A 72,089-nucleotide genomic window follows, 5' to 3' on the forward strand; every position below is an offset into this window, starting at 1 on the left:
TTTTCCTAACCTCGGTCCTAAAAGGCTTCCCCTCTATCCTCAAACTGTGACCCCTCGTTCTAGACCTCCCCAACATCGGGAACAATCTTCCTGCATCTAGCCCGTCCAATCCCTTTAGGATCTTATACGTTTCAATCAGATCCCCCCTCAATCTTCTAAATTCCAACGAGTACAAGCCCAGTTCATCCAGTCTTTCTTCATATGAAAGACCTGCCATCCCAGGAATCAATCTGGTGAACCTTCTTTGTACTCCCTCTATGGCAAAGATGTCTTTCCTCAGATTAGGGGACCAAAACTGCACACAATACTCCAGGTGTGGTCTCACCAAGGCCTTGTACAACTGCAGTAGTACCTCCCTGCTCCTGTACTCGAATCCTCTCGCTATAAATGCCAGCATACCGTTCGCCTTTTTCACCGCCTGCTGTACCTGCATGCCCACTTTCAATGACTGGTGTATAATGACACCCAGGTCTCGTTGCACCTCCCCTTTTCCTAATCGGCCACCATTCAGATAATAATCTGTTTTCCTATTTTTGCCACCAAAGTGGATAACTTCACATTTATCCACATTAAATTGCATCTGCCATGAGTTTGCCCACTCACCCAACCTATCCAAGTCACCCTGCATCCTCTTAGCATCCTCCTCACTGCTAACACTGCCACCCAGCTTCGTGTCATCCGCAAACTTGGAGATGCTGCATTTAATTCCCTCATCCAAGTCATTAATATATATTGTAAACAACTGGGGTCCCAGCACTGAGCCTTGCGGTACCCCACTAGTCACCGCCTGCCATTCTGAAAAGGTCCCGTTTATTCCCACTCTTTGCTTCCTGTCTGCTAACCAATTCTCCACCCACACCAATACCTTACCCCCAATACCGTGTGCTTTAAGTTTGCACACTAATCTCCTATGTGGGACCTTGTCAAAAGCCTTTTGAAAATCCAAATATACCACATCCACTGGTTCTCCCCTATCCACTCTACTAGTTACATCCTCAAAAAATTCTATGAGATTCGTCAGACATGATTTTCCTTTCACAAATCCATGCTGACTTTGTCCGATCATTTCACCGCTTTCCAAATGTGCTGTTATCACATCCTTGATAACTGACTCCAGCAGTTTCCCCACCACCGACGTTAGGCTAACCGGCCTATAATTCCCCGGTTTCTCTCTCCCTCCTTTTTTAAAAAGTGGGGTTACATTAGCCACCCTCCAATCCTCAGGAACTAGTCCAGAATCTAACGAGTTTTGAAAAATTATCACTAATGCATCCACTATTTCTTGGGCCACTTCCTTAAGCACTCTGGGATGCAGACCATCTGGCCCTGGGGATTTATCTGCCTTCAATCCCTTCAATTTACCTAACACCACTTCCCTACTAACATGTATTTCGCTCAGTTCCTCCATCTCACTGGACCCTCTGTCCCTTACTATTTCTGGAAGATTATTTATGTCCTCCTTAGTGAAGACAGAACCAAAGTAATTATTCAATTGGTCTGCCATGTCCTTGCTCCCCATAATCAATTCACCTGTTTCTGTTTGCAGGGGACCTACATTTGTCTTTATCAGTCTTTTCCTTTTTACATATCTATAAAAGCTTTTACAGTCCGTTTTTATGTTCTCTGCCAGTTTTCTCTCATAATCTTTTTTCCCCTTCCTAATTAAGCCCTTTGTCCTCCTCTGCTGAACTCTGAATTTCTCCCAGTCCTCAGGTGAGCCACTTTCTCTGGCTAATTTGTATGCTACTTCTTTGGAATTGATACTATCCCTAATTTCTCTTGTCAGCCACGGGTGCACTACCTTCCTTGATTTATTCTTTTGCCAAACTGGGATGAACAATTGTTGTAGTTCATCCATGCAACCTTTAAATGCCTGCCATTGCATATCCACCGTCAATCCTTGAAGTGTCATTTGCCAGTCTATCTTAGCTAATTCATGTCTCATACCTTCAAAGTTACCCCTCTTTAAGTTCAGAACCTTTGTTTCTGAATTAACTACGTCACTCTCCATGTTAATGAAGAATTCCACCATATTATGGTCACTCTTACCCAAGGGGCCTCTCACGACAAGATCGCTAATTAACCCTTCCTCATTGCTCAAAACCCAGTCCAGAATAGCCTGCTCTCTAGTCGGTTCCTCGACATGTTGGTTCAAAAAACCATCCCGCATACATTCCAAGAAATCCTCTTCCTCAGCACCTTTACCAATTTGGTTCACCCAGTCTACATGTAGATTGAAGTCACCCATTATAACTGCTGTTCCTTTATTGCACACATTTCTAATTTCCTGTTTAATACCATCTCCGACCTCACTACTACTGTTAGGTGGTATCTTGAGCAACACACACAAAATGCTGGAGGATCTCAGCAGGTCAAGCAGCATTTACGGAGGGAAATAAAAAAGTCAATGTTTCAGACAAAGACCCTACTTCAAGACTGGAAAGGAAGGAGGAAGATGACAAAATCAGAAATCTGGGGAGTACAAGTCGGCAGGTGATTATTATGACCAGTTTAAACCAATTGTTTTAATAGCCCTATAGTGCTTTCCAGGTGGGAGCTTTTACTGGCGTCTTTCTATTTGTTGTTGTCAGATTATTTATTTCTTCCTTTTTCCCTTTTTCCCCTGGTGTATTCTCTTCTCCTATCAGATTCCCTCTTCTCCAGCCCTTTATCATTCCCACACACCCGGCTTCACCTATCACCTTCTATCTATCCTCTTTCATCTCCCCCACCTTTTTTCTGACATCTTTACCTTTCCTTTCCAGTTCTGAAGAAGGATCTTGTCCTGAAATGTTATTGTTTATTCATTTTCATAGATGCTACCTGATCTGCTGAGTTCCTCCAGCATTTTGTGTGTGTTGCTCTGGATTTCTAGCACCTGCAGAGTCTCCTGTGTTTATGATTAACTATTTATTTTGTTTATTTCGAGGTGAGTGAGCCCATGACATCCAATTACACTATGTGAGCAGTTAACCGACTGACCCATACATCTTTGGAGTGTGGGAGGAAACCAGAGCACTCAGTGGAAACCTACGTTGTTATGGGGAAAACATGACAGACAGGTGTTTTTGTGTGTTTTTTTGTGCAGCATCAGTTCCGGAGTAACAATTATTTCATTCTCCTATATATTTGTGTATAGGAAATTGCATTAAACAATCTTAAATCTTCAATGATAATTTTACATAACTTCATCAGATCTCCTGTCTTTCTTGTTAATCCTTTTCTCCTATTGCACTAACAATTAACTAATCTCTGAATTTCTAGCTCCTACTTTTCCCACTTGTGTCTTATCAGAGACCTTTCATTATCTTAAAGTCTTCTGTCAGGTCATCACTTACTCCATTATTTTCTAGAAGATTAAAAACCCGGTATCTATCCAATCTATCTTCAAAAGTATCACGTATTTAGTTTGGAATCATCCCGTTATACGTCACTTTTGCAAATTTAGATATGCCACTTTGCCAAACACCTAGTCTTCCAAGGAATTCGAGGCATTATTAGCCATTAACACTTACACATACGAGGAATTTGCTGAGGTGTGCTGGTCAGGGTACAAAGTGCAACAGAGCACAACAACTTTCAACAATTATACAGAATAAATGATTATATAAAAATGAAGACCATAAGATATAGAAATAGAATTAGGCCATTTGGTCCTTTCGAGTCTGTTCCACCATTTCATCATGACTGAGTTATTTTCTTTTTGACCACAGTCTCCTGTCTCCCCCTCTGTATCCCCTCATTCCCTGACCAGTCAAGAATCTAACAACCTCTGCCTTAAATATTCAAACCGACTTGGCCTCCACAGCTGCCCATGGCAAGAGAATTCCACAGATTTACCACTCTCTGGCTAAAGAAATTACTCCTCATCATCCAAATGGATGCCTCTCTATTCTGAGGCTGTGTCCTCTGGTCTCAGACTTTCGCATCATAGGAAACATACTCCCCGTATCCAATCTATCACAGTCTTTCAACATTCGATAGGTTTCAATTATGTCACACCCCATTCTTCTGAATTCCAGTGAATACAGTCCCACAGCCATCAAACACACTTCATATGACAAACCATTCAAACCTGGAATCATTTTTGTGAACCTCATTTGAACCTTCTCTACTTTTAGTGTATCTATTCTAAGAGGCCCAAAACTGCTCACAATACTACACGTGCTTTATAAAGTCTCAACATTACATACCTGCTTTTAAATGCTAGTCCTCTAATCCTAAAGGTTAATCCACAAGGACTCCCAACTCCCTTTGTACCCCATTTTTTATTGTATTTTCTCTCCATTTGGAAAACAGTCAACCCTTGCATTTCTTCCACCAAAGTGCACACTCCATACCTTACTGCCACTGTATTCCATCTGCTGCTTCTTTAACCATTCTCCTAATTTTCTCTAAGTCTTTCTGTAGCCACTCTAATTCCTCAAAACTACCTGCTCATCCACCTATCTTTATATCATCTGCAGACTTTGCAACAAAGCCAGCCATTCCATCACCCAAATCATTAACATATAATGTAAAAAGAATCGATCCCAAAACAGACCCCTGTAGAACATCACTAGCCAACCAGAAAAGCCTCCCTTTATGACCACTCTGCCCCCTGCCAATCAGCCACTGCTTTCTCCATGCAAGGATCTTCCCAGTAATCCCATGGTGTTGTAGTTTGTTAAGCAGACCATTTGCATATGTGCAAATGCAGGTACAAATACAGACAGAGCAAAGAGTTAAATTGTACCACAGAGACAAAATTAAAAAGGGTGAAGAATGCAGCACTGAAGGTGCTGTATTTAAATGTATGTAGCACTTGGAATAAGCTGGACGAACTCATGGTGCAATTAGAAATGTATGACGTTGTGGGCATCACTGAGTCATGCCTCAAAGAAGGCCACAGTTGGGAGCTCAGCATGAAAGGATATGCTTGTATTGAAGGGACAGGCAGGAAGGCATAGACGGCAGTGTGGTTCTGTTGGTAAGAGATTGAATTACATCTTCAGAAAGAGGTTACAAAGGGTCAGAGAATGTTGAATCTTTGAGGGTGGAGTTAAGAAACTGCAAAGATAAAATACAAACATCATGGGAATCATAGGCCTCCAAATAATACCCAAGATGTGGGGTTGAAGTTGCAAAGTGAGCTGGAAAAGGCATGCAAAAAGGCAATGACACAATTGTAATGTGGGACTTCAATATGCAAAGGGATTAGGAAATTCAGATTGGTGTCAGATCGCAAGAGAGGGAATTGCTAAATGCCCATGAGATGGCTTTTTAGAGCAACCTGTGCTTGATCCTAATCATGGAAAGGTTATCTTAAACTGGGTGTTGTGTAATAACCCAAATCTTATTAGGGCGCTTAATGTAAAGGAACCTTTAGGATGCAGTGATCATAATATGACTGAATTCATACTACAACTTAAGAGGGAGAAGCATAAGTCATATGTAGCAATATTGCAATGGAATAAAGGGAATTACAGAGGCATGACAGAGGAGCTTGTTCGGGTGAATTGGAGGAGGATACGAGTGGGGATGATGACAGAGCAGAGATGGCTGAAGTTTCTGGGAATAGTTCACAAGGCGCAGGATAGATATGTCCCACAGAAGAAGTTGTTCTCAAATGGTAGGGGTAGGCAACCGTAGCTAACAAGCGAAGTTAAGAACTGCATAAAAGCTAAGGAAAGGGCATATAAAATAGCAAACGGGAGCGGGAAGTTGGATGACTAGGAAGCTTTTAAAATAAGACAAAAGGCAACGAAACAAGTTATAAGAAGGGAAAAATTAAATATGAGGGTAAGCTAGCCAATAATATAAAGCAGGATATCAAATCTTTTTCAGTTATATAAAGAGTAAAAGGGAGGCGAAAGTTGATATTGGACCACTGGAAAAAAAATGCTGGTAAAGAGCAATGGGGGACAAAGAAATATTAGATGAACTTAAAGAATACTTTGCATCTGTCTTCACTGTGGAAGATATTTGCAGTGTGCCAGAGGTCTGAGAGTGTCAGGGAGCAGGAGTGAGCACCATTGCTATTACAAAGGAAAACAGCTAGCAAACTCAACGGTCTTAAGGTGGATAAGTCACCTGGGCCAGATGGACTACATCCCAGAGTACTGAGAGAGGTTGCTGAGGAGATAATGGATTATCTCTTCATTGGTATTGGTCATGACCTTTCAAGAATGACTTTATTCTGGCACAGTCCTAGAGGACAGGAAAATTGCAAATATCACTCCACCCTTTAAAAAGGGAGGAAAGCAAAAGAAAGGAAATGATAGGTCAGTTAGCCTCACCTCAGTGGTTGGGAAAGTGTTGGAGTCTATTATTAAGGATGGGGTTTCAGGGTACTTGAAGAATAATGATAAAATAACTCAAAGCCAGCATGGTTTCTGTAAATGAAAATCTTGCCTGACAAATTTATTAGAGTTCTTTGAGGAAGTAATGCACAGGGTGGAGAAAGAAAAGGCAATGGAAGTTCTTTACTTGGGTTTCCAGAAGGCATTTGATAAGATGCCACATATTAACAACATAAAATTCTATGGCATTATAGGAAAGATACTGGCATGGATAGAGGAATGGCTGACAAGCAAGAGACAGTGAGTGGGAATAAAGGGGGCCTTTTCTCGTTGGCTGCCAGTGACTACTGATGTTCCTTAGGGATCAGTATTGGAACCGTTACTTTTCACAATGTTTGTCAATGATCTAGATAACGGAACTGACGGCTTTGTGGCAAAGTTTGTGGATGGTACGAAGATAGGTGGAGGGGTAGGTAGTGCTGAGGAAGCAATGCGATTTCAGCAGGACAAATTGGAAGAATGGACAAAAAAGTGGCATATGGAATACAGTTTTGGCATATGTATGATAATACATTTTGGGAAAAGGAACAATAGTGTGGACTATTATCTAAATGTGGAGAAGGTTCAAACATCAGACGTGCAGAGGAATTTAAGAGTCTTCAAGCAAGATTCTCAGAAGGTTAATTTAGAGGTTGAAAGTGTGGTAGAGAAGGCAAATGCAATGTTAGCATGTATTTCAAAGGGAATAGAAAATAAAAGCAAGCAGATGCTGTCCCTTTATAAGACACTAGTTAGGCTGCACTTGGAGTATTGCCAACAGTTTTGGGCCCCATATCTCGGAAAAGATCTGTTTTCATTGGAGAGAATCCCATGGAGGTTCATGAGGAAGATTCCGGAAATGAAGAGGTTAACATATGAGGAGTGTTTGGCAGCTTTGGGCTTGTACTCACTGAAATTTAGAAGAATGTGGGGGGGATCTCATTGAAACTTAGTGAATGTTGAAAGGATAGTGTGGATGTGGAGAGAATGTTTCCTATGGTGGGGGTATCCAGAATTAGAGGGCACAGCCTCAAAACTGAGGGATGGCCCTTCAGAACAGAGGTATAGAGTAATTCTTTTAGCCAGAGAGTAGTGAATCTGTGGAATGCTCTGCCACAGACTGTGGTGGAGGCCAAGTCCATGAGTATATTTATGGCGGAACATGGAATATTTACGGTATGAACATGGAATAAAATAGGCATAAATACATAAATACCAGCAAGTGTTTCAAAGTAAACTATAAAAAGTGGTTTAAGATGTGAAGTACAATGAGGTACAATAGATAGGGGTGGGTTACTAACTAGAATGGTTGATCAGATTAACTCCCTAGGGAAAGAAACTTTTAAGATGGTGTGAAGATTTTTTTGTTTTAATAACCCTATTGCACTTTCCAGAAGGGATCTTTTGAAAAAGCCATTTTGCGGGGTGGGTAGTTCTTTCCCTTATTCTTGTAGCCACTGGGTTGCGGAGTGTACAATAAATAAGTGAGACATATACTCTTCATTCCCCAAAATATCAGTTTGATGTAAAAGGGTTCAAATTACAACCACCAGTTAAACTAAGTTAGAAGAAAGTTTTATATTCACTAGATATGTTATCTCAAAGACCACAGAATTAAACGATCATGCCTACATCAAAACAGACAGACAGACAGACAAGAAATAGAATAAACAAAGTTAAAACTGTATTTAAATCCATAAGCCTGGAAATTAGTGCGAGCAATTTATAGTGAATGAGTGAATGACTTGATTAAAATAACAGTGCCAAGGACTTAATACAAAAGCACTAAATGTTTGCAGAATAATATTGTTACAGTAATTTCCAGGCTATGTTCTCACTTAATTAGAAAGAAAAGTAAATTAAATTAATTGAACTCTGGTCAACATAATTTGAGCAGAGTTGGAATTACAAATGCAAACAGGGCCACTGAGACTTGTTCAGTTTGACAACACATTTTGCAAATTTAAAGCAACTTATTTTTCTCTGTCTTACTTAAGAAAGCAATGTCAATGTCATTAATTATCGTGAGAAAAGAAGATAACTTTTGTATTATAATCTAAACAAAAATACAATCGGTGGCCACTTCATTAGGTACACCAGATCACCTGCTCATTAATGCAAATATCTAATCATGTGGCAGCATCTCAATGCATAAAAACATGCAGACATGGTCAAGAAGGTCATTTGTTGTTCAGACTAAATATCCGAATGGGGAAGAAATGTGATCTAGGTGACTTTGACTATGGGATGATAATTGTTGATGCCCGACGAGGTGGTTTGAGTATCTCAGATATCCTAGGATTTTCATGCACAACAGTCTCTAAGGTTTACAGAGAATGGTGTGAAAAACAAAAAAAAATCCAGTGAGCAGCAGTTCTGTGGCAAAACCACTTTGTTAATGAGAGAGGTCAGAGGTGAATGGCCAGACTGGTTCAAGCTGACAGGACAGCAACAGTAACTCAAATAACCACACATTACAACTGTGGTGTGCAGAAGAGCATCTTTGAACACACAACATGTCAAACCTTGAAGTGGATGGCTAAAACAGCTGAAGACAATGAAGGTATTGACCACTTTATTAAATACAGGAAGTACAGGGGATATCTTAAAAGGTGGTCACCGAGTGTATGTCAATGTTATTTGCTTATTGTGCGAAAAAAGATAACTTTTTATATTGAAATCTCAGCAAGTATATTTGGAGCTACATTTAAATATAAGATTGTCCCCTCTGTCAACAGAGTGTGTCTATCATTAAGAACAATGTATATCTATGGGCTGATTATTGGATTAACCAGCCAGTTGTTGCCTGAGTTTGTTGCTCTCATATTCTGCCAAGCCACTTCATGTGGAATTGGATCAACATTCTGCTCAAACTCTCAGTTCATCTTCCACTGCTCTCTTAAATTTAAACCATCTCAATCAAAAGATAACTGGTAGGTCAGCCTTTTTTGAACTACACTCCTAAATTGTGGAACTCAATACCTACAACTATAAGAGATGCAGACTCAGTTGACACTTAAACATCAGCTCTAAATCTATTTATTTAACCTTGCTTTTAACTAACATCTTTTTCTCTTTTATTTCCATGTTTATTTTCATATTTTTACTTTAAAATTACGCCACTTAGTTTCAATCTTTCAGCTTCTACTGTGCTAAAGGGAAGAATGGAGAAGATTTGCACACGGTAGCCACACTTTTTTATATAACTGAATCAGAACCAGAGTCAAAATCAAGTTTATCATCACAGTGAAATCTGTCAGTTGTAAAGCTATTCCATTTTAAATAATTAAACATAACAATTAATACAAGTTTAAGCATTAATAAATAAAGTAAAATATTAGAATGAAGAAAGATATTCTGAATCAGATTTATTATCATTGATATAAGTTGTGATATATAAAAATTACTATAAGTTACAATAAGACATGTAAAAAAATAAATAAGTAGTGTTAAGAGAGAGCAAAAGTGATTTAGTATTCATAGATTCATTGCCTGTTCAGAAGATAGACAGAAAGAATTTGTTCCTAAGATGTTGAGAAGGTGTGTGTTTGTCTTCTTCTTCTTCATCTTCATCAATCAACCTCATTGTTATTGAAAGGTGATGCAAACCAACAATGTGATTTGCGGATGAAAAATTACCTACGTCAATCAGGTTGCAACACCCTCCTTTATGCTTATTACTGAATAATAAGTCCAAAGACTTACTGGTTATATGGTTGAGGGGTAATAACTATTCCTGAACCTGACATACCAAGGTGCAGTAAAGATCATGTCTTGCATACTGTTCCTACAGATCAAACACAGTACATTGAGGTAGAACAAGATAAAACAATAACAGTGCAGAATAAAGCTACAAATAAAGTACAGTGCAGGTTGACAATCAGGTGCATGATCACAATGAGATAAATTGGGAGGTCAAGTGCCTACTAGGGAACCATTCAAAAGTCTCCTAATAGTGGGGTGGTAGAATCAATGATACATTCCTGCTCCTTAGTGATACATTCCTGCTCCAGGGTAGATTCATTATAACTGAGTTAAGAAATGTACTTCAAAAATTGCCCAACTATGCGTTGCCAGGCAAAGGTTTGATAAATTACCTGTAGATACTATGACCAGTGCATTGAACATGCCAAACAAATCATTGAATGAAAATAAACACACAATATAAATAACAAACTAAAATAAAATCTTACTTATGTTCACACTTTGTATCAACTTTGTTTTCCATTATAAATTCCAATTTCCATTTTTATGGGGAAGAGTCAATGTGAATACGTCGCCCTGTGATTACAACGTCTTGACACTGAAGATGCTACACCATCGATTTCAGAAGTGGAATTACAGAACGATACCTTCCATTGTGTATATGGACTGAGAAAATCATAATGAAAGTATAGAAATAAGGACAGAATGCATTACATTAATATGGGGACTGAATTGCTTTTATGCTGGATGCATTATTTCCCACCTTTAACTCTAGCTACCAAATGAAAATGACACATGTTTTGATTCCCCATTCATATCGCCCCGGGACCAGCAACTGGTGGATATATATATATTTTTTTAAGTTGAAATATTAGAAGTGTAGCAATTTCTGACCAAACTAACAATACATTTCCAACATTCTGTGTAAGTGAAAAACGCAGCTCACAAAACTACCAGATGTACACTTTGTGGCCACTTTATTAGGTCCACCTGCTTGTTAATGCAAATATTGAATCAGACAATCGTGTGGCAGCAACTCAATGCATTAAAGCATGCAGACATGGTCAGGAGGTTCAGTGATTTTTACTTTGCTCATTATGTTTTTTTTGCACATTGGTTGTCTGCTAGTCTCCGTTTCTGGAAAGCTTTTATACATTCTGTTGTATTTCTTAATTTTCCTGTAAATGCCTTGAAGAAAATGAATCTCAAAGTACTTGGTGACATATACATATTGAGCACAATTACACAGAGCACTGTTGCAGGAAAGCAGCATCCATCATCTGGAACAGCCATCACCCAGGTTATGCTCTCTTCTTGCTGTTGCCATCGGGAAGGAGGTGCAGGAGCCTCAGGACTCACACAACTAGGTTCAGGAACAGTTATTATCCATCAACTATCTGGCTTTTGAATCAGCGAGGATAACTTCACTCAATTTCACTTCCCCCATCACTGAACTGTTCCCACAATGTATGGACTCACTTTCCAGGACTCTTTATTTCATGTTCTCGATATTTATTGCTTATTTACTGTATATTATTATTATTATTATTATTATTATTTTCTCTTCTGTATTTGCACAATTTGTTATCTTTTGCATTGGTTGTTGTCCACTCTGTTGGGTGCAGTCTTTCATTGATTTTATTATGTTTCTTGAATGCCCACAGGAAAATGAATCTTAGTCTTGCATATGGAGGCATATATTTATTTTGATAATAAATTTACTTTGAACTTTGAATGGAATTGATGTGCAACCCATTTAGACTCCAGTAAAATAAAACACAGAAGATATTTTGCAGGAACTGCTGTGTTTTGTATTAATGAGCCATTTTAATTATTCCATTGGGTTTAATTTTTTTCAATTACAACTATTGTTATTTTGAACTACTGAATACAAAGTAAATCTGGCCACTGTTTAGTTAGCTGTCCATTAACTGTGTGATGGAGCGTATTGGATCTAATTTTATAAATTGTCACATGAAAGTGAATGACATTAATTTTAAAAAAGAATACTTGCCCTGTGTGTCAGAATGATTTTGTAAGGAACAGCAATATTAGAACTCAAAGCATCCAACCAGCTCACGCGTCTAGCACTGCAGAAAATAGATCTGTTATTTTTGTCCAGTCGTTCTTGGAGCTGAATAATATTAGTAATGGGAAGTCAATACATACCTGGCTTTCAAAAGGATTGCTCATTGTTGTGAGGTCAAGAGTTCATTTTGCAAAAAGAGGGGAAAAGTTGTGCAGTCGTGTTCATGAGTTGGTCCATCAGGTTTCTGAATGGACAATGAACCATCCCATCAACACCACCTCACTACTTTTTGGTTTTGGCTCTCTTTTTGCTCTAGTTATTTAATTTATAAGAACTGACAGTTCCTTGGGAAGATCAGATTGAGGAAGGGTTTGAGTGAAAGAAAGCCAAATCCCTGGAGCTGGTAGAGCACGACATTAGCCATAGAGGTGGGCAGCAGAGGTTTTGCTGGCTGCTTGCTGGGCAGAACCTACTTTGACATTGGCATTATAGGGGCTGCAAAGAGAACAGCCATCAGGTCTGTCACAGAGGCTGCCGAGTGAGCCTGCAGATGGCTATAGATCAAGTAGTGTGGCCTGTGGACCAATGTTGTCAGGACACAAGCCAGGACCTCATCAACCCAGCCTGGGTCGCCTGGGTGAGAGTGTCTGATGTTGAAAGGCCTTCAACACCAAAAGAACCCAGGTTACATCACTGATGATGTGTCCCAGTGCATACTTTGGAACTACTCATTACAACATCCAGGATAGAAGCTGCCCTTGAGCTTGTCTTAAATACTTTCTGCCTAAGGGAAGAGGGGAGAGAAAGTCCATGGTGGGAGGGGTCTTTGATTACATGGGCTGCTTTACTGAAGTATGAGAAGTGTGAAGTCCGTAGAGTGGAGGCTAGTTTCCATGGCGTGCTGAGCTGTGTCCATAATTCTGCCAGACCTTGCAGTCACGGGCAAAGCAGTTGCCATACAAAGACATGATACATCTAAGTCGCATGCTTTCTACGGTGCATCAATAAAAATTGGTGAGGGCTGATGCTAATATATACTTCCTATCATCATTGGGAATTCTTGTGCACAACATTTGGGCATGAGATATTCATCTTGGTGGGACACCAATGGCAATTTTTGTCATGTGTTCCTATGGTCACATACAATGTGGGTCTATGGGATTTATTTTTATTTAGAGATACAGCACAGTAACAGGCTCTTCAAGCCCAATGAGCCCACACTTCCCATTTATACCCATCTGAACAATTAACCCACACATTTTGACAGGACCACCCGAAGGAAAGCCACACAGGCAACAGTGTCTTTACAGCCAACAGTGGGAGCTGAACCCAGGTCACGGGCCGTGTAAAGCATTCCTCCATTGAGAAATCATAGCAGCGTCGTGGTTTGTATGACACTATTACAGCTCCAGGAGTCAGAGTTTAGAGTTCAATTCCAGCATCCTCGTTAACAAGTTGGTATGTTCCTTCCTGTGGTTTCCATGGGCGGGGGGGAAGAGTTTCCTCCCACATTCCAGCGGGTGAATTGGTCACTGCGAATCATCCTGTGATCAGGCTAGGGTTAAATAGGTGGGTTGCTGGGCAGTGCGGCTTAGTAATGTAGAAGGGCAGGTTACCCACTGTATCTCAAAGTAAATAAATAAAAGGAACACATTTCATATTTACCTCATTGGCTGTGACATCCTGAGCTTAGGAAAGATGTTCTGTAAATGCAAGCTTGATTTATTTTTGGTGCCACAAGCCAAAAACAACCAGGAAAATGAGATATCAGGGAGTGCTGGTGAATAGTTTCCCAAAATCTACAGGATGCAGTAGTCGATTACACTTTTTGTCTGAAACGTCGACTGTACTTTTTTCTATAGATGCTGCCTGGCCTACTGAGTTCCTCCAGCATTTTGTTTCTGTTGCTTGGATTTCCAGCATCTGCAGATTTTCTTTCATTTGTGTTGAGGGTGTAGTAGTGTTGCTGTTAAAAACTCATCTGGTTGACTAAACCTTTCAGTGATCCTTATCTCATTTAACCTATACTGTATGTGAATTGCAGACCCAGTATTGTTGCTCCTTAAGTGCTCTGTAAGATGTATAAGAAGTCATTCAGTTGCACCTTAGGCATGAGACATAGGGGCAGAATAAAGCCATTCTGCCTAATTCTGCCTAAATAAAATATGTTTGGAAGAGTGCAGAGAAAATTTACAAGGACGTTGTTGTGATTTGAGAACCTGAGTTATAGCGAAAAGTTGAATAAATTAGATACAAAATTATGACAGTTGAATACAAAATTATGAGAGGCATAGAGGGTAAGTGCAAACAGACTTTTTCCACTGAGTTTGGGTGGGACTACAAGCAGAGGTCATAGGTTAAGGGTGAAAGATGAAATGCTTCAGGGGAACATGAGGGGAATCTTCTTCATTCAGAGGGTGGTGAGAGTGTGGAATGAGCTGCCAGTTGAAGAGGTGGATGTTGGTTTAGTTTCAATATTTAAGAGAAATTTGAATAGGTACATGGATAGGAAGAGTATGGAGGGCTGTGGACCAGGCGCAGGTCGATGGCACGAGGCAGGTTAGTAGTTTACCATGGACTAGAAAGGCAATCTATGTTACTGCACCGTAGTGTTCTATGACTCTATAACTCTATGGCAAGTCTGCACCGCCGTTTCATCTTGGCTGATTTATTATCCCTCTTAATCCCGTTCTCCTGCCTTCTCCCCACAACCTTTCACACCCAAACTAATAAAGATCCGATTAACTTCCACTTTAAATACATCCAATAACTCAGCTTCCACAGCTGTCAATGGCAAAGAATTTCACAGATTCACCACCCCCTGGAGAAAGAAATTTCTCCCATTTCTGTTCCTAAGGGGATGTCCTTCTATTCTGAGGCTGTATCCTCTGGTCTGACTATAGGAAACACCCTCTCCATCTCCATTCTATTGAATGTTTTTAATACTTAATAGGTTTCAATAACTCCAAACTCTATGTCTTTGGATCACTGGGAGGAGGGAAGTGGAGCACCCAGAGAAAGCATACAGCAGAAAACATACCCTTACAGACAGTGGCGAGAATTGTACCCCAGTCTCCAGCACTGTAAATGTTTTGCTAACCATTACATTAAGCTGAGATAAAGAGTAAAGCAGGACAAGACCACCAGTCATAAAGCCTGAAGCTAATTTAGACACAATAATGCATCTCCCAGCCAACACTTCTATCACAAGCATCTCTGGACTGGCATCTGAATTGGAAAAGCTGTCCCACAGACCTGTCTTAATTGGAAAACTTGTCCCATGGACCAATGAAGCAACTGGACCATCTCAGGACTGATGTCTTAATCGGGAAAGCTGTCCCACAGACCAGTGAGGCAACAGCAAGACAGGAATTTTGACACAGTCATCCTTAAGGAAGCAAATCTCACAATGTCCTGGACTCCTATGTCACTGTTTGGGATCATTCTTGATTAATGACATCATGGATGGTATAATCATGGATAACTAAAGTGAGAACCAGTCTTCAGGAATTAAAACCTGTACACAATATAATGTCCAACTGCAACACACACAAAATGTATGAACTCAGCATGTCAGGCAGCTTTTATGGAAATAAGAAAACAGTCAATGTTTTGAGCCAAAATTCTTCTTCATTGTGGCTAGTGAAACCAATGATTTGGTGTAGCACATTTGAATACTGTCCCATTGAAACTGCACAGGGGAAGACAATTAGTGAATGTTCCTGCAATTAGCTCATTGATAAATTCTGATTTGATGGAGACAGACGTGAAAGCACAGAGGAACATCTGGAAAAATTTCTGAACCGCTCGTTCACTGCTGTCGTTACTGCGCGGTTGGGAATCTTTCGGAGGGAAGGCCTCAAAATCCCCGGCTTTGCCTGCCATTGGCAAGTGAGATGGAGGTCGAATCATTCGGATAGAGATGGCGCTCAGTACTTGGTGTCGCAGAGCTGATCAGAGCTCGAAGTTTTCGGATGACTCAGAGTCGGACCGTGGTCGGGTATGGCAGGGAGAGTTTGTCTTCCTTCTCCCGTCTGCGTGAGCTGTGGGACATTTGAGAGGCTTTGAACTTTACTGTGCTCATGGACTTCTTCATCAAGTTATGGTATTGTTGCACTGTTGTAACTATATGTTATAATTATGTGGTTTTGTTAGTTTTTTTCAGACTTGGTCTGTCCTGTGTTTTGTGATATCACACTGGAGGAAATATTGTATCATTTCTTAATGCATGCATTACTAAATGACAATAAAAGAGGACTGCGTGTCTTCATAATCTAAAGTTGTACCTCCGTCATTTAATAAACAGTTCAGGATGAATCTGGTTAGCTATCTATTCATGAAGCCATCCTTCAACACTAGTATATTTTAGGTGTTTGGAGTTTGTACTCAGAGGCCTTTGGAATGAATAATAGTGTTAAATATTCAAAATCATTAGGTGTTCTGCTCATTGGGATGTGCTACCATTGTAAATATGAAATCCCGTAATTTTACCTGACTACACTCAGTGGCTATTTATTAGGTACACCTATACTCCTGCTCGTTAATCCAGATATCTAATCAGCCAGTCATGTGGCTGCAATTCAATGCCGTCATGGTCAAGAGGTTCAGATGTGATTCAGACTAAACTATGGAAATGAATAAACAATCGACATTTTGGGTTGAGATCTTCTTTTAGGTCTCCAGAGTCTCTACATCAAACGAGCAACAGTTCTGAGAACAAAAATGACTTATTAATGAGAGAGGTCAGAGGAGAACGGCCGGACTGGTTCAAGCTGACAGGAAGGCAACAGGAACTCAAATAACCATGCATTACAACAGGGGTGTGCAGAAGAGCGTGGCTGAATACACATTTGAATCCTCAAGTGGATGGCTACAGCAGCAAAAGTTCACAAACATACACTCAGAGACCAGGTTATTGGGTACAGGAGGCACAGAATAAAGTGGCCTCTGAGCTTATATCCCAAATATTAAAGTAGGTGGAAATTCCTCAGAATGGGACCAGGCCTGGGAGAAGCTCTTTCCACACATAGAAAGAGCTAAAAGCATGCAAAAGTACAGTATAATCATTCTCAATAATGCCAGATTTCACACTTAAGATCAGTGCCACCCTCACATCAAAAATTATAGCAATTTAAATTATGTTCTATTCAGTTCAATCACCTGGCCTGTCTTCTTATGTTGTAATTACTTTTTAATAAAATCAGGTGTGATTAGAATCTTCAGCACTGCAAATCAGCTCAATTGTTGCCTGTGTACGTCCTGAGGATTAAGTTAGTGGATGTGTTCTGAATGTCAGGACAGATCCACTTATTTTTAATTATTATGTAAACAGTATTGACTCAAACTTGGAAACATGTCTTGTTGATTTCTTCTGAGGTTACAAAGGTCAATAAATTAGAATTACCCTGACATACAACCTTGACATAGGGAAGGGTTTAGTGAACAATCAGCCCTCATCTGGCTATGGAAAGAGGTGACCCCAAAATAACACCATGAGACCAGAAGATATAGGAGCAGAATTAGGCCATTTCATCATGGCTGATCCATATTCCCTCTCGGCCCCAGTCTCCTGCCTTCTCCCTGTGCCCCCTCATGCCCTGATTGATCAACCTCTGCCTTAAATATATACAATAACTTGTCCTCCAAGTAGCTTGTGGTAAAGAATTTCACAGATTCTCCACTGTGACTGTGTGGCTAGGCATAGCTCAAATACCATCTATAAATCCGCTGACAATACAACCATTGTTGGTAGAATCTCAGGTGGTGACAAGAAGGCATACAAGAGTGAGATATGCCAAATAGTGAATTGGTGCCGCAGTAACAACCTGGCACTCAATGTCAGTAAGACAAAAGAGCTGATTGTGGACTTTCGGAAGGGTAAGGCGAAAAACCACACACCAATCCTCATAGAGAGATCAGAAGTGAAGAGAGTGAACAGCTTCAAGCTCCTGAGTGTCAAGATCTCTAAGGATCTAACCTGGTCCCAACAAGGTGATGCAATTATAAAAAAGGCCTGACAGTGGCTATACTTTATTAGGAGTTTGAAGAGATTTGGCATGTCAACAAATACACTCAAAAACCCCTATAGTTGTACCATAGAGAGCATTCTGACAGGCTGCATCACTGTCTGGTATGGAGGGGCTACTGCACAGGACCGAAAGAAGCTGCAGAAGGTTGTAAACCTAGTCAGCTCTATCTTGGGTACTAGCCTACAAAGTACCCAGGGCATCTTCAGGGAGCAGTGGCTCAGAAAGGTAGTGTCCACTATTAAGGATCTCCAGCATCCAGGGCATGCCCTTTTCTCACTGTTACCATCAGGTAGGAGGTACAGAAGCCTGAAGGCACACACTCAGTGATTCAGGAACAGCTTCTTCCCCTCTGCCATCCAATTCCTAAATGAACATTGGATCCTTGGACACTACCTCACTTTTTTAATATATAGAATTACCATTTTTTTGCACATTTTTGTTTAATCTATTCAATATACGTATACTGTAATTGATTAACTTGTTTATTTTTTTTCTCTTCTAGATTATGTATTGCATTGAACTGCTGCTGCTAAGTTAACAAATTTCATGTCACATGTCGGTGATAATAAATCTGACTCTCTCTGGCTCCCAGCAGAACTGGACTCTGCTCTGTTTTCTAGACTTGAATCCAGAGATCATGGGTGGCACGGTAGTGTAACACCTTAACAGCACCAGCCACCCGTGGCCAATTCCCGCCGCAGTCTGCCAGGAGTTGGTATGCTCTGCCCATGACCATGTGGGCTTCCTCCCATGCTCCAAAAACATATGGTTCAATGTACATTTATATTGAAGTATGCATTCAGTATACAACCCTGAGATTCGTCTTCTTTCAGCCAGTCACAAAACAAAGAAATACCATGGAACCCATTGCAGCCAACCTAGTTCAGACTTGTTTTCAACTCCCTTGATTTGTGCATATCAAAGATTTGATCTCAGCCTATCAGTGAGAAATGTTCTGCAAAGCTGATATTTTCCCCAGTTGCATACATCGAACTTTGTGTAAAATGACACTGAAAATGGCAGATGACAGAAGAGAAATAATCTTTAAAAAAATTAAGAAAACATACGAAGATTGAACCTCTTTAATGTGCATAATTCAGTTTTTTACGTTTTTAATCTCTGTTGGAACAAAAACTATAAAACTTATGATAAATTAAATCAAATGTATCATTAACATTTCTGACAGTGATCAGATTTGATCTTACAAAGGTTCCACTGTATTAATTCACCAACATTGCAAGCTGTCCATGCAAGGCTATCCTGTGCACAGCAACAGCTGCTGCTCGAACAGCACTGCATGAAGTACCGGTGACAGCTGCTGATAAAAAATATATTCTAAAATTTGTAAAATTCACTAATTGCCATACTTCTTGCTTAATAATGTAGATCTTTATGCAAATAAGCAGATTATGCAATTAAGCAATCATCATTTTACTGAACGCTGAAGTTGACATACAGTGCACCATTCCTCTATATTTACATTAGGATATTTAATAAACGTGCTTTGGACCCATTACTCATAATGGGAATGCTCTAAAATCATTAAAACACTGCAAAGTACTGCAACATCACACAAATTCTCTTTACATTTTGTTTTGTTTTTGATTGATGCAGGAGTGAACGGATAGCTTAAAAACAAACAGAGCTTGCTGTGACGAAATATTACTTTTAAATAGTGAACGACGACACATTGCACATACTTGGCACTACGGTTAGCATGATGGCATTACAGCTTGTGGTAGCAGAGTTCAGAGTTCAATTTCTGGCACCCTTTGTATGTCCTCCCCATGAAACCCATGGGTTTCCTCCGGGTGTTCCAGTTTCCTCCCATATTCCAAAGACGTACCAGTTAGTAGGTTAATTGGTCATGGTAAATTGCCCTGGATTAGGCTAGGGTTAAATCGGGGGTTGCTGGGCAGCGTGGTTCAAAGGGCCAGAAGGGCCTATTCCTATTCCACACTGTATCTCTAAATAAAGCAAAATAAAATTTTATTTGAATTATAGGCTGAGCAGCAAAAATATTCAATTGCATATGTGTATATTCTTTCTTTAGTAATTTGAGTAGTCTCTGAAAGGAAGTGGGTTAAGTGACAGAGACCCACAGTTTGTTCTACAGGTCAAACACAAGGCAGGTGATAAAAAACGCTAGTGAGAGTGCACAAAAGCAGATGGACCATGGAGGCATGTCATACCTAATGGTCTAGAGGAGACTCCTGTCAATGGCTATTTGAATCAGGATTCTACTTAGCCAGGATAGTTATATTGGTCTTCGGAGGCCTTTTGGAGATTTGCTAAACTATGCTTGACCTTGAAAGATACCCAGCAGGCAGCTCCTCCTTTCCTGAAGCAGGCAGTGTGAAACTCTGACACAAACACAAGTTGAAGGCTAACCTATTAGACCATAAGACATAGCAGCAGAAATAGGCTATTCGGCCCATTGATCCTGGACTAGATGGGGAATGTTTCCGTGCTGACCTTCTCTATGATTCTATTCCATTATCACTGATTTCAGGATTCAGATTCAAGATAGTTCATTGTCATTCTTCAGCAAACGAGTATAGAGGGAGAATGAAATGACTTATTTTGGATCCAATGCAGCATAAAATGAAACACAATAATCATACTGAGCAAAATAAATACAAATATTAAAGCAATCCTATAAAACACCATACACAAGAAACACACAAGATGCTGGAGGAACTCAACAGGTCAGGCAGCATCTATGGAAATAAATAAAGTGCCAACGTTTCAGGCTAAGACCCTTCTTCAGGACTGGAAAGGAAGGGGGAAGATGCCCGAATGGAAAGGTGGGGGGGAGGGGAAGGAAGAGAGCTAGAAGGTGATAGGTAAGACCATGTGGGTGGGGATGGTCCCAGTGAAGGGTCTCAGCCTGAAATGTCAACCATACTCTTTTCCATAGATGCTGACTGGCCTCCTTGAGTTCTTCCAACATTTTATGTGTCTTGCTTGGATTTTTAGCATCTGCAGATTTTCTCTTGTTCGGGTTGGGAATGGTAAAGGGCCAGTGAGGAAGTCATCTGATTGGAGGGGAAGGTGAACCATACGTGAAAGGGAAGGAGGAGGGACCCAGGAGGAAGTGATAGGCAGGTAAGAAGAGATATAGAAGAAGAGGGGAGGGAGAGGGAATTTTTTTTACTGGAAGGGAAAACTGATATTCCTGCCATCAGGTTGGAGGCTACCCACACCGAACATAAGATATTGTTCCTTCACCCTCATTGTGGCACAAAAGGAGGTCATGGACTAACATGTCGGAATAGGAACGGGAATGGGAATTAAAACATTTGGCCACAGGGAGGTTAAGCTTTTCGCAGTTGAAGCAGAGGTGTTCGACGAAGTGGTCCTCCAGTGCACGATGGGACTCACCAATGTACATGTAATTGTAAAGTGACAGTGCATGGGAGTTACAGGATGCAGTGGGGCTGTCTAGAGGAGTGGCCGACTTGGACGTAGCTGGGGAGGGTCATGGTAGGGTGTGTTAATGGATAGAGGTGTTGATCTGTCTGATGGCTTGGGAGAAGTAAATGTTTCTGAGTCTGGTGGTCCGAGCGTGGATGCTACGTGGCCTCCTCCCTGATAGGAGTGGGACAAACAGTCCATGAGTAGGGCCTGTGGAATTCTTCATGACATTGCTGGCTTCTGTCTGGCGTCTTTCTGTATATATGTCCTTGATGGCTGGTAGATGGGATAGCAGTTATTTATCATCTCTCTCAACCTCACTCTCTAGCCCCTCTCCACAAAACCTTTGACACCCTGACTAATCAAGAACCTATCAACCTCTGCTTTAAATGTACCCAATGACTCGGCCTCCACGGCCATCTGTGACATTAAATTCCACAGATTCACCACCGTACTCTGTTTTAAGACTGTAGATGGTCCTGCAAGTCCATTCTCACCAGTGTTCTATAAATATGCATCAAAACCATTCTATTTTTATATTCCATACCCATTCCAAATAAACAGGCTAACAGTCCATTTGATTTTCCAATTCCCCACTGAACTACGGTGAGAGTGGGGGAATACAAGAGTAAGATTTGAGCACATCTTGCCTAAAGCTAGCCTACCTTGAGAGCGGGCTATTGCAATCAGAATAGGCTCTGCCAAGCATTCTTAAAGTCTGTATAACAGGGGAATCATTAGGGAATAACACAGCATGGGACAGATTGGGCACCAAAACTTGCAACGTGAAAACGTAGCAGTTAGCATAATGCTTTACGGCGTCAGTGGCCGGGATTCAGTTCCTGCTGCTGTCAGTAAGGCATTTGGACATTCTCCCAGTGACTACATGGGAGGAACCAAAACTTGCATCACAATAACAAAGCAATTAGTGTAATGCTTTACAGTGCCAATGATTCGGTTTATATTCTTGTTGCTGTCTACAAGGAGTTGATATGTTCTCTCAGTGACTACTTGGGTTTCCTCCGGGTGCTCCAGTTTCCTCCCACAGTCCAAAGGTTAGGATTAATAAGTCATTTGCATGTTACTGCACAGTAGTACGTTTATGGATTGCACTGAACTGCTGCCGGGAAATTAAAAAAAACTAATTTCATAAGATTTGTGCATGATGATAAAACTGATTCTGATATGTGAACTGAGACAGGAAAGGGGGCAGGGCAAGGGAATCATGGTTGGGAAAAGGGAAGGGAGAGGGAAGGTTGCGGGAAGCACCAGAGAGATGTAGGTAATGATCAATAAACCAATTGTTTGACCTGTCCGGTGTCTCAGGGCTGGGTGTGTCTGCACTCACAGCACCACCTGACGCTGGCACTCTTTCTCTGCCACCTGTCCCACACCCTTCCCGCGACACTCTACTCTCGGCATTCCTAACATCCCAATATCCTTTGCTCCCACCAGATCTACAAACTCGCTCGCCGACGCACACATACATAATATGTTGCTTGGAGTGTTCTTTTGTCTCGTGTAGTTTTTACCAGGATACTGACTCACCAGAAGTTGGACCTTCCAGATACAGGTGTATTTTTACTACAGTTAATTGAGACAACTTGACTGCACACAGGTCTCCAAAAACAGATCTCTATTAACTAATTATGTGACTTCTAAAACCAATTGGCTGCACCTGCATTGATTTAGTGTGTCATATTAAAGGGGTTGTATACTTATGCCATCAATTATTTTGTTGTTTATGTTTGTAATTAATTTAGATCACTCTGTAGAGATCTGTTTTCACTTTAACATGAAAGAGTTCTTTTCTGTTGATCAGTGTCAAAAAAAGCCATTTAAATCCAATGTGATTCAATGTTATAAAACAATAAAACATGAACTCTTCCGGCGGGGGTGTGTGTAAATATTTTTTCTAGGCATTGTATGTGTGTGTGCCTTAGATTTTACACTGTGCTGTATGTTGGTACCAAAGCATGCTGACACTTGAAGGCTGCCCCTCGGACTGTGTTGGTCGTTGAGGCAAACAATGCATTTCACTGTGTGCCTCGATGTTTCAAAGTGCATGTGACAAATAGAGGTCATCTTTAAATCTTTAAGGAAGACTTGACTGCTGGAGGCAAGAAGTCTAAGATGTCCTATATCTGCAACAATCCCAGGACATTCCTCAGATACTAGTTCAGAAGTCAAAGGAGCACAGAGTTACAGAGATCAATGGAGGAGACAAGCCCTAAGAGGCTGAAGGGAATGTTACTATAGGGGGTGGAGATACGATGGGACTTAACTCCTTCAAGCTCATCGGTGGAAGCAGCTTCATTTCTACCTTTGATGTCTCTCGTTCTCTTTTTCAGGTGGATGAAGTTCTTTTTCAGACTGTGACCTAAAGTTACACTCAGAATTCGCTGTAATGCAGATGTGGGACCGGCTCCCGTAACGCTTTTCGAATTCCCGTGGACATGAACTGGAAGATGAGCATGCCTGCAGGGTTCTGAGGGTTTGATGGACGGGCTGATTATAAGGCAAAGCCACCGACTGAAGTGTTGCAGGTGAAAGCAGAAAGTCAGAAGCAGCTGATCACCTGTTGGACAATCTGTACCCGGCGAAACGTATGTTCATTCGTTCTCTCTCTCTCTTTCTCTCTCATTGATTGGGAAGAATCTGTTGCTGATTCTTGAGTCAGAGAACTCGAAAAAAGTGATGCAACTGACTTTATCATTGAAAATCAGCAAGTTGTTCTGTTAAGTCTCCCCTCTCGGAGAGTCAGAGAGACTTGGATAGATTGGAAGAATGGGCAGAGAAGTGGCAAATGAAGTACAATGTTGGAAAGTGTATAGTTATGCACTTTGGCAGAAAAAATAAACGGGCAGACTATTATTTAAATGGGGAAAGAATTCAAAGTTCTGAGATGCAACGGGACTTGGGAGTCCTCGTACAGGATTCCCTTAAAGTTAACCTCCAGGTTGAGTCAGTAGTGAAGAAGGCGAATGCAATGTTGGCATTCATTTCTAGAGGAATAGAGTATAGGAGCACGGATGTGATGTTGAGGCTCTATAAGGCACTGGTGAGACCTCACTTGGAGTACTGTGGGCAGTTTTGGTCTCCTTATTTAAGAAAGGATGTGCTGACGTTGGAGAGGGTACAGAGAAGATTCACTAGAATGATTCCAGGAATGAGCGGGTTAACATATGAGGAACATTTGTCCGCTCTTGGACTGTATTCCTTGGAGTTTAGAAGAATGAGGGGAGACCTCATAGAAACATTTCGAATGTTAAAAGGCATGGACAGAGTGGATGTGGCAAAGTTGTTTCCCATGATGGGGGAGTCTAGTACGAGAGGGCATGACTTAAGGATTGAAGGGCGCCCTTTCAGAACAGAAATGCGAAGAAATTTTTTTAGTCAGAGGGTGGTGAATCTATGGAATTTGTTGCCATGGGCAGGAGTGGAGGCCAAGTCATTGGGTGTATTTAAGGCAGAGATTGATAGGTATCTGAGTAGCCAGGGCATCAAAGGTTATGGTGAGAAGGCAGGGGAGTGGGACTAAATAGGAGAAAATGGATCAGCTCATGATAAAATGGCGGAGCAGACTTGATGGGCTGAATGGCCTACTTCTGCTCCTTTGTCTTATGGTCTTATGGTCTCTCACTGTGAAAGGGGACACCTCTCTATCCCTCTATTGAGGAGAGAGAGAGCCTGTGGTATGTCGAATTGTCGGATGAATGATTAGATTTTGTTATACTGCAGATCATGATCCTTCACAGTGGGCAGAGGGTGTTGATGCTCTGTTTTGCTGTAGTAAGTGGGGAGGAGGAGGGTCGTCGCTTCTTGGGTGTGGGAGGGGGGAGTAAGGGGGGGCTTGGGTGTTCCAATGTTTTTGCTGTCACTCATTCTTTGGGGCACTTTTCAGTTTTCATGGATGTCAGTGAAGATGAAGAATTTCAGGTTGTATATTGTATACATTCTCTGATGTCAAATGGAACCATTGAACCACTTTCGGGAAAACACTGCCTCGCTGGTCAAGAAGGCACCGCAGCATTCAAGGCTCCCCAACCTCATTCAAAGAACTTTCTACAGGAGCAACTCTGAGAGTGTCCTGTCTGGCTGCATCATTGTGTGGGAGAGGAGCTGCAGAGTATCAGCCCACAAGACCCTACAGAGGACAGTAAGAACAGCTTAGAGTATCATCAGGCTCTCCCTCCTCCCTATCTACGACATTTACTGGGAACATTGTAAATGAAGGACTGGAGGCATCGTTGAGGATCCCTACCACCCATCGCACAATCTCTTTGACTTACTCCGGTACAGGAGCATGAGGACTGGGACTGCCAGACTGGGTAACAGCTTCTTCCCTCAGGCTGGGAGACTAATAAATACCCTGGCACCACCAAGGCCTTGTCATTCGGACAGAGAGCTGTTTACCTGTGCTGGGCACTTCACATGCATTTTGAATTTTATTTTATTAACTTATTTTGTTTTATGTGTTGTCTGTGATATACATTTTGTGGATGCTCTGCAGCCCAAAGGAAAGTTGTTTCCTCAGTTGTATGTACAGTCAGATGACAATAAACAATCTTGACCTATGATGGCTTTACATTCACTGACAATATCAGTGACCGATGATGTCCCAGCCTCAGACGTAGTGTGGCATGGTACTGTAGCACTTGGTGTGAGACTATTAAGGTACCCGCTATCCACACTCAATTACCGCCGCTGCCTGTGTCAAGTTTGTACGTCTCTCTGTGACCATGTGCGTTTCCTCCAGATGCATCAGGTTCTTCCCACACTCGAAACATGTACAGGTTAGTAAGTTGATTGGTCACATGGGTGTAATGGGATGACGCGGGCTCACTGGGCCAGCAGGACTTGTTACTATGCTGTATTTCCAAATCAAAATAAAAATAGCTCAGTCCACCACACTTGGCTCAGAGAGTTGCTTTTACAGATCTAGATTACAGAAAAAGAATCTAAGTTGAAATCCTCATGGTCCCTGTTGGAACCGCTAACTTACAGATAAGATTCTAAACCAAGTTTCTGTATGTTCTTCCCAGAGGATACAAATTCCTCAAGAGGAAGAGGCTGAGAAGGTACTCCCTTTGTGTTTTTCAATACTTCACCTTCACTCAATGCAACCAAATGCAGACTTTATTAGGTACACCTTACACACGTCCATTAATGCAGATATCTAATCAGCCAGTCATGTGGCAACAACTCAATCTATAAAACCTTGCAGATAAGGTCAAGCGATTCAGTTGTTGTTCAGACTAGACATCAGAATGGGGAAGAAATGTGATCTAAGTGGCTTTGACCGTGGAATGAGTGCTGGTGCTAGATGGGGTGGTTTGAGTATCTGAGAAAGTGCTAATCTCCTGGTATTTTCCCACCCAACAGTCTCTAGAGTTTACAGAAAATGGTGCAAAAAAAAAACCCATCCAGAAATCAGCAGTTCTGTGGGTAAAAATGGTTTATCAATGAGAGAGGTCAGAGGCGAATGGCCAGACTGGTTCAAGCTGATAGGAAGGATCTTATCTGAGTGGGATAATAAATCAGCCATGATGGAATAGTGGAGCAGACTTGATGGGATGAATGGCCTAATTCATCTCTTATGCCTTATGGTCTATTCCTGAGCAGCAGGGCTAGTTTGACAATATCAGTGTTCTTTTGTACTTCATTACAAACACCCCATGGAAGAAATTTGAGGGCAAAGTACAATATGCTGACACTACATTATAACACATTTAAAATGACTGATCAGGTGAATTACTTGGCAGTTATCTGCTCTTTTAAATTGTTGGTTGTGGGATCTTCCAGGTCTGACATTTAAAATGTTATAAAGACATAGCCTATTAAATCTTAACTTTGTCCTTGAGAACTCTTTGTGGAATATTAATGAAAATTCATATAAAGGCAAACTCCAGACTATCCTGATGAAGCATGACTGATGTTTCAGAAGGCAGTTTGAATGCACAGGAAGGGAAGAGGCTTTAGAGAGAATCAAAGTCTATCTAGGCTCTAAAATCTAGCCTGTACTGATGAATCTTGGTCAGTTAGTACAGTAACATGTCAGGCAGGTCTGATCACAATACTGCAAGTGTGGTCTGGCCAGTGCCTCATAAAGCCTCAGGATTACATCCTTCTTGCTGTACTCTAGCCCTCTCAAAATAAATGCAAGAATTACGTTGGCCTTACAGCCTACTGCCTCAACCTGTAAGTTAACCTTTAGGGAATCCTGCACAAGGACTCCCAAATCTCTTGACACCTCGGATTTTTGTTTTTTTTCCATTTATAAAATAGTCCACTCCTTTAATCCATCTGCCAAAGTGCATGACCATACATTTCCCTACATTAAATTCCATCTGCCACTGCTTTGCCCATTCCTCCTATCTGTCTATCTTTGTCTGCATATATTTGGCTTCCTCAACACTACCTTTCCCTTCACCTGTCTTCATATCATCTGCAAACTTGGCTACAAAACTATCAGTTCCATCATCCAAATCATTGACATATAACGTGAGAGGAAGCAGTCTACACTGACCACTGTGGTACATCACTAAACACTGGCACTCAACCACAAAAGGCCCCTTTTATTCCCACTCTTTGCCTCTCTTCAATCCATGCCTGTAATACCGTAGGATCTTATCTTGCTTAGCAACCTCATGTGCGGCACCTTGTCAAAGGCCTTCTAAAAATTTTTAGTACACAACATCCACCCACCTGGCTTTTCCTAGCACATTCCAGATTGTCCTGCTCACTTTCATCCTCCATCTTCTTATTTTGGCATTTTCCCCCTTCCTTCCAGTTCAGAAAAAGGGTCTCGGCCTGAAACGTCAACTGTTCTTGTTTCTCAGGCAGGTCAAACCTCTTCCAGCCTAATACCTTTGCCTGCCTTAGAACAATGGCACAGGAGCAGGCCATTTCAAAACATCTAAACACTAGTCCCTCCTACTTACACCATGTCCATATCCCTCCATCTTCCTTACATGCATGTGCTGATCCAAACGTCTTAAAGTCCAATGAATTTTCCTCTACCACCATACCAGGCAGCGTATTCCAGGCAGTAAAAAACTTACCACTACATCCCCTTTGAACCTACCCCGTCTCACTTTCAATGCATTCCCCCTGGTATTGAACATTTCAACTCTGGGAAACAGATACTCTCTGTCCACTCTATCTATGCCTCTCATAATCTTGTAAACTTCTGTCAGATCTCCTCTCAGCCTCCAGTGCTCCAGAGAAAACAGCCCAACTTTATCCAGCCTCTCATGACAGCACATGCCTTTCAAACCAGGCAGCATCCTGGTAAACCTTGTCTGCACCCTCAATATCCTACCTACCTCTAGTGAGGTGACCAGAACTGTATTCAATACTCCAGATGTGGCCTAACCAAATTTTTATACGTTTGCAACATTATCTCTTGACTTTTGAACTTAATGCCTTCACTAATAAAAGCAAGCGTTCTATAAGCCTTCTTAACCACCTTATTGACCTGTGAATCCACTTTCAAGGAGCTATGAACTTGGACTCCAAGGTCTCTCTGTTCAGCAACACGGTTTAGGAACTTGCCCTTAACATGGTAGTCTCCTGGCATTTGCCCTACTGAGGTGCAATAGCCCACGTTTATCAGGGTTAAACACCATCTGCTATTTCTCTACCCATATGGAGGAATTTAAAGTGGGGGGTTATATGGGAGGCAGGGTTTGAGGGTTGGCACAACATTGTGGGCGAAAGGGCCTGTAATGTGCTGTACTATTCTATGTCTGTAATTGATCTATATCAGTATTATTTGCCAGTCTTCTACATGATCCACAACTTCACCAACTTTTGTATCATCCACAAACTTACTAACCTTCATTCCCTTCTGATTCAAAGCAGGAGTTTTGAAGTTCAATGTTCAAAGTTCGAAGTAAGTTTATTGTCAAAGTAAATATATGTCACCATCTTGCAGGCGTACTCAATAAATCTATAGAACATAACAAAATCAATGAAAGACTGCACAATTTGGGCATTTAACCAGAATGCAGAAGATAACAAACTGATACAAAATAAATAAATAAATAAATAAATAAATAAGCACCAAGTATCGAGAACGTGAGATATAGAGTCCTTGAAAGTGAGTCCATAGATTGTGGGAACAGTTCAGTGATAGGCTAAGTAAAGCAGGGAGAAGTTAACCCCTTTGGTTCAAGAACCTGATGTTTGAAGGGCGATAACTGTTCTTGAACCTTGTGGTGTGAATGCTGAGGCTCCTGTACATTCTGTCTCTTGGCAAGAGTGAGAAGAGAGCATGTCCTGGGTGGTGGAAGTCACTCACTGAATGTATTTTGTTGGAAGAATACAAAGTAGTCAGTGGCTATTTTATTAGGTACACCAATACACTTGCTCATTAATGCAAATATTTCATCAGCTAATCATGTGGCAGCGACTCAATGCATAAAAGCATGCAGACATGGTCAAGAGGTTCAGTTGTTGCTCAGACCAGACTTCAGAATGGAGAAGAAATATGACCTAAGTGACTTAGACCATGGAATGATTGTTGATGCCAGACAGGGTGGTTTGAGTATTTTAGAAACTGCTGATCCCCTGGGATTTTCATGCACAGCATTCTCTAGAGATTACAGAGATTGGTGCAAGAAACAAAATCAAAATATCCAGTGAGTGGCAGTTCTGTGGGCGAAAATGCTTTGTCAATGAGAGAGTTCAGAGGAGAATGGCCTGACAGGTAGATGACAGTAAGACAAATTACCACATGCTACAACAATGATGTGCGGAAGATCATCTCTGAATGCACAAACCAAAACCAAAATTGATGGACATACAGAAATAGAGGGCCTTAAACACCATCAACATATTGGGCAGTAAGTGAGATCTCATTAAGGATATTGACTGCTTTTCATTAATAACCTATCACCCAAGTTTGTCTAGCTCTAAGAGTGTGGAACCAGCAAGTGGTACGATTTGGAGAGGCATAATACGATTAGGAATAGCCAGCATGGCTTTGTGATAGGCAGGTCGTGCCTTACGAGCCTGATTGAATTTTTTGAGGCTGTGACTAAACACATTGATGAAGGTAGAGCAGTAGATGTAGTATAATGTAGTATAGTATATATATATATATATATATATATATATATATACACACACACACACACACACACACACACACACACACACACACACACACACACACACACACACATATATATATATATATATATGTAGTATCCCTACACCTCATCTCTTGTAACCATTCAGGGCCCCAGGTGAGAGAACACTTCACTTGTGAGTCTGTTGGGGTCATCTATTGCATCCGGTGGTCCCAGTGCGGCCTCCTCTACATCGGTGAAACCCGACGCAGATTGGGGGACCGCTTCGTCGAGCACCTCCACTCCGTCCGCCACATCAGACAGGATCTCCCGGTAGCCACCCATTTCAACTCTACTTCCCATTCCCATTCAGATATGTCCATATATGGCCTCCTCTACTGCCATGATGAGGTTAAGCTCAGGTTGGAGGAGCAACGCCTCATATACCGTCTAGGTAGTCTCCAGCCCCTTGGTATGAACATAGAATTCTCCAACTTCCGGTAATTCTCTCCCTCTCCCTTCTTCTATCCCTATGCCACTCTGTCCCCTCCCCCAGCTCCCTCATGGTTCCGCCTCTTTCTTCTACTACCCATTGTTTTCAGGGCTATGACATCATTGCTTCCCCTCCCCCACCCCTTTGTCTTTCAAATTACTGATCTATCAACTGACGCTACAAGCATTCTTCAAATCCTTCCCCATCTTTCATTCTTCAGTCCTGATGAAGGGTTCCGGCCCGAAACGTCGAATCATCGTTTCCTACTGATGCTGCCCGATCTGCTGAGTTCATCCAGCGTACTGAAAGTGTTGCTTTGATCTTTTACAGCATCTGCAGATTATTTTGTGTTTGTAGTATACTGTATATGGATTTCAGCAAGGTGTTTGACAAAGTACGTCATGCAAGACTGATTAAGGTAGTAAGGAGGCATGGAATCCAAGGGGACATTGATTTGTGGATCCAGAACTGGCTTGCCCACAGAAGGCAATGAGTGGTTGTAGATGGGTCATATCCTGCATGGAGGTTGGTGACCAGTGGAGTGCCTCAGGGATCTGTTCTGGGACCCCTACTCTTTGTGATTTTTATATATGATATATGATGAGGAAGTGGAGGGATGGGTTAGTAAATTTGCTGATGACACAAAGGTTGGGGGTGTTGTGGATAGTGTGGAGGACTGTCAGAGGTTACAGCGGGACATTGATAGAATGCAAAACTGAGCTGAGAAGTGGCAGATGGAGTTCAACCCAGATAAGTGTGAGGTGTTTCATTTTGGTAGGTCAAATATGATGGCAGAATATAGTATTAATGGCAAGACTCTTGGCAGTGTGGAGGATCAGAGGGATCTTGGGGTCTGAGTCCATAGGACACTCAAAGTTGCTGCGCAGGTTGACTCTGTGGTTAAGAAGGCATACAGTGCATTGGCCTTCATCAAGTTTGAGAGCTGAGAGGTAATGTTGCAACTATATAGGACTCTGGTCAGACCCCACTTGGAGTACTATGCTCAGTTCTGGTCGCCTCTCTATAGGAAGGATGTGGAAACCATAGAAAGGGTGCAGAGGAGATTTACAAGGATGTTGCCTGGATTGGGGAGCATGCCTTATAAGAATAGGTTGAGTGAACTCGGCCTGTCTTCCTTGGAGCGACGGAGGATGAGAGGTGACCTGATAGAGGTGTAGAATATGATGAAAGATATTGATCGTGTGGATAGTCAGAGGCTTTTTCCTGGGGCTGAAATGGCTAGCATGAGAGGGCACAGTTTTAAGGTGCTTGGAAGTAGGTTCAAAGGAGATGTCAGGGGTAAGTTTTTTACGCAGAGAGTGGTGAGTTTGTGGAATGGGCTGCCGGTAACGGTGGTGGAGGCAGATATGATAGGGTTTTTTAAGTGACTCCTGGATAGGTACATGGAGCCAAGAAAAATAGAGGGCTATGGGTAACCCGAGGTAATTTCTCAGGAAAGGACACGTTCGGCACAGCTTTGTGGGCCGAAGGGCCTGTATTGCGCTGTAGGTTTTCTACGTTTCTATGTAGATTGGACCTTCTTTGAGCAGCAAGGCCACAACTGGCCTAAAGTCTTCCCTTTATGCAGTAAATTTCTAGGTTTCTTCACTCTAGTGAAGACTAGCAGGGGCAGAATATTCATAAAAAGATCTTGGAAGAATGAGTTAGCTTTCTTTTCAAAATTGCTACATTTCCCAATTCATGCCAACAATATAGGGAAGACAGTTAAAATTGCTTAAGGTATTGAACCCAGTCGAATACATCACGAGCACAATCCTCTGCACCGTCAGTAGTATCTGGGAAGGTGATACCTCAAGAAGGTAGCATCCTTCATAGAATATCACCACCATCTGTCGTATGCCATCATTTCACAACGACCTTCGAGCAGGAGGTACAGAGGCCTGAAGTCCCACACCGACAGGTTCAAGAACAGCCACTTCCCTTCAACCATTTATTCTTGAACCAACCAGCAAAACCATGCAACTTACTTTATTATTCAATTCTGTTTTCTTCTAAAATATTCGGTATAATTTATATAATAATACTGCGCCCGGTGCTCCCGATGTGGCCTTTTATATATTGGTGAGACCCGACGCAGACTGGGAGACCGCTTTGCTGAACATCTACGCTCTGTCCGCCAGAGAAAGCAAGATCTCCCAGTGGCCACACATTTTAATTCCACATCCCATTCCCATTCTGACATGTCTATCCACGGCCTCCTCTACTGTAAAGATGAAGCCACACTCAGGTTGGAGGAACAACACCTTATATTCCGTCTGGGTAGCCTCCAACCTGATGGCATGAACATTGACTTCTCTAACTTCCGCTAGGCCCCACCTCCCCCTCGTACCCCATCTGTTACTCATTTTTATGCACACATTCTTTCTCTCACTCTCCTTTTTCACCCTCTGTCCCTCTGAATATACCTCTTGCCCATCCTCTGGGTCACCCCCCCCCCCCGGTCTTTCTTCCCGGACCTCCTGTCCCATGATCCTCTCGTATCCCTTTTGCCTATCACCTGTCCAAATCTCAGCTCTATCCCTCCCCCTCCTGTCTTCTCCTATCATTTTGCATCTCCCCCCCCTCCAGCTTTCAAATCCCTTACTCACTCTTCCTTCAGTTAGACCTGCCGAAGGGTCTCGGCCTGAAACGTCGACTGCGCCTCTTCCTATAGATGCTGCTTGGCCTGCTGCGTTCACCAGCAACTTTGATGTGTGTTGCCGGTATAATTTATGTTTTTTTTCTGAATGGTGCCTACATAATAATACGTGTGGGCAGGAAGAATCATTACAGAGACTACCCGCTGTACAAACTATCTTTTCCAAAAACTCCAATCTGGAAAGAGTTACCAGGCTATTAAAACAAAAAAATTTGTGCCATCTTAAAAGTTTCTTCCCTCAGGCAGTTAATCTGATCAATCAATCTTGTTAGCCCCACTGTCTATGACCTCGGTCTCTGCACTGCACAGTAAATACATTAAACCGTTTTTTGTAATACTGTTTGCATTGTGAATACATGCTGGTACTTACGAGGGGTGATTGATAAGTTTGTGGCCTAAGGTTGAATGAGTCAATTTTAGAAAACCTAGCGCATTTATTTTTCAACATAGGCCCTTCCTAGATGTACACACTTAGTCCAGCGGTCGTGGAGCATACGGATCCCTTCTTTGTAGAAGTGGTCCACCGCAAGGGTGATTGATAAGTTCATGAACTAAGGTAGAAGGAGATGAGTTATTAACTTCAAACTTTCTGCACTATCACTCAAAGAGTTGAACTACACGTGCATGTAACGAGAGCATCTTGGACCTCCAGGTGTTCCACAGCAGGGGTGATTGATAAGTTCGTGGCCTAAGGTAGAAGGAGATGCGTTATACAGCTCTCGTTACATGCACGTGCAGTTCAACTCTTTGATTGATTATGCAGAAAGTTTGAAGTTAATAACTCATCTCCTTCTACCTTAGGCCACAAACTTATCAATCACCCCTCGTATATCCATATTCCATACCTGCATGTAAAACTCTAATCTTATTTTTTTATATAATTCTTTATTCTTTATAATTGTTGAAAATTGTTTTTTGTTGCGTGTCACACCACAGCAAATCCCTGATACCTCCCTATATAGAACATAGCACGTAGAACATTGCCACACAGGTACAGGCCCTTTGGCCCAGACTAGGGTGCTGTCCTTTTAACCTACTCTAAGATCAATATAACCCTTCCCTCCTACATAGTCCTTCATTTTTCTATCATCTATGTACCTATCTAAGAGCTCTTTAAATGCCCTAATGTATCTGCCTCTACTATTGCCCCTGGCAAGGCATTCTATGCACTCAATTTACCATGAATATGGCAAATAAAGTTTATGGTTGAACCTTGTAAAATGTGTCCCACAATGCCTTTGAACTCTACCATCAAACAGGAAGTACTGTAGTATTAGAACAAGGACTGTGAGGATGGGAAACAGCTTTTTTCCCTGAGGCCATGAGACGACTAAGCTCTCTGTCACCACCCAGCTCCCATCACATATGAGGCACCAGTAATGCTATACTGTTATATTGTCTTGATGAAGGGTCTTGGCCCAACATGTCTGACCTTCTGAGTTCCTCCAGGACATTGTGATTGTTATGATGTTTACTTTTTAACTTGTGTTGTAAATGCACTTTATCTTAAATGTCAATCTTGTGAAATATATTTCATTGTTTGTTAATTTATTTTTGGTAATATTACTTTATGTGTTGTGTGTGTGAGTTATATGTACTGTTTCGTGCACCTTGGCCCAGAGGAACATTGTTTTGTTCGGTGGTATACATGTATAAAGTTGAACAACAATAGACTTGAACTGGAACCTAAATGTACGGAGAAGATTTTAAATGCAAACAACAGGAATTCTGCAGATGCTGGAAATTCAAGCAACACACATAAAAGTTGCTGGTGAACGCAGCAGGCCAGGCAGCATCTCTAGGAAGAGGTGCAGTCAACGTTTCAGGCCGAGACCCTTCGTCAGGAATGACAAAGGGTCTCGGCCTGAAACGTCGACTGCACCTCTTCCTAGAGATGCTGCCTGGCCTGCTGCATTCACCAGCGACTTTTATGTGTGTTGCTTGTACAGGGAAGACTCAAGATTGTTTAATGTCATTTCCAGTACACAAGAGTAAAGGAGAACAAAATAATTGCTACTCCGAATTTGAGACCACACAAAAATACACAATGAGATAAAGAACCTAATAATAAAAAAACACCCGTAAATATAAATACATAAGCTAACTTATATACATAGATTGATTGTACATACACAAAGTGGCGCTGGGCACAGGTGCATCTGTACATAAGGTGACTGACAGGAAATGATAAAGTAGTGGTGGTTGGGGGTGTGGAGGGGTGGGTTAGTGGGTGGAGGTGTTAATCAGGCTTACTGGTTAGGGATAGTAAACTATTTTTGAGCCTGGTAGTCCTGGAGCAGATGCTACATAGATTCTTCCCCGATGTGAGTGGGATAAACAGTCCACGAGCAGGTTGGTGGGATCCTTCATGATACTGTTGTTCTTTTTTTCCCGCACCTTTCTGTATATATGTCCTTGATGGTGGATAGGCAGAATGGCTGGTAATTATTATCCCTCTCATAGAGTTATAGAGAAGTACAGCGTAGAAACAAGCCCTTTGGCCCATCTAGTCCATGCCAAAGCCATTTAAACTGCCTAGTCCCAGCAACCTGCACTGAAACCACGGCCCTCCATATCCCTACTATCCATGTACCTATCCAAACTTTTCTTAAACGTTGATATCAAGCTCGCGTCCATCACTTGTGCTGACAGTTCATTCCACACTCTCACCACCCTCTAAGTGAAGAAGTTTCCCCTCATGTTCCACTTAAATTCTTCACCTTTCACCTTTAACACATGACCTCTAGTAGTTGTCCCACCCAATCTCAGCAGAAAAAGCCTGCTTGATTTACCCTATCCGTACTACACATAATTTTGTACACATCTATCAAATCTCCTCCCAATTTTCTATGTTCTGAATAATACAGTCCTATCCTATTCAGACTTTTCTTGTAACTCAGGCCCTCTAGATGCAGTAACATCCTTGTAAATTTTCACTGCACTCTTTCAACCTTGTTTACATCTTTCCTGTAGGTAGAGGACTAAAACTGCACACAATACTCCAGATTAAGCCACACTAAAGTCTTTTTCAACTTCAACATAACATCCCATCTCTGTACTCAATACATTGATTTAAGAAAGCCAATGTGCCAAAAGCTTTCTTTTCGACCCTCTCTACCTATGGTACCATTCTCAATGAGTTATGCACCTGTTTTCCTAGATCCCTTTGTTCTACCACACTCCTCAGTATCCTAGCGTTCACTGTGTAAGATCTACCCTGGTTGGTCCTACCAATGTGCAAAACCTTGAACTTGTCGGCATTAAGTTCCATCTGCCATTTTTTCATTATTTTTCCAGCTGATGCAGATCCCCTGCCAGCCATGATAGCCTTCCTCGCTGTCCACTACACCCCCCAATCCTTGTGTCACTCGCAAATTTGCTGATCCAGTTGACCACGTTGTCATCAGATCATTGGTATAGATAACAAACAACAAAGAACACAGCACTAGTCACAGGCCTCAAGTCAGAGAGGAAACTATTTCATACCATTCTCTGTCTTCTATCACAAAGCCTATGTTTTATCTAATTTACTACCTCATCCTGAATGCTGAGTGACTAAGCCTACTTGACCAGCCTCCCAACCCCATCTCAAGCTTTTTCCCTGTAAATTTTGATGCCATGACTAATCAAGACCCTGTCAACCCCCACTTTAAATATTCTCAATGACTTGGCCTCCACTGCTGTCTGTGACAATGAATTCCACAGATTCAATGCTGTACACAGTCCTTCAGGCCCAATCTCCCCAGTGTTCGACAAACATGTATCTGATTATTATACTCCATGCCCATTATAAAGAAAGATTAATATTCTAATTGCTTTACCAATTCCCTACTGGAATGCAGTGAGGGTGGGGTGGGGATACAAGGGTAAGGTTCTAAAACATTCAAGACCATCAGATATAGGAGCTGAATTAGGCCATTTGGCCCATCAAGTCTGCTCCTCCATTCCATTATGGCTGATCTATATCCCTCTCAGCCACAATCTCCTGTATCCCTTCATGCCCTGACCCATCAAGAATCCATCAACCACTGCCTTAAATATATGTAAAGACTTAGCATCCATAGCTGCCTGTTGCAACAAATTCCATATATTCACCACTCTCTGGCTGAAGAAATTCCTCCTCACCTCCATTCTAAATGGACATCCCTCTATTTTGAAGCTCTGTACTCTGGTCTTAGACTCTGCACCACAGAAAACATCCTCTCCATATTCACTCTGCGAAGGCCTTTCAACATTCCATAAATTTCAATGAGATTCACCCCCCCACCACCACCATTCTTCTGAATTCCAGCAAGTACAGGCCCAGAGTCAGCAAACGCTCTTCATATGACAAGCCATTCAATTCTGGAATCGTGGAGCTCCTATGAACCCTCTCCAATGTCAGCACATCCTTCCAATGAGAAGGGGCCCAAAGCTGTACATAATATTGCAAGTGAGGCCTCGCCAGAACCATATAAAGCTTCAACAGCAAACACGAGGAAATTTGCAGAAGCTGGAATTTCAAGCAACACACATAAAAGTTGCTGGTGAACGCAGCAGGCCTGCATCTCTAGGTACGTTGACTGCACCTCTTCCTAGGGATGCTGCCTGGCCTGCTGCGTTCAGCAGCAACTTTGATGTGTGTTGCTTAAAGCTTCAACAGAGCATTTTGTGTATGTTGCTTGGATTTCCAGCACTCGTAGATTTTCTTTTGCTCAACATTACATCCCTGCTTTTCTAGTCCTCTTGAAATGAATGCTAACATTGCATTTGCCTTCCTCACGACAGGCTCAACCTGCAGATTAACCTGTAGGGAATCCTGCGCGAGGACCCCCGAGTCTCTCTGTACCTCAGGTTTTTGAATTTTCTCTCCATTTACAAAATAGTCTCAATAGGGAGAAAGTTCAAAACTCTAGGCACCCTCAGCATAAAGCTGCCCTCCTCCTGACAGCAGCGGCTACTGTGGTCAGAACAGTTTCTGCCAGGCATTCTCAAGGCTGGCTGACCAAGGGTAGCAGGAAGGCACGGCACAACATGGGAGAGGTTGGTCACCAAGGCTTGTGACATGGTAGCTTAACACTTTACAGCACCAATGATGAGGGTTCAATTGCCACCCCTGCCAGCAAGGAGGCTGTCCTCCCTGTGTGGGTTTCTTCTGTGTGCACCGGTTTCCACCCACATCCCAAAGCTGTAGGGGTTAGTAAGTTCATTGGTCATATGGGTGTAATGAGATGACGCGGGCTCACTGGGCCAGCAGGACTTGTTACTATGCTGTATCTCTAAATAAAAATAAAAATAGCTCAGTCCACCACACTTGGCTCAGAGAATTGCCTTTACAGTTCTAGAAAAAGAATCTAAGCTGATATCCCCATGCTCCCTGTTGGAGCTGCTATTTTACCGATGAAATTGGGGAGAAGATGGTGGCGTGACGACAGCACACGCGACCTCTCCGGTGAATGATATCTGTTATCTGTCAAGTAGGGGACCATGCGCAATTCTGATTTGATGGAGACAGACGTGAGAGCACAGCGGAACATCTGGAAAACTTCTGAAATGTCTGCTTTGCTACCGCTGCTACTGTGTGGTAACCAGGATCTCTGGAGCTGTAGGCCTCGAAATCCTCGGCTTTGCGTGTTTCAGCAGCCGGGGAGAGGTCGAAGGCACTCGGCAGAGGATGGCGCTCGGGAGGCTGTATCGGAGAGGCTGCTCGGAAGCTCGGAGTTTTCGGACGGATGGACTCAGGGTCGCTGTGGTTGGCTGCTTCCAAGGTATCGGCAAGTTGACGGTGCCTGGAGGTTTATGGCGGAAGTTTCTCCCTTTTGCCGCCTGCTATCGGGGACTTGGGAGTCGATCGACTGGGGAACTTTTGAGACTATTTTTTTTACTGTGCCCATGGTCTGTTCTTCATCAAATTATGCTATTGCTTTGCACTGCTGTAACTATATGTTATAATTATGTGGTTCTGTCAGTGTTAGTCTTTGGTCTGTCTTGTTTTCTGTGATATCACTCTGGAGAAACATTGTATCATTTCTTAATGCATGTATGTATTTCTAAATGACAATAAAAGAGGACTGAGTGTTCTCATAAATCTAGATTTTAAACCAAACTTCTATATATTAACTAATAGCAAGAGTCAAGGGAGAAACTGCCTTTGTGTTTGTCAATGTTTCCCCCTCACTCAATGCAATAAAGGCAGATTTTATTAGGTACAGAACACCTGTACACCAACGCGGTAATGCAGATAACTAATCAGCCAATTTTGTGACAGCAACTCAATACATAAAAGCATTCAGACATGGGCAAGAGGTTCAATTGTTGTTCAAAGCAAATATTGGAATGGTGAAGAAATGTGATCAAAGTGACTTTGACCATGGAGTAGTTGTTGGTGCCAGACAGGGTGGTTTGATTACACTTATTTCCTGGGATCTTCATGCACAATATTCTCTAGAGTTTACAGAGAATGGTGCAAAAAACAACAAAATAATCCAGTGAGCAGCAGCTCTGTGGGTGAAAATGCTTTGTTAATGTGGGAGGTCAGAAGAGAATGGCCAGACTGGTTCAAGCTGACAGGAAGGTGACAGTTCACTTTATGGTCTTATTTGTGAGGGATAATAAATCAGCCATGATGGAATGGTGGAGAAGACTCAATGGGCTGAATGGCCTAATTTAGCTCTTATGTCTTATGGTCTACTCCTGAGCAGCAGTGCTAGTCACACACTTTGACAATATCAATGTTCTTCTATACTTCATTACAAACACCCCATGGAAGAAATTTGAGGGCAAAGTACAATGTGCTGACACGACATTATAACACATTTTAAATGACTGATCAGGTGAATTACTTGGCAGTTATCTGCTCTTTTAAATTGTTGGTTGTGGGATCTTCCAGGTCTGACATTTAAAATGTTATAAAGATATAGCCTATTAAATCTTAACTTTGTCCTTGAGAACTCTCTTTCTCTCTTTGTGAAATATTAACTAAAATTCATGTGAAGGCAAAATCTAGCCTATCCTGATGGTTTGTACAACACACACAAAAGGCTGAAGGAGCTCAGCAGTCAATTCTTCGGGCTAAAACCTTTCAGTCCTGAAGAAGAATCTTGGCCTGAAGCATTGACTGTTTATTCCTCTCCATAGTCACAGCCTGACATGCTGAGTTCCTCCAGCATTTTGTGCGTGTTGCTCTGGATTTCCAGCATTTGTAGAATCTCTTGTGTTTATGATGTTTCAGAAGACAGTTTGAATGCATAGGAATGGAAGAGGCTACAGAGAGTATCAGACTCTGCCAAAGAGTCCAAATGTGTAGGAATATTTCTCTTCCTCAAACAATGATCCATAAATAAATATAGTTTACATTTACAGGAAAACAATATTATCCATAATTTTGTTTGTACCCTAACTGCAGCGGAATGAATTAATTTGATTATTAAGATATTTATCCTAACATTCAAGATAAAGCCAGATACAGACTCAGTGGCCACTTTATTAGGTACACCTGTACACCTGCTCATTAATGGAAATATCTAATCAGCCAATCATGTGCCGGCAACCCAATGCAGACATGGTCAAAAGGTTTAGTTGTTGTTCAGGCCAAACAGCAGAAAGGGGAAGAACTATGATCTAAGTGACTTTTGTTTGGCAGTATACATGTATACAATGACAACAAACTTGAACTTGAATGCAGATGAAAAGGAGTGCAATGAGCTGTGGAATGTTACCGGGATAAGAGGAGATTAAGAGTGAAGGAGTATCCAACCTTTGCTGGTGGTGAATAACTGGACACATGAACAACAGGTTGGGAGTTATATTTCCATGGTTGGCCACCATTACAACTCACTTAACTTTGGGTGGAATTCTCCTCAGCTCTTAGGCAGTCTCCCAGGTGGTGAAAAGCAACGTTTTCAGCACCTGACACTGACTAACTTATCTCACTGCACTGTGCCAGCTGATCTGACTGCGTCACTGATGCCTCAAGGCATTCTGAAATGATGAGCCACGTTATTGAAAAATGTGAAAGAAAATTACTTTTTTGTTGCTGTTGGGGAGGAAGGTAAACTCCTCACAAAACTGGTGGAATGGCTTTGACGGAGAAAGAGAAATGTAAATTGAAATGATTATATCAAATTTTCTGTCACCTCTGGGATTAGCTCACCTCTACAGCCGACCATCTGTTCAGCAAAGATTCTCTGCTCTTCATAATATTGTTCCCATTTTGCAGCCCATATTAAGCAGAAGAAAAACAGACCAGAACACTACTCCGTGAGTACAGCAGTTAAAGAACTTCATCAACTTAGCTGCAAATCTGTTTTCGATGTTAACTCTCCAATAAAATTAGAACCTCCCATAAAATGTAAAACTTCGAAAAGCAAAGCAAGTTTTTAATTAATTTCTGTAAAATTCCGTTAAAACGATCACTGAAATTAGAATTAAAATAGAGCTAGAAATGCAACAGGGCACTGATATCATGCATTATGACAGTGTAGCAGTTTGTACATGACTTTAGAGTGCCACGATCACTGATCAGGGTTCGAGATGTAGCGGTTAGGGTTACTAAATTGTGGGCATGCCAGAAGTGGAACAACACTTGTTGACAGCCCAGCACAATCCTAATTCATTTGAATTGACACAAAATTAAGCATTGTAATATCAATGTATACATGACAAATAAGCTAATCTTTACAATAAAATAATTATAAACTCACAAAGCTAAAAACCTTCACGATTTTCAAAACCGTGTGATGTAAGTAAAACCCAATTAACATGTATAGCTTAAACATTAACTAAATCTATCTGCTTTCATAGGTTTTACATACAATGGTTAAATTATTGCAATTCACAGCCTACACTCAGGGGTAGACCTGTACACCTGTCTGTCAATGCAAATATCTAATCAACCAATCGTGTGGCTGGATCTACCAACACAACCGATCGACAGATGTCGCAACAGCCACTGCTCTACATACCGTCCTTACACATCTGGAGAAGGATGCTTATGTGAGAATGCTGTTCTTAGACTATAATTCCCTCCAGGCTCGACAAGAACTCAGAGCCCTCAGCCTTCACCCTGTCTTGTGTAGCTGAATCCAGGACTTCCTGTCAGATTGCTGGCAGGCAGTAAGAGTGGGCTCCCTCATCCCTGCCTCTCTGACCCTCAACACAGGTGCCCGTCAGGGCTGTGTTCTAAGCCCCCTCCTTGACTCTCTGTATACCCATAACTGTGTCATCACCCACAGCTCCAATCTGCTAATTAAATTGCTGATGACACTACACTGTTTGGTCGAATCTCAAATAATAATGAGGCAGCCTACAGAGAAGTCATCACCCTGACACAGTGGTGTCAAGAAAACAACCTCTCCCTCAATGTCACAAAAACGAAGGAGCTAGTTGTGGACGACAGGAGGAATGGAGACGGGCTAACCTCTATTGACATCAATGGATCTGGGGTTGAGAGGGTGAACAGCTTTAGGTTCCTCAGCATAAACATCACCGAGGATCTCACGTGGTCTGTATACAGCGGCTGTGTGGTGCAAAAGGCACAACAGCGCCTCTTTCACCTCAGACAGTTGAAGAAGTTTGGTATGGGTCCCCAGGTTCTAAGAACTTTCTATAGGGGCACGATTGAAAGCATACTGACTAGCTGCATCACTGCCTGGTATAGCAGGGAGTTTCTCCCTTTTGTTGCCTGCTATCGGGGTCTCGGGTGTCGATTGACTCAGGGACTTTAAGACTATTTTTACCCTGCCCATGATTTGTTCTTCATCAAATTATGGTATTGCTTTGCAGTGCTGTAACTATATGTTATAATTACGTGGTTCTGTCAGTGTTAGTCTTTGGTCTGTGCTGTTTTTCTGTGATATCACTCTGGAGAAACATTGTATCATTTCTTAATGCATGTATGCATTTCTAAATGACAATAAAGGAGGACTGAGTGTTCTCATAATCTAAACTGTACTTCCTTCAATCGCAGGACTCTACAGAGAGTAGTGCGGACAGCCCAGCACATCTCTACTTGTGAAATTCCCACAGGACATTTACAAAGACAGGTGTGTAAAAAGGCCCGAAGGATCATTGGGGACCCAAGTCACTCCAACCACAAACTGTTCCAGCTACTACCATCCGGGAAACAGTACCGCAGCATAAAACCCAGTACCAACAGGCTCCGGGACAGCTTCTTCCACCAGGCCATCAGACTGATTAGTTCATGCTGACACAACTGTATTTCTATGTTATATTGACCTTCCTGTTGTACATTCTATTTATTATAAATTACTATAATTGCACGTTACACATTGAGATGGAGATGTAAAGATTTTTACTCCTCATGTATATGAAGGGTGTAAATAATATAGTCAATCCAATTCAATTCAATTCATTAAAGCATGCAGACATGGTCAAGAGGTTCAGTTGTTGTTCAGGCCAAACATCAGAATGGGGAAGAAATGTGATCTAAGTGACTTTGACCGTGGAATGATTGTCGGTGCCGGATGAGGTGGTTTGAGTATCTCAGAAACTGCTGATCTGAGATTTTCATGCACAACTGTCTCTAGAGTTCACAAAAAGAAATCCAGTGAGTGGCAGTTCTGTGGATGAAAATGTCCTGTTAATGAGGGAGATCAGAGGAGAATGGCCAGACTGGTTCAAGCTGACAGGAAGGTGATAGGAAGGTAACTCTAATAACCACATGTTACAGACAGCATCTATGAATGCACAAAATGTCGATCCATGAAGTGGATGGGTGACAGCAACAGTGACCATGAACATACACTCACTGGCCACGTTAGCAGATGTAGGAGTTACCTAATATTAAGTGCCCACTGAGTTACTGAAAAATATGGTTTAGTAAGACCATGTTAAACCACAGGAAGAAAGATCCTCCCATCATGTGACTAGTATTGGGTTCACTTTTTTAGAATATTTTAACCTTTTAAACATTTTAACCTTTTATGTTAGCCAACTGATTGAAAGTGGAAGGCAATTCTAACTCTATGAAGATGACGATGAATGGGTTAGTTTAAGTTAGTTCATTATTAGGGGGACTGATGGCTTGAATAGAATGAGTTGAAAGTTCAAAGTAAATTTAGTACATATATGTCACTACGTATAATCCTGATGATTCCTTTTCTTATAGGCATTCACAGTTGACAAAGAAACACAAGAGAATCAATGAATATCTATAAAGACTGTCAAACAATCAATGCACAAAAGAAAACAAACTCTGCAGATACGAGAAAACTAATAATAATAATAATAATAATAAATTCTTAAGTAAGCAGCTGAGAACATGAGTTGTTAAGTCCTTGAAAGTGAGTGCATAGTGCTGAAAACAGTTCAGTGTCGTGATGAGTGAAGGAGCCTGATGGTGGAGAGGTGATAACTGTTCCTGAACCTGGTGATGTGGGACCTATCCAACTGCAGCAGTGAGAAGAGAACATGGCCTGAATTCTAGGATTCCTTGGTGATCAATGCTGATTATGGATTATTGATGAGTTTTATATCTCATCAACAATCTCCTCATTTTAGCAGACATAAAATAGACATTCAGAACTTCTTCATGCAGGGATGGATACCTTTGGAATTATCCCTAATTCCAATGCCCTTTCTCAGAAATTTGATGGCAAAAGGAAGAAGCTGTTCCTAAAACATTGAGTGTGTGTCTTCTGGCTCCTGTACCTCCTCCCCGATGATAGCAATAAGAAGAGAACAGTCCTAGGTGATGGGTATCTTTAATAATGGATACCATGTTATTGAGGCATCACCTTGTCAAGATGTCCTAGATCCTGGGGAGGCTAGTTTCCCATGGTGGAGCTGGCTGAGTTTACAACTTTCTGCATCTCTTTCCAATCCTGTGCAATGTCCCCTCCATACCAGACAGTGATGCAACCAGTTAGAATGCTCCCTATCCCATTAGAATGCTTCCAAATCTGTAGAAATTTGTGAGAGTCTTTGGTGACATAGCAATTCTCCTCAAGTCCCTAATGAAATATAGCCCCTGTTGTGCCTTCTTTGTAATAGCATCAATATGCTGGGCCTAGGGTAGATGATCAGAGACATTGACACCAGAAACCCTTTACCCTTCTGATCCCTTGATGAGCACTGCTGTGGGTTTTCTCGTCCTACCCTTTCTGAATTCCTTGGTCTTACTGACATTGAGTGTAAGGTTGCTGCTGTGACACCTCTCAACTAACAGATATATCTCACTCCTACATGTCCTCCCATCCCCACCTGAAATTTTGCCAACAACTTGTCATCAGCAAATTTATAGATGGTGTTTGAGATATGCCTAGCCACACAGTGGAGAGCCAGTAAGATTGTGTCTGTCGTAGACCTATTGTGGCAACAGGCACATTGCAGTGGGTCCAGGCCACTGCTTAGGCAGGGGTTGATTTTAGCCACGTCCATCTTTATCACAGTTGAAGCGAGTGCCATAGGGGATAGTCGTTGAGGCAGTTACCCCTGGCTCTTCTTGGACACTATTAAAGAAATGAATGTATATGAGAATAGAGCATGCCACTGGGATGGACTTAGGAAATCAAAAATTCAAGATTTGGAAGTATATTTATTATCAAGGAATATATACAACTTTGACATTTGTTTTTTTACAAGTAACCACAAAGCAAGAAACCCGCAAGTATCCAATTTAAAAAAAAATAAAGATCAATAAGCAATGTGCAGAGAAAGGGGAAAGAAAAGAGAAATCATACAAACAATAGAAGCGTGCAACAACATACCGAACCAAAATAGGTCCTTAGATCTGAACCCTGGAGCAGCCTGGAGTAGGCACAACCTCGGTATCAGCACATCATGGTAGCAGCTGGGAGCAGTCTTCATAGCCTCAGTGTCGTAGAGAGAGAGAGAGGTGTGAACATCGAGGGACGGCGAGCAAAATCAGCTCTCCTCTCCCATCCCAGCATCCTGTTTTTCCAGTATATTGCTTAAATTGTCAAATCAGTTGTGACCTTTTAAATTAGGAAGTGATAGAGTTCAGCTATATAAGTCAGACATGATGGAATAGCAGATCAGACTCGATGGACCTAAGAGCCAAATTCTGCTCCAATGTCTTATGATCTAATACGATGTCCCAAACTTTGATGTATGGTATAGGACCAAATGACTGCCTACTCCTATCCCTTATGTTCTTATGTTCCTCTGCCATTTCAATCGAAACTGATTTAATGCAGGGCACAAGAAGAAAGTAGCAGCAATCTTGTAGGTTCTTTGACAGGTCAGCAAGATTAAAGTTAACCTCTCAATTCAAGTGGCAGTCCGATTTTCTGCAATATGACAATTTCTACTTTATGTGTGGAGGTGAACAATTTTGACTAAATGAGTCCTGGGATGCCAATGTCATTAGAACTGGACAGTGCAAAGACTGAAATTTCAAACAGAATTCTTCACAAAATACCAGAATCTTTCCCGGTAAGTATATGTTGCAAATGTCACTCCACTCCTTAAGAAGGAAAAAGAAAGGAAATTATAGGCCTAACCTCAGCATTGGGGAAGTGTTGGATTCTATTATTGAGGATGAGGTTTCAGGGTGCTTGGAGACTAATGATACATTAAATCAAAGTCATCATGGTTTCTGTAAAAGGAAATCTTGCCTGACATATCTGTTAGAGATCTTCGAGGAAGTAACAAGCATGGTGGACAGAGGAGAGGCCGTGGATGTCACTCACTCAGTCTTACTTCAGTGGTTGGTAAGTTGATGGAGAAGATCCTGAGAGGCAGGATTTATGAACATTTGGAGAGGCATTATATGATTGGGAATAGTCAGCATGGCTTTGCCAAAGGCAGGTCATGCCTAAGAAGTCTGATTGAAATTTTTGAGGATGTGACTAAACATATCGATGAAGGTAGAGCAGTGGATGTAGTGTATATGGATTTCAGGAAGGCATTTGATAAGGTACCCCATTCAAGGCTTATTGAGAAAGTAAGGAGGCATGGAATTCAAGGGGACATTGCTTTGTGGATCCAGAACTGGCTTGCCCACAGAAGGCAAAGAGTGGTTGTAGATGGGTCATATTCTGCATGGAGGTCAGTGACCAGTGGTGTACCTCAGGGATCTGTTCTGGGACCCCTTCTCTTCGTAATTTTTATAAATGTCCTTGGTGAGGAAGTGGAGGGATGGTTAGTAAATTTGCAGATGACACAAAGGTTGGGGGTGTTGTGGATAGTGCGGAGGGCTGTCAGAGGTTACAGCAGGACATTACTAAGATGCAAAACTGGGTTGAGAAGTGGCAGATGGAGTTCAACCCGGATAAGTGTGAGGTGGTTCATTTTGGTAGGTCAAATATGATGGCAGAATATAGTATTAATGGTAAGACTCTGCAGTGTGGAGGATCAGAGCGATCTTGGGGTCTGAGTCCATAGGACACTCAAAATCACAATGAAGGTACATTGGCCTTCATCAACCGTGGGATTGAGTTTAAGAGCCGAGAGGTAATGTTACAGCTATATAGGACCCTGGTCAGACTCCACTTGGAGTTCTGTGCTCAGTTCTGGTCACCTCACAGCAGGAAGGACATGGAAACCATAGAAAGGGTGCAGAGGAGATTTACAAGGATGTTACCTGGATTGGGGAGAATGCCTTATGAGAATAGGTTGTGTGAACTTGGCCTTTTCTCCTTGGAGCGACGGAGGATGAGAGGTGACCTGATAGAGGTGTACAAGATGATGAGAAGCATTGATCGTGTGGATAGTCAGAGGCTTTTCCCCAGGACTGAAATGGCTAGCACGAGAGGGCATAGTTTTAGGGTGCTTTGAAGTAGGTACAGAGGAGATGTGAGGGGTAAGTTTTTACACAGAGAGTGGTGAGTGTGTGGAATGGGCTGCCGGCGGCGGTGGTGGAGGCGGAAACAATAGGGTCTTTTTAGAGACTCCCGGAAAGGTACATGGAGCTGAGAATAATAGAGGGCTGCGGGTAATCCTAGGTAGTTCTAAGGTTAGGACATGTTCAGCACAGCTTTGTGGGCCGAAGGGCCTGTGTTGTGCTGTAGGTTTTTAATTCTATGTTTCTATTTACTTGGATTTTCAGAGGGCATTTGATAAGGTGCTACACCTGAGGCTACTTAACAAAATAAAATCCTATGGAATTTCAGGAAAGATACTGGTATGGATAGAGGAATGCTGACAGGCAGGAGGCTGTGAATGGGAATAAAAGGGGCCTTTTCTGATTGGCTGCCTGTGACTAGTGGTGTTCCTCAGTGGTCAGTATTGGGACTGCTATTTTTCACATTGGTTATCAATGCTTTAAATAATGGAATTGATGGCTCTGTGGCAAAGTTTGTGGATGATACGAAGATAGGTGGATGGGTAGATAGTGCTGAGGAAGTAATGTGATTGTAGCAGGGGTTAGACAATTGGGAGAATCGGCAAAAAAGGAGCAGATGAAAGTAGTATTGGGAAATGTAAGGTAATCCAGTTGGTAAAAGGAATAATAGTACAAACTATTATCTAAATGAGGAGAAAATTCAAGCATTAGAGGTGCAAAGGGATTTTCAGGTCCTCATTCAAAACTGCCAGAAGATTAATTTATAGTTTGAGTCTGTGGTAATAGTCATAGTCATAGTCATACTTTATTGATCCCGGGGGAAATTGGTTTTCGTTACAGTTGCACCATAAATAATAAATAGTAATAGAACCATAAATAGTTAAATAGTAATATGTAAATTATGCCAGTAAATTATGAAGTAAGTCCAGGACCAGCCTATTGGCTCAGGGTGTCTGACCCTCCAAGGGAGGAGTTGTAAAGTTTGATGGCCACAGGCAGGAATGACTTCCTATGACACTCTGTGTTGCATCTCAGTGGAATGAGTCTCTGGCTGAATGTACTCCTGTGCCCACCCAGTACATTATGTAGTGGATGGGAGACATTGACCAAGATAGCATGCAACTTAGACAGCATCCTCTTTTCAGACACCACCATGAGAGAGTCCAGTTCCATCCCCACAACATCACTGACCTTACAAATGAGTTTGTTGATTCTGTTGGTGTCTGCTACCCTCAGCATGCTGCCCCAGCACACAACAGCAAACATGATCGCACTGGCCACCACAGATTCGTAGAACAAAGGCAAATGCAATGTTGGCATTTATTTCAAGGGGAATAGAATATAAAAGCAAGGAGATAATGCTGAGGCTTTATAAGACACTAGTCAGTCTACACTTGGAGTATTGTCTAGAGGATTGGGCCCCATATCTCAGAAAGGATGTGTTGTCATTGGAGAGAATCCAGAGGAGGTTCACAAGGATGATTCCAGGGGAAAAAGGGTTAAAATCTGAGGAGTGTTTGGCAGCTTTGGGCCTGTACTCACTGTAACGTAGAAGAACGCTGGGGGATCTCATTGAAACCTACTGAATGTGAAAGGACTAAAGGCTGATTTATACTTGTGCATCAAATCGATGCCATAGGTATGGCGTAGCCGCGAACCCTACACTGTACTCTATGCAAACCCTATGCCGTAGCCTAACACGCACCTCTCCCAAAATATAATTACGCATTGCAGCAACGCAGACCAAAGCAACTGTGATTGGTCCACTTGGTAGCAACTCTGGCTGCAACTCTTTCCATAAAGCTTTACAGACCTCTGAAATTATGGAAGACACATTTCGCTTTTACGAAAGACCTACATTAGTACCTGTTTTCATTAACCAAAAGAGGATTTTCGCTTTTACAGAAAAAGACATTCACTTTAAACTTGTTTACCCCGAGAAAGACTACCATGACCATGAAACCTTGCATGGGCAGGTGTGTGCGTGTGCGTGTACGTGCCGATTTTTTTTCGACAAATCGACTTTGGCTCAAAATTCCCGATTCTGTTAAGTGACACTACACTGTGCATACAGAAAATTCACTCTCATTCAGTTTCAGTCACCATTGTTTGAAGTTTGAGTTTCTTCGTGTTGAGTTTCAACACGAAGAAACTCAACACAGTGGCATAGAAACCCCAATGCCAACTAGTGTTTTGGCGGTGAATTGCAGAGCAACGCAGACACACCAATGCACAAGTATAAATGCTCACAATGGCGTAGACCACTTGCATAGGCTACAGCGTAAGCTAGTGCGCATAAGTATAAATCAGCCTTTAATAGGGTGGATGTGGAGAGGATGTTTCCTATGGTGGGGGTATCCAGAACTAGAGGGCACAGCCTCAAAATTGAGGGGTGACCTTTTAAAACAGAAGTAAGGAGTTTTAGCCAGAGTAGTGAATCTGTGGAATGCTCTGCCACAGACTGCAGTGGAGGCCGAGTTCATGGGTATATTTAAAGTGGAAGTAGATTGTTTCCTGATCGGTCAGGGCATGAAAGGACATGGCGAGAAGGCAGGTTTGTGGGGTTGTGTGGGATCCGGGTTCGGGTATGATGCAGTAGCAGAGGAGACTCGATTAGTTGAATGGCCTAATTCTGCTCCATTGTCTTATGGTCTTAAATTTATCTAACTTATAATATTATCTATCATCAAGGCAGCATTCCATAGTCAAAAATAAAGGATTTATTTAATTTCTATTTTAAAAAAATTACAATGGCTACACATAATCACAAAGCTTTAGTGATACTCAAGGAACTGAAGAGTAGATTTTTAAAAATTTTAACTCCATTCAATACATCTTTACATGAAGGTTTTTCAATTCTAAACAGCACTACAATATTTTTTAGTTTCATTTCAATTCTTGTTGCAATCCTCATTGAAAGGTGAAATGTTTAAGGGGAACCTGAGGGGGAACTTCTTCACTCAGAGGGTGTTGAGAGTGTGAAATGAGCTGTCGGTGCAAGTGGTGAATATGGGTTCTATTTCAAATTTAAAAAGAAATTTGGATAGGTACATGAATGGGAAAGATATGGAGGGTTATGGTCCAGGTACAGGTCAGTGGGCTTAGAGAGATAAATAGTCTAGGTAGGCCAAAGGCCTGTTTCTGTGCTGTCATTTTCTATGACTCTGTGGCTCCTACTGACTAAAAATAAGGTATTACAGCGTAACATAGTTTAGGGTTGATTTTGACATGTTAATAATTTGTCTGGGTGTCAGGGTGGAGATATATGCCTCTACCAAAGGAGATGTAAGTCACTCCTTCCCTCTGCTAGCCTGCAGGTCACCCTTGGACAAGGTGTAGCACCTGCTTAGCACCCCCGCCCCGCCTGATTGGGGTCATGATAAAGAATGGGAGCAGGTGGTAGTTGGAACAAGTCCTTGTTATGCGACCACTGACGCCAGGCGGACAATCTTTGATAATGGCTGGGGTCACCTGTCTTGTAAAGACACTGCCCAGTGGCAAACCTCTTCTGTAGAAAAATTTGCCAAGAACAATCATGGTCAAGACTACGATCGCTCCCGTCATGTGAGAGAGCACTAACGAATGAACGAATTGGTATGCACATAACAATTGTTATCCAATTGATTGAAAGTGGAAAGGATAGAATTCTAATCCCCTTGCTCCCCTTGTTGACTTGTTTCTGAAATGCAGGCACAATTGAGTGAAGTGAGTGACATAGTCAAACAGCATTACACAAATGCAGACTTAATGATGGCAAAGGGCAAAGACTGACATTTGGCTTCTACTGATAATGTTCCTGGAACTAGTGAAGCAGTTCAGAGACAATCATATGCGTAAGGCTGGAGTTACTGTGCAGTCTGGGTGATGGAGACAGACAGAAAACATAGAACATGACAGCACGGTACAGGCCTTTTGGCCAGTAATACTGCACCAATCTTTTACTGAGATCAACATAGCCCTCCATTTCTCTATCATCCCTGTGCTTCTCTGAGTTTCATAAATGCCCTTAGTGTATTGTCTCCATCAGCACCCCTGACAGGGCGTGCCACCCACCCATCACTCTCCGTGTCAGAAACCTACCTCTTATACCCCCCTATACTTTCCTTCGATCACCTTGAAATTATACCATTTGGTATTTATCATTTTCACACTGGGAAAAAGTCTCTGGCTGTCCACACGATCTATGCCTCTTATCATCTTGTACACACTATCAAGTCACCTCTCATCCTCCCTCGTTCCAATGAGAAAAGCCCTAGCTCACTCAACCTCTCCTCACAAGACATTTCCTTTCCTGAAAGACGTTAGTGAGCCAGATGGGTATTTATAACAATGTGACATGGTGAGGACGAGGTGATGGGTGGAAATTAGAGAAGAATTGACAGGGTAGTTGTTGCGCTTGGCCCGCTTTCAGTCTCTGCGTGTGCCGGAACCAGGTGGCCTGAAGATCATCTGGGATTGGATTGTGGGCATCATCTACATATTCAGGACAAGCTGCCAGTGCGTTGCACCTCTCCAGGCAGCTTGTCAGACAAGAATAATCAACTTTCGGCTGCCTGCCTCGTGACTAACACTCTCCTGCTCATCCTGGTTTACAGAAAGTTTTAATTTCAGAAAAAAAAAACACATTTAAATGGCACTTGCCATGAGTTGGCAGCCACAGAGACGACTGGAGAATCCCACCACCTGTCTCAGGCTCCACCAATTTTCAACAGACTCCATTCACCAGGTATTTTACCCTCCTAATTAACATATGCAAGGAGCTACCAGGAACATCCAAAAATTTGGCATCTGAGAGCAGAAGAGTGCTATGTACAAAAGGAATGGAGACCAGTGGACGACTGAACTGATGTGCTTTTTGCTTTGACTATAAGACCATAAAACACAGGAGCAGAATTAGACCATTCAGCCCATCAAGTCTGCTCCACCATTCCATCATGGCTGATTTATTATCCTCCTCAACCCCATTCTCCTGCCTTCTCCCTGAAACATTTGACGTCCTGATTAATCAAGAACCTTTCAACTCTGCCTTAGATACGCCAAATGACTTGGCCTGCACAGCCATTTGAGACAACGGATTCCACAGATTCACCACCCTCTGCATAAAGAAATTTTGCTTCACCTCTGTTCTGAGGCCAAGGCTCCCCAACTATAGGAAACATCCTCTCCACATCCAATCTATATGGACCGTTCAATATTTGATAGGTTTCTCTGAGATCACTCTTCATTCTTAACTCTTCATCTCTTCAAATGTGTTGGCTCAAGAAGGTGGTATCCAACATTAAAGACCCTTACATCCAGGACATGGCCTCTTTTCATCGCTATCATCACGGAGGAGGTACAGAGGCCTAAAGACCCACACTCACTGTTTTAGGAAAAGCTTCTTCCCCTTTGCGATCAAATTTCCGAACAGTCTATGAGCCCATGAAAATTATCTCTCTATTTTGCTATAATAATTTTTAAAAATGTGTTATTGTAACTTACAAACAAATTCGTATTAGGTATTGCACTTTACTGCTGTTGCAAAACTACATATTTCACAACATATGCCAGGGGTAATAAACCTGATTCTGATTGGAGATGAGCAGACTACTAAACTACTACTAAAAGGTGATTGGAGGAAATTATAGGGGGGGATGTCAAAGGTAGTTTTTTTGCATACAGAGATTGGTGAGTGCATGGAACACCCTGCCAGGAGTGGTGGTAGAGGCATATACATTAGGAACTTCTAAAGGACTCTTGGATAGGCACATGGCTGATAGGAAAATAGAGGGCTATGTAGGAGGGAAGGGTTACACTGACCTCAGAGCAGGTTAAAAGTTCGGACAACATTGTAGGACGAAGAGCCTGCACTGTGTTGTAATGTTTTCTGTTTTACTACAACTGCAATTGGAATTGTAGAATGTGGTCTAATTTCTGACCTGAGATGTATAAGGCAGAGAGTTATGGATCTTATGGGTACATCCTCCACCATTCATTTATTTAGATACAGTGCAGAACAGGCCATTCTGGCCAACGAGTTGCACCACCCAACAACCCACCTACTTAACGCCAGTTTAATCACTGGACAATTTACAATGACCAGTTAATCAACTAACTGCCATGTCTTTAGTCTGTGGGAGGAAACCGGAGCACTGGGAGGAAACCCACACGGCTAATGGGGAGAAGATACAAACACTGGAATTGAACTCCAGACTCCAGAAAGCCCTGAGCTGTTATTTATAGCAGGAGATCTCACCTCGCTGGAAACCAATGTGATCGCATCAGAAAATTTTCTGAAAAAATTAGGAACTGATATTTGGGTAATGGTCGATCCCTACCCACTTTGTGCTGGAGAATGGAACTGAAGATAGCATGCAATGGACAGGAGTGAGTTACTTGTCGCAAGAATGACATGCTGCAAGTATCGTTTAGTTCAGCCAGTGTGGCCTTTGGGAAGAGCTAGCAGCTTTTTCTGATGGATTGAGTTTGAACATTTTTGTTTACACATTAGCTTGACATTTAAAAGAATCTTGCTCAAATCCTTCTTCCACTTTATCTTGTTTATAACAGGTAGAGGACAAATCGTATTGATTGAGTAAAAGATGAGGCATCATCCCAAAGTAGGAGCAAGTTAAGTTCATGGCTCAACACTCAAGGTAAAGTAAGCACTGGGATAACAGATGCTGGGGTTCGAAGGTCACTATAAAACATATTTTGAAGTATCCTGTGAAAGCTCGTGAATTTTCTGCAGTCAAATATTATTTTTATTGGTATGAGGCTTTTTGAAAGAAAACCAGATTTGTATTTTACTGCGGAGAGAGAACATTGACTTTTTATTTTGGAACATAATAAGATAATTTGGAAGTGTAGGACGAAGACTGAAATAAATCAATATTTATTTTGATATATCGAGAGCAATTGGGCTTGTATGAATACTTCATTTTCTATTGCTGGGCTGAATGTTTATTATTTATTTTTTGCGTTTGCACAGTTTGTCTTTTTGCCCATTGGTTATTTGTCAACCATTGTGTGTAGTTTTTCATTGATTCTATTCTAATTCTCTGCTCCACTGCAAAATGGCTGCAAAAAAACTGAATCTCAAGGTAGTCTGCGGTGATAGATATTTACTTGAACTTTGAATGTTTTACTTTCAATTCGCCACACCTAGTCCAGCGAGCCTTCCTACTGGAGATCAACAGCACAAGCAGTGGTGAAACACCTTCATGTTACATTCCTATCAACACATCAGGAAAACCTGTCCTATCTTCTGCATAAGCTACCCAGTGCCTTATGAGGAAAGGTTAAGTGAGCTCGGGCTTTTCTCTTTGGCAAAGGAGGATGAGAGGTGACTTGATAGAGGTGTACAAGATGATAAGATGCATATTTTGCAGCCTGGGGAAAAGTACACACTCAGGACAACAAATACTTTCTCGGGTTTTAATTCCTTTATCTGTTTTAGATGTTTTAGTGCCGGAAGAGGGTCTCAAAACAGAACAAATGAATTTACAACTAGTTCTTACCGTTACAATCTCAGTTTAACTTTCGATCCACACCCTTGTGTATGGACGAATTGCGTATGCAGTATAAAAATGCATAAAGCAAACCGCACAAAACTAATATAAAACTAATACAAAACTAATACAGAATGAATATGGTAGTGGCAATTCTGAAGGAACACAATACAAACAACATTAGAATCCCACCAACCCTGTACCTTATACATAGCATTGAAAATGTAAGTGAATACATCTCATCTATGTCGTCTACTCCCTTTCAGTATGCATGTGCTTAACTCCCAATGGTGGGAGGAGAAGATGGCAGTGCGACGCAGCGCGCGTAGCTCTCCGGTGAAATGATCTTGTATCTGTTAAATAGGGGCCGTGGACAATTCTGATTTGATGGAGACAGACGTGAAAGCACAGAGGAACACCTGGAGAAATTTCTGAAATGCTGGTTCACTGCCACTGTTACTGCGCGATCGAGAATCTTCCGGAGGGTAGGCCCCAAAATCCCCGGCTTTGCCTGCTGCTGGCAACCGAGACTGAGGTCAAAGCGTTCGGATAGACATGGTGCTCGGTACTTGGTGTCGGAGGGCTGATCAGAGCTCGAAGTTTTCGGACGACTCAGAGTCGGACTGTGGTCGGGCATGGCAGAGAGAGTTTTCTTCCTTCTCCTGTCTGCATGAGATGTGGGACTTCCGAGAGACTTTGAACTTTTTACTGTTAACTGTGCCATGGCCTGTTCTTCATCAAGTTATGGTATTGTTGCACTGTTGTAACTGTATGTTATAATTATGTGGTTTTTGTTAGTTTTTCAGTCTTGGTCTGTCCTGTGTTTCTGTGATATCACACCGGAGGAATATTGAATCATTTCTTAATGCATGCATTACTAAATGACAATAAAAGAGGACTGCGTGTCCTCATAATCTAATCTAATCTAATAATTTTAAATACCTCTATCAAGTCTCCCCTCAACCTTCTACGTTCCAAAGAATAAAGACCCAACTTGTTCAACCTTTCTTTGTAACTTAGGTGATGAAACCCAGGTAAAATTCTAGTAAATCTTCTCTGTACTCTCTCTATTTTGTTGACATCTTTCCTATAATTCGGTGACCAAAACTGTACACAATACTCCAAATTTGGCCTCACCAATGCCTTGTACAGAGGTGATGTCAGGGGTAAGTTTTTCACACAGGGAGTGGTGGGTGCGTGGAATGCACTGCCAGCAGTGGTGGTGGAAGCGGATACAATAGGGTTTTTTAAGAGCCTCTTAGCTAGATACATGGAGCTTAGAAAAATAGAGGGCTATGCGCTAGGGAAATTCTAGGCAGTTTCTAGAGTAAGTTACATGGTTGGCACAATATTGTGGGCCGAAGGGCCTGTAATGTGCTGTAGATTTCTATGTTCTATGTTAATTGGTCAATGTAAATTGTCCTGCGATTAGACTACGGTTAAAGAGGGGGTTTGCTGGGCAGTGTGCGGATCGACGGGCCTGTTCTGCTGTATTTATTTCCACACTGCTTTACACTTCGTTTAACTATTCAGAATGAGGAAGAGAGATCAAAGTTGCTGGTGAACGCAGCAGGCCAGGCAGCATCTCTAGGGAGAGGTACAGTCGACGTCTCGGCCCGAAACATCGACTGTACCTCTTCCTAGAGATGCTGCCTGGCCTGCTGCGTTCACCAGCAACCTTGATGTGTGTTGCTTGAAATTCCAGCATCTGCAGAATTCCTCGTGTTTGAGGAAGAGAGATGGTGGTTTGGGATATTTCAGGGCCAGCTTCTATGAGTTAAAATGTGCTCTATCAGGAAATGTGAAGTTGATCAGAACACTGTGACCACAATTCATTTTCTTGACTTACACAGATCATGCCACTACTGAACCTTTGCTTGAGTAGAACATTTAAAGATACACTTAAATTAATAAAAAGACAGAAACAAATCACATTAAGACAAATAATTACTCTTTAATGGAACTGCAAGTTCATTCATACTCATAGCTGGTTAATTTATTATTTCACTTAATCTTGCTCTGAAACCCATGAATGCTATGTACTATTCCCAAATGGCCTCCTCTATCCATCATAAATTGGGGGATGACTTCGTCGAACACCTCCACTCTTCCCACCACAAGCGGGTCTTCCTGGGGGCCGATTATTTTAATTCCCATTCCTGTTCTGACGTGTCTTGGCCTGAAATGTCCACTATTTATTCAGTTCCATAGACACTGCCTGACCAGCTGAGTTCCTCCAGCATTTTGTGTTTGTTCTCACTATTTCTTTTTTATGTGCTTGAGCAAGGATTCCGAACCTGGGATCTATGGACACTTTGCTTAACGGTAGGGGTCCATGGCAAAACAAAGATTGGGAACCCCCTGTACTGGAACATAGAACACAGGCCTTCATCCCACAGTGTAGTTCCAACCTTTAACATACTGAAGGACAATCTAACCCTTCCCTCCTGCCTATTTAATTTATAGTCATTTTATGTATTATCTGAATGGTGGCCGATTAGGAAAAGGGGAGGTGCAAGGAGACCCGGGTGTCGTTATACACCAGTCATTGAAAATGGGCATGCAGGTACAGCAGGCGGTGAAAAAGGCGAAGGGTATGCTGGCATTTATAGCGAGAGGATTCGAGTACAGGAGCAGGGAGGTACTACTGCAGTTGTACAAGGCCTTGGTGAGACCACACCTGGAGTATTGTGTGCAGTTTTGGTCCCCTAATCTGAGGAAAGACATCCTTGCCATAGAGGGAGTACAAAGAAGGTTCACCAGCTTGATTCCTGGGATGGCAGGACTTTCATATGATGAAAGACTGGATCGACTAGGCTTATGCTCGTTGGAATTTAGAAGATTGAGGGGGGATCTTACTGAAACGTATAAAATCCTAAAGGGATTGGACAGACTAGATACAGGAAGATTGTTCCCGATGTTGGGGAAGTCCAGAACGAGGGGTCACAGTTTGAGGATAAAGGGGAGGCCTTTTAGGACCGAGATTAGGAAAAACTTCTTCACACAGAGAGTGGTGAATCTGTGGAATTCTCTGGCCAGTTCATTGGCTATATTTAAGAGGGAGTTAGATATGGCCCTTGTGGCTAAAGGGATCAGAGGATATGGAGGGAAGGCTGGTACAGGGTTCTGAGTTGGATGATCAGCCATGATCATACTGAATGGCAGTGCAGGCTCAAAGGGCCGAATGGCCTACTCCTGCACCTATTTTCTATGTTTCTATGTTTCTATGTATTTACTCCACTGCTGCTGCAAAAGAATGAAATTCATATATGATATCATATACGCCTTCTATGCCCGCTTTGAAAGGGAGAATATAACTGCAACTGTGAAGATCCCTGCTGCACCCGGTAACCCTGTGATCTCGTTCTCAAAGGCTGCCTTAAAAGAGGGTGAACCTCTCTCGGCAGAAGGCCCCAAAGGAGTACCTGGTAAGGCTCTGAAAACCTGTGTCAACCAATTGGCAGGAATATTCAAGGACATTTTCAACCTCTCACTGCTATGGGCAGAAGTTCCTGCTTCCTTCAAAAAGGCAACAATTATGCCAGCGCCTAAGAAGAATTATGTGAGCTGTCTTAATACATATTGCCCAGTAGCACTCATATCTACAGTGATGAAATGCTTTGAGAGGTTGGTCATGACTAGACTGAACTCCTGTCTCACAAGGACCTGGACCCACTGCAATTTGCCTATCGCCACAATAGGTCAGTGACGGACACAATCTCAATGGCTATTCAAATGGGCTTAGACAACCTGGACAATACAAACACTTATGTCAGAATGCTATTCATCGTCTATAGCTTAGCATTTAACACCATCATCCTGATTGATAAGTTACAGAACCTGGGCCTCTGTACCTCCCTCTGCAATTGGATCCTTGACGTCCTAACCAGAAGACCACAATCTATGTGGATTTGTGATAATATCTCCTCCTCACTGACGATCAACACTGGCGCACCTTAGGGGTATGTGTTTAGCCCACTGCTCTACTCTCTCTATACCCATGACTGTGTGGCTAGGCACAGTTCAAATACCATCTATAAATTTGCTAATGCTGTTGGTAGAATCTCAGATGGAGATAAAAGAGCATACAGGAGTGAGATATACCAACTCGTGGAGTGGTGTCGTAATACAACCTTACATTCAATGTCAGTAAGATGAAAGAGCTGATTGTGAACTTCAGGAAGGGTAATACAAAGGAACACATACCAATCCTCATAGAGGGGGTCAGAAGTGGAGAGAGTGAGCAGTTTCAAGTTCCTGGGTGTCAAGATCTCTGAGGACCTAACCTGGGCCCAACATATCAATGCAGTTATAAAGAAGGTAAGACAGCGACTATACTTCATTAGGAGTTTGAAGCCATTTGGCATATCAACAAATACACTCAAAAACTTCTATAGTTGTACCATGGAGAGCATTCTGACAGGCTGCATCACTGTCTGGTATGGGGGAGGGGGTTGCTACTGCACAGGACTGAAAGAAGCTGCAGGGGGTTGTAAATTTAGTCAGCTCCATCTTGGGTATGAGCCTACAAATTACCCAGGACATTGTCAGGGAGCGGTGTCTCAGAAAGGCAGCATCCATTATTAAGGACCCCCAGCACCCAGGACATGCCCTTTTCTCACTGTTATCATCAGGAGGGAGATACAGAAGCCTGAAGCCACACATTCAGTGATTCAGGAACAGCTTCTTCCCCTCTGCCATCCAATTTCTAAATGGACATTGAATCCTTGGACACTACCTCACTTTTTTAATATATATTATTTCTGTTTATTGCTAACTTAGCAAATTTCACAACACATGCCAGTGTTAATAAACCTGATTCTGATTCTGATATCGTATACGATAGCGATAATTGACTTGATTCTGGTTATCTCCCATCTATATTGTTTTCTTTTGCTCCCTCTCTTTTCATTTTCTCTTGGCATTTATGATGGAGGTGTGGTTCCACAAGATGTGACTGTCCAACATGGCATCCAAGTGACGTTTCTATGTGCGAGCGAGACAATGAGCCTAATTAACAGTGTGTACCATCAAACCACTTCTTTCCCCCCCCCCACCCCCGTTTCACCCCTTTTGGTCCCTGGGATAGTCAGAGCAGTTTTAATGGTCTCCACTGATCAAAAGTCACCTGACAAGTCATCAATCAAATTGAGTACAGGGTATCAGGGTGAGGGGCACACTTATTTTTTTGCACTCAGTTCTCTAGGTTCTCCACAGCTGAACATTGTATCCTTTGACACTAATTCCATTGTACTATATCATTTCCACTGCCTTCGGTGCCTTGGTGACTCAACTAACAGTCTAGTTGGACCATAAGATAGAGCATCAGTGTTCAGCCTACTGAGTTGCTCCGTTACTCCATCGTGGCTGATTTATTATCCCTCTCAACCCCACTCTCCTGCCTTCTCCATTTAACCTTTGATGCCCTGATCCACAAACACTCCCTTGGATTCATCCCAGCCTATTCTTTCCCGGTCTCTGGTCTTCAGTAAGGTGTTGGTCCATAGAACCATAGAACCATAGAAACTACAGCACAGAAAGAGGCCTTTTGGCCCTTCTTGGCTGTGCCGATCTATTTTCTGCCTAGTCCCACTGACCTCCACACGGACCACATCCCTCCATACACCTCCCATCCATGTATCTGTCCAATTTATTCTTAAATGTTAAAAAAGAACCCGCATTTACCACCTCGTCTGGCAGCTCATTCCATACTCCCACCACTCTCTGTGTGAAGAAGCCCCCCCTAATGTTCCCTTTAAACTTTTCCCCCCTCACCCTTAACCCATGTCCTATGGTTTTTTTCTCCCCTTGCCTCAGTGGAAAAAGCCTGCTTGCATTCACTCTATCTATACCCATCATAATTTTATATACCTCTATCAAATCTCCCCTCAATCTTCTACGCTCCAGGGAATAAAGTCCTAACCTATTCAACCTTTCTCTGTAACTGAGTTTCTCAAGTCCTGGCAGCATCCTTGTAAACCTTCTCTGCACTCTTTCAACCTTATTTATATCCTTCCTGTAATTTGGTGACCAAAACTGAACACAATACTCCAGATTCGGCCTCACCAATGCCTTATACAACCTCATCATAACATTCTAGCTCTTATACTCAATACTTTGATTAATAAAGGCCAATGTACAAAAAGCTCTCTTTACGACCCTATCTACCTGTGACGTCACTTTTAGGGAATTTTGTATCTGTATTCCCAGATCCCTCTGTTCCACTGCACTCCTCAGTGCCTTACCATTAACCCTGTATGTTCTACCTTGGTTTGTCCATAGCATGAAGGCAAGAGATGCTTCAAATGCTGAAATTCCAGGGCAGCACACACAAAATGCTGGAGGAACTCAGCAGGTCAGGCAGCATCTATTGATTTTGTTGGTGTTCCTCTCTGTGCTATGTGGCGCATCGGACAGAAACCGTGTCATTTCTTTAGCATTTTGTCTGCTTTATATGAGGCTGAGTTGCTAGCTTGACACTCAACCCGGCACAGATGGAAAACATTCAAGGAACTGGCTGGGTTCTAACCTGGGACCATTCACCTCGAAATCTGGTGCAATGCTATTATACCACCAGCTGCACGGCAGCTTCTATGGAGAGAAATAAACAGTCCACCTGCTGCAGGCTCTCATCCCAAAATGTCAGCTCTTTATTCCTCTACATAAATGCTGCCTGTTGAGTTCGTCCAGTATTTAGGATGCAATTCTCTGTCCATAGCATGGATTAGGGTGTCAATGTGGTGGGAAAGTATGGTTGCAATCCCACTTGTCCTGATGAAAGGTCTCAGCCCAAAACGTCAATTGTTTATTCATTTCCATGGATGCTGCCTGCCCTGCTGAGTTCCTCCAGCATTTTGTGTGTGTTTCTCTGGATTGCCAGCATCTGCAGAATCTCTTGTCTTTATGAATTCCACTTACAGTTGTTGGTGGACTAATGCTAAACTTCACGTTTTGTGTGTGTGAGTTACACGTACTGTGTTCCGGATTGTTTCATTTGGCGGTGTAGGGCTGAATGACAATAAAGGTGAACTTGAACTTCCTTCTAATCCATTCAATGCAACAATTTCATGGCATCAAAAAAAAATTGAAAACGGGAACTAAACAGCTGTAAAGTTTGCTGAAAACTTTTCTCCCATTTCAATAACAGCTTCTCTTTTGAAGACACTGTAATATTCTGCAGATTAGATAATTGAACAGAGAGCCAGTACTCTGTCGCAATGTTATTGCATGCGACTAATAGAGACTCTGTAAATATGACAAAGATCAAGTAACACTGATAGATAAAGTGCTGTCTTAATTGCATTTTGCCGATTTTCAAACCGTTGAAATATGATTTGAAAGGCAATGCTCCCCAAGCTGACGAGCAAAACGGCTGTTAATACCATTTAAAGGAACTTCTTTTTATGCTGGAACAGCTTTGCCTGAAGACCCTGTCACAAAGTGAGCATTCTTGATTCATTTAAAATAAACTTATTTTTATCTTGGTTGAGCTGAAGCTCAGGCAGAGAATAAATGTGTTTGTCAGTGTTATGATGTTTCAATAATAAAAAAAAACAAATACAAGTTCCCAAAGCAAACCCAAAATTGGGATTCTGATCTCACGGGTAAACTGCAGAGGCAATCTTATAAGTCAAAGTCAAAGTACATCTATTATCAAAGTATTTATACTTTTTGTCACCATATGCTACCTTCAGGTTTATTTTCTTACAGACATTTTACAAGAAAATAAAGAAATACTGCACCATTTATGACAAAAATTATACATAAACAAAGACTGATGAACAACCAATGTGCAAAAGAAGTCAAACTGTGCAAACAAAAAACAATACTGAGAACATGAGTTTTTGAGTCCTTGAAAATGAGTCCTTGTAGAATCAGTTCAGTGTTGAAGTTATCTATGCCAGTTCTGGAGCCTGATAGTTGTAGGGTAATAACTGTTCCTGAACCTGGAGGTGCAGGACCTTAGGCTTCGACCTTCGCTACCAACCTTTGGACTAGCCAATGACAGGACCCCAGACTCCAGCCTTGAACATTGCCATTATACTACGTGGCGACACTTACGAGCTACTCCCACCGCAGCCCTCGGTTGTGTTTATTGTGAACACGTGAAGCTTTTCACTCTATGTTTCAATGCACATGTATGAAATAAATCCGAACCTCTGGGGAAAGAGCAGATGCCAAAATGTGTTGAAAGAGGTTGCCTTGACCAAAGGACGTATCTCCAAATGAACTGCTATACCCACAAATTCAGATGAGAAGGGAAACAAAGAACAGAACCTAATTTCCGAACTCGGTTGGATAGACTGAACTTTTCCTTCCCCAGGTTGAACCGTTTCTGTTTAACGGGATCAAAATGGAGGGTTGGGTATGCTTGGCACTTAACATGGATACACCACATGGTTTGTATCCGGTCTGTAATTAATGTGCCGTAATTTAAAGATTAGTTTTACCTCTCACATGTACATCGAAACACACAGTGACATGGACCATTTTGCGTCAATGACCAATACAGTCCGAGGTTATGCTGGGGGGGAGGGGGGACAGCCCACAAGATTCACCATCTTTCCAGTGCCAAGTGAGTATGCCCACAGTTCACTAACCCTAACTTGAATGTCTGTGGAACGTGGGAGGAAACTGGAGGACTTCGAGGAATCCCAAGCGGTAATGGGGAGAACATACAAACTCCTTATAGAGAGGACCCGGGTTGCTGGTGGTGTAGAGGTAGAGCATCACACTAACCACTACATTACCATGTTTTACACAACGACAGAAACATCAGCTCTGGTGAACCATGTAGCATGAAATAAATGCCTTCAGGGCAAGAGGGGAAACAGAAATTCTGAATGATGTGATAGAAAAAGTCTACCATCTCTAATCAAAGCTGAAACATAGATACAACAAGGAGGAGAGAAGAGTAAATTAACTTTCCCTCCATCTCTATCCTGACTCATGTATAGGTCAGTTCTGAACAGGGTGAATGGACAACAAACAGCAGATGCTATATATCTGCATACTTAAATCTACAAAACCTCATACTGCAGAGTGATACATTTAGAGATGTCTCACTCATGTCTACCTCACTTCAGCAGCAATACTGACTATAGTTTATTTATAAACTGCTTATGGCAAACTCTGAATGTTTCATGATCAGCATTGGAAATACCTTCTAGTAAATTATTTAAAATGCCTCTTGTTGTCATTTCTCTCCAGGTCTCTGGATATAAATACTGTAGACAGTACATCCATCAACCTGTTGAAGAACAACAGGCACCAACATAGCATACAAAACTGACTAAAACTAACTGGTACTGTATGTTTTTGGACGACCGTGGGAGGAAACGGGAACACATGGAGGAAACCTACACAGTCACAGCAGAACCTGCAAACTCCTTACAGACAGTGGCAGAACTGAACCCTGTAACAGTGTTACACTAACCGTTACACTACCACGGGGAGAACATTACAGACAGTGAGAGCATTGAACCCGGGGGGCTGGTGCTGTAATAGTGTGATGCCACGGTGAGGAGAATGTACAAACTCCTAACAGACAGTGGTGAAGCCAAGATATATATATCTGTGCGCGTGCACGCACACACACATATACTCATATTTATATACTGTACATATAGATATAGATTTATATGCAGTATATATTATATTTTACATATAGCTGTATATGTATGTGTGTGTGTGTGTGTGTGTATGTGTGTGTGTGTATATATATATGTTTATTTATATATGTGTATATAATATATTAGTAGATATTTATATATATTTACACACAAAAGTAAAGCCAGAAAAGTCATATTCTGGTGAGTACATTGAACTCCCAAGGCAGCATTGTGTTGTTACTACATGTTTACTGCCAAAAGAACACGTGTTTTTTTCCATATTATTTCATAAATCCCTTTCCTTGAACGCAGCATTATTTAGTGAGGCCTCATGCAAGGCTCATGAATGATTTAGGATGCTTACGGCAGGAGAAGAAATAGGTCAGGTAAAAAAGAGACGGAGGATTTCAGCAAGCTCCGCTTATTACTTATGCATGATTATGCATAATTTAGTCTGGTGCTGAATATGCAGGAGATGCATAATTGTTTACCAAAATATTTACTCAGCTGCATTTTTCCTTGCACTGAAAATAACTCGGTTTGACCATCACTGTCTAATCACTTGCTAAACATTTGAAAGATCTCTATCTGACCTATTTGGTGCCTGGTCTGATACAGAGGAAAACATAATTCTTCACTAGGAAATTAGACTCCATCATTCACGACTGTTGCTCCGAGTTGCCCGCCTCCCTTCTCTCTCTATCTCCGATATCTCCCGTGTGGGCGGCTGGTGGATCCTCTCAATAATAAATGATAACGCTTTGTAATCTGCCTTGGAGTGTTGGTACTATGTCACATTTCTGTCGCCTGTTGCAACGCAGAAAGGTAAAAGTTACATCTGCTACCTCCAGAGACATGGGGACCCACCTGAAATGTACTTTATTCAGTGCCTTGGGAGACAGCAGCAATGAATGCTATTTTTATGTGGCGGCAGATGGTGATGTGTTTGTATGAATACCAATTATTTACTGGAAGAGCTGGACCACCAGACTCAAAAGAGGACCACCAGACTCAAAAATAGATTCTTTTTCCAAGCAGTAAGGCTGATCAACACCTCCACTCACTAATCTGCCCCTCAATACTCCCTATCACCACTTCTTTATCATTTCCTGTCAGTCTCCTTATGTACAGACGCTCCTGTACCTAGCATCACTTTATGCACATACAATCAATTTATATATATATATATATATATATATATATATATATATATATATAAGCTATCTTATGTATTTATATTTATTGTGTTTTTTAATTTTTTTGTGTTCTTTATCTTTTGTGGGTTTTTGTGCAGCATCAGATATGGAGTAACAATTATTTTGTTCTCTTTACTCTTGTGTACTGGAAATGACATTACACAAACCTGAATCTTGAATCTTCAGTTCTCACTCCGTTCTATTCCTACTCAACTCCAGACTGACTTCTGCTAAGTGACATCAGAAATGATGCCCTCACATCAGGTACCAATTCCCTGGCTTTCAAAGACGCTGCATTAACAACTTCATCGAACTGTCCTTGTCACAGGGTCAGCAGTGGAAAGGTGAGCAGTCTAAAGTTCTTGGGTGTCAACATCTCTGAAGATTTATCCTGGGCCCAACAATTTGATGCAATTACAAAGAAGGCAAGAAAGTAGCCATATTTCATTAGAAGTTTGTGAAGACTATTAAGGTCAGCAAAGACTCTAGTGAATTTCTACAGATGTGCTGTGGAGGGAATCCTATCTGGTTGCATGACCGTCTAGTATGGAGGAGCCACTGCACAGGATCAGAAGATCCTGCAGAGATTTGTAAACTCATCTGGGCTCCAACATGGGCACTAGCCTCCCCAGCATCCAGGACACCTTGAAAATGTGATGCCATGAAAAGGTGGCATCTACCATCTAGGACCCCTTCACTCAGGTCATGCCTTCTTCTCAATACTACCATCAGGATCAGGAGGTAATGTTGCAACTCTATAGAACCCTGGTTAGACCACACTTGGAATATTGTGTTCAGTTCTGGTTGCCTCATAATCAGAAGGATGTGGAAGCTTAGAGAGGGTACAGAGGAGATTTACCAGGATGCTGCCCGGATTAGAGAGCATTTCTAATAGGTTGAGCAAGCTTGGGCTTTAGAGTGAAGGAGGATACAGGGTGACATGATAGAGGTGTACAAGATTGTAAGAGTCATCGATCATGTGAATGGGGATAGACGTTTTCCCAGGGCGGAAATGGCTAAAACGATGCATAATTTTAAGATGACTGGATGCAAGTATAGTTGGGATGTCAGAGGTAAGTTATTTTACACAGAGACTGTGTATCACACTGCCAGCAGTGGTGGTCGAGGTAAATTCATTAGGGATATTTAAGAGACTGGGTGAAAGGAAATGGAGAACTTTGTGGGAAGGAAGGGTTTGACTGATTTTACAATACAGCCCTTTCAGACCACAATGTGCTGGCCTACTCTAAGATCAATCTAACCCTTCCATCCTACATAGCCCTTAATTTTTCTATCACCCATTTGCATATGCAAGAGTTTTTGAATGTCCTTAACGTACCTGCCTCTACCACCACCCCGGAAGGGCATTCCATGCACCCACCCTGAGGCTGTCCATGGGTCAGGGTTAACCATGGATGTTGCATTTCAGCTGCCCACACAAGCCAGTGAGATATGGAGAGCAAGCTGTCACTCATGCAGCAGGAAGCTCAGCTCCTCCACACAGCTGATGAATCCAAAGGAAAGGCAGAGATTGACACAGTCAACATCCTGACGTTTTAGACAATAAGACATAGTAGACAATCTTGTCTGACAAACCTGTTGGAATTATTTGAGGAAATGACAATCAGGATAGACAAAGCAGAATCGATTGATGTTGTGCATTTGGATCTTCAGAAGACCATTGACAAAGTGTCACAAGAAGACACAAGAACAGAATGAGGCCATTCAGCCCATTGAGTCTGCTCCACCATTCCATCATGGCTGATCCGGAATCCCACTCAAACCCCATACACCTGCCTTCTTGCCATATCCTTTGATGCCCTGACTGATCAGGAAATGGTCAACTACCTTAAATATACCTATGGACTTGAACTCCACCGCAGTCCGTGGCAGAGCATTCCGCAGATTCACCACTCTCTGGCTAAAAAAATGCTTCCATACCTCTGTTCTAAAGGCTCACCCCTCAACTTCGAGGCTGTGGCCTATAGATCAGGAGACCTCCCCCCCCCCCCGCCCACCATAGAAAACATCCTCGCAACATCTACCCTATCTAGTCCTTTCAACATGTGGTAGGTTTAAATTAGATCTCCATGCATTCCTCTAAATCAATGGTCCCCAACCTCCGGGCCACGGACCGATACATTGCCGTGAGGAATACAGCGGTACAGCGGTGACTGGAGTGCGCCCAGCACATCTTTAAGAAACAAAGCCAAAATAAACAAGTTAATTAATTTGGTGCCACCTGGCACGTGAATGTCGGCCCAGATCAGAGGAGACACAATCGGCAATTTACAACATTTACGTGCCGGGTGGCAGCTAATTAATTAGATTGTTTATTTCGGCTTTTTTTCTTAAAGATGTGCTGGGCGTGTTCCAGCCACCGCTGCACCGCTGCATTCTTCGTGGCAATGTATCGGTCCACAGCCTGGAGGTTGGGGACCATTGATCTAAATTCCACTGAGTACAGGCCCAAAACTACCAAACGCTCCTCATATGTTAACCCCCTCATTCCCATAATCATCCTCATGAACCTCCTCCGGATTCTCTCCAATGACAACAGCTGCTTTCTGAGATATGGAGCCCAAAACTGTTAATAGTACTCCAAGAGCAGCCTGACTGGTGCCTTATAAAGGCTCAGCATTATCTCCTTGCTTTCTATTCCCCGTGAAATAAATGCCAACATTGCATTTGCCTTTTTTACCCCGTATAAATTAACCTTCTGGGAGTCTTGTACAAGGACTCCTAAGTCCTTCTGCACATCTGATGTTTGAACCTTCTCCCCATTTAGATAGCAGTCCACTCGATTGTTTCTTTTACCAAGATGCATTATCATATATTTCCCAACACTCTATTCCATTTGCCCCATTTTTGTACATTCTGACAATTTGACCAAGATCTGCTACAATCGCATTGCTTCCTCAGCACTACCTATCCCTCCACCTATAGTTGTATCCGCTGCAAACTTTGCGACAAAGCCATCAATTCCGTTATCCAAATCATTGACAAACAATGTGAAAAGCAACGGTCCCAATACTGACCATTGAGTAACATCACCACTCACTGGTAGCCAACCAGAAAACGCCTCTTTTATTCCTACTTACTGCCTCCTGCCTGTTAGTCAACCCTCTATCCATGCCAGTATCTTTCCTGTAAAGCCATAGGATTTTATCTTGTTTAGCAGCCTGATGTGTGGCACCTTACAAATGCCTTCGGAAAATCTAAGTAAATGACATCCACTGACACTCCTTTGTCCACTCTGCTTGTTCCTTCCTCGAAGAACTCCAACAGATTTCTCAGGCAAGATTTCCCTTGACAGAAACCATGCTGACTTTGACTTATTGTATCGTTCGTCTCCAAATACCCCAAAACCTCATCCTTCAGAATAGACTCCAGCACTTTCCCAAACACTGAGGTTTAGGCTAACTGATCTATAATTTCCTTTCTTTTCCCTTCCTCCCTTCTTAAAGAGTAAAGTAACATTTGCGGTTTTCCAGTTCTCCGGAACCAAATCAGCACCAAGTGATTCTTGAAAGTTCATGGCCAGTGCATCAGTTACCTCTTCAGCAACCTCCTTCAGGACTCTGGGATGTAGTCCATTTTGTCCAGGTGACTTATCCACATTAAGACCTTTGAGATTGCCTGGCACTTTTTGTTTTGTAATAGTAATGGCAATAACTCCTGCTCCCTGACATTCACGGACCTCAGGCACACTGCTGGTGTCCTCCACAGTGAAGGCTGCTGCAAAGTTCATTTGCCATTTCTTTGTCCTCCATTATTATGTTACCAGCATCATTTTCCAGTGGTACAATATCAACTCTCACCTTGCTTTTACTCTTTATATAATTGAAAAAAGTTTTCATATCCTGCTTTATATTATTGGCTAATTTGACCTCACTATGTTTTCCCTTATAGCTTTTTTAGTTGTCTTGTGTTAGATTTTAAAAGCTTCCCAATCATCCAATTTCCCAAACATTTTTGCTACTTTATATGCCCTCTCCTCGGCTTTTATACAGTCCCTGTCAATTTCACTTGTCAACCATGGTTGCTTACTTCTATCACTTGAGAACTTCTTAAGTGAGACATATCTATTCTGCGTCTTGTGAGCTACTCCCAGAAACTTCTGCCATCTCTTCTGTGCTGTCATCTCCACTAATATTCTTGTCCAATCCACCTGGGCAAGCTCCTCTCATGCCTCTGTAATTCCCTTTATTCTATTGCGATACTGATACATCTGACTTATGCTTCTCCTTCTCATATTGCAGTATGAATTCCATCATACTATGATCACTGTCTCCTCAGGGTTCCTTTACATTAAGCTCCCTTATAAGATTTGGGTTTTTACACAGCATGAAATCTTAGAGAGCCTTTTCCTGAGTAAGCTCAAGTGTAAGCTGCTTTAAAAAGCCAACTTGTAAGCATTCAACAGCATGTCACCTCTTTCTAAAGATGTCATTCCATCTCTTACAAGCTGAACCATTCCAACTATTATGGCTTCCTGCCTGTCCTTTCGATACAAAGTATATCCTTTGATGTTAAACTCCAACTATGGGTCTTCTTTCAGCTACGACTCAGTGATGCCAAAAACGTCATCCCGACCAATCTCTAATTGTGCCATGATTTCATCCACATTATTCTGAATGCTACGTGCATTTAAAAGCAGCACTTTCAGTCCTGCATTCTTCGCCTTTTTGAATTTTGCATCTGTGGTACAATCTAACTCTTTGCTATGTCTGCATTTGTATCTAATCATTGGCTTGTCCTTTCTTACATTCATGTTACATCCATCATAAAACAAAGAACAAAGGAATCTGCAGCACATTACAGGCCCTTCGGCCCACAATGTTGTGCCGACCATGTAACCTACTCTAGAAACTTCCTAGAATTTCCCTACCGCATAGCCCCCTATTTTTCTAAGCTCCATGTACCTATCTACATTCCTTAAAAGACCCTATTGTTTCTGCCTCTACCACCTTCACTGGCAGTGCATTCCACTCACCCACCACTCTCTAGTGAAAAACTTACCCCTGACATCCCCTTGGTACCTATTTCCAACTTAAAACTATTTCCAACTTCATGTTAGCCATTTCGGCCGTGGGAAAAAAACCTCTGACTATCCACACGATCAATGCCTCTCATCATCGAATACACCTCTATCAGATCACCTCTCATCCTCTGTCGCTCCAGCGAGAAAAGGCCAAGTTCACTCAATCTATTGTCATGAGACATGCTCTCCAATCCAGGCAACATCCTTGTAAATCTCCTCTGCGCCCTTTCTATAGTATCAACATCCTTCCTGTAGTAAGGTGACCAGAACTCA

This window comes from Mobula hypostoma, chromosome 2, assembly GCF_963921235.1.
Source record: "Mobula hypostoma chromosome 2, sMobHyp1.1, whole genome shotgun sequence".
Taxonomy (NCBI): Eukaryota; Metazoa; Chordata; class Chondrichthyes; order Myliobatiformes; family Myliobatidae; genus Mobula; species Mobula hypostoma.